The sequence below is a fragment of the Fukomys damarensis genome, unplaced genomic scaffold, assembly GCF_012274545.1.
Source record: "Fukomys damarensis isolate Sample0158 unplaced genomic scaffold, DMR_v1.0_HiC HiC_scaffold_5, whole genome shotgun sequence".
Lineage (NCBI taxonomy): Eukaryota > Metazoa > Chordata > Mammalia > Rodentia > Bathyergidae > Fukomys > Fukomys damarensis.
Genome location: NW_022900917.1, coordinates 44064824 through 44136912, shown reverse-complemented (window position 1 = coordinate 44136912; position 72089 = coordinate 44064824). Strand labels below are relative to the sequence as shown.

Sequence of the window (72089 nt, the reverse complement as noted above, 5' to 3'; positions counted from 1 at the left end):
TCTCTACATAGTCTGAAAATAGAACAGGTCTTGGAATTACAAGAACCAAATTCAAAATCCAGCTCAATGACTTACCAGCTATATGCAGAGGGAGACACAGGTTTTATCAGACTCAGAGCATTTATAATTGAGGGACCCTCTTTCAGACTACAAATTAAGAACAACTGACTATTGCTTTGGAAGGAAATCACAATACATTTCTAGCGACATAGACATTTTAATAATTTCTGTTGAGCTTTCTTTAGACAACTTGCCAGAAATGCTTATATAGAAATTTATACTGATTGCAAGCTGATTTCCTTTCCTACATCCCATAAAATTCCCTGTATCACTGGGACCCATGCAAGTGACAGCCCTCACATTTAAACCTCATTAACTTTATAATAAATTTGCCTCCTAAGCTGGTTGAATAACTTCTTTGGTCTTCAGTTTGCTTGACTATAAAATGGAATCATTACATCTACTTGAAAAGGTTGTGATGACCAAATGGAAACATGCAGAAACTGGGGCTGGAAAGCATAGAGTTCCACTCACCCAGGCCAATTATTATTCCCCTACAGACAATGGTGGGGAGGTAAAGACTGCATAAGGAACAACCAGCAATGCTCTGGCTCCTTGGAAATATCAGTTCCAATTCATTATATTACTGTCTTTTCTCAGCAATCTATGCCTTCCTTTCTTGTGTCATTTGTAATGTATTATTAGTATAATGGATTTTGTGTTTTTATAAAGCCTTTTCTAGCAATTTACAGCCAAAATAAGAATTAGGTAAAGCAACTTTATGCAGGTCTTGCCCTAAATTTTTTCTTCTGAAAGCAATTCCTAACAAAATCTGCTTTCTTTTTTTCCCCTCTCCTGGATTCATTGAAGCAACTAGAAAAGAGGTTAAAGGACTCAAGAGGTTCAACGGCTGTGGCCTAGGAGCAGACCGGCCATTTATAACTTTGTAGTAGTTTCTAATTTGGAGCAGTCCTGAATGAATTTCCTACCCAAGCTGGCCTGCATATGTAACAAAAGCCTGGAGATGTGTGTTTCACGCCCCACTGGAGGTGCACACTGTCAGAGCTGGCCTCTCGAGGGACTTGCCATCCTCAATGATTTGACTTTTACAAATCACTGCAGGGAAATCCAGCTCAGGCAATACATAAACATTTTCCTTCATATTACTGGGATGCCATCTCTGTCCTTTTATCTTGTAAGTAACCCACAAAGGCTTCCTGTTACTGCTTCCTCGCCAAGAAAGACAACGTTTTTTGTGGTGACTTTTCTAAAAGCAATGAAATTTACCACTGAAAGTCATTCTTAAAACTGTATTACACAGTTTACAACATAGATAATTTGCATTTTACCTGATATCTACTGGCTTTGAAAAACAATATGTAAGCTTTAAAAAGGTGCTAATATCCAAACAGGTAAATGATGCCAGGTTGTCACATTTCATTTTAAACTATGAAACTCGTTTTACCTCTGTCTTTGTGAAAAAAATCATCCTGTGCTTACAATTATAGTACTTCAACCCCAAAGTTACCTTACTTTATATAATAATGAAAGAAGGGGCAGAGAAGAAGTACTGAAAGATGAGTAGGAAAGATGAACCCCAAAATGAAGCATCGTCTCACAAGCACATTAGGGGTGTGAGCAACCTTGGAGTGATAGAGAGAAGCAGCAAGTTATCAACTAATTAATTTTAAAGAGGGCAGTGAGGTATAGCTATAGCTTTCTTTGATTTCTCTGTCTTAAATTTTTGTTTTCTCTTTCTCATACATAAAAAGTGTACTGTCTATTTCAAATACTGGGAGATACTTAATTACATATAAGCAAGGTTTCTTAAATACTTAAATGTCTAGAAAGATGACTGACTTCATATTTTAAACTAAATTTTAAAATAGAGAAAAAAATACTTGTTTTATCAACTTTTGAGGCTATAGTAAACCTCATGATTTTCTCTTAAGACATTTGTCCCACTTATTTATGCCCCAGCCAAAGGCATGAGAAATTTGGACTAATCTCTACCACTATTTTTCCCAAAGAACCAACCCAATTTTCTTCTCTACATCTTGAATTTTTGTTTCTGTGTTCTTTAAACATTAGGGTGAACTTATATTATTTTTGTTGTAATACCAGTGTAGCTTTATGAATAGTAATCCCTAATAAGGAGAATACCTAATGTCTAAGAAGAATGCCTCCCATGTACATAGATGTTTACTTATTGGTTAAATTAATGAGTGATACAGAAACTCTATCATGGTTTTAAAATTTAAAAATAAAACTAATGTAATTCAGGAAAAAAAGAGCATTTAAGATGAAATCCACCTTATGTGGAACACTCTGGATAGCTCTTTTCATTGACTACAATTTCTGAGTATTATATAGAATGCTATATTTACTCCATTATTCAAAATTTGTCCATGGGACATATATTTAACAAAATTACAACAATTCCATAATAGCCTGATGTGGGAATCTAAATGATGACCCTACCAAAGATGTCAACAGCTGAATCCAAGAATCGGTGAACATGCTACTGTACGTGGTAGAAAGGAACTCTGCAGATGTGATTAAGGGTATTGAGATGGAGAGACTGTCCTGGATTATCGGGGTAGCCCCAGTATTATCACAAGTGTCATTAAAGAGGGAGATTTGACTACAGATGAGAATTTGCAAAGGATGTTCTAGGAGTAATAGAAAAATACAATCAATGCTTAAATTTTAAAAAATGTATTACAGTGACACATTGCCACTAGTCCCCTCAGAATACTCTCCCTCATTTTAAATACATTTATCCCAACATTCTTGCCACTTTCAGAAGTAGTTCAGGAAGCCCTCTTTCATGGGGGTTTTTACAAAATGTGATACAATTATGATAAATATTGCTGCTGATGACCATCAAGCAGAAATGGCCACCTCATAAAAATATTACAGTACGTCCTCATCCACCTTATTCACAGATCTGGCACTGAGAGACTTCTAGCTTTCCCCAAACTCAACATGACCAAAGAAAGGTAAACATGTTGAATCAATTAGAACACTGACAACCTCACAACACAAAGACACCCATAAAAAGGACTTCCAGAACTGTTTCAGAAAATGGCAAGAATGACGGTGAAAGTGTGCTACAACCTAAAGGGATTAATCAATGGCAATATGTCCTTTACTGAAAAATTGTTTTATTTAAACACATATTTATATTTTTTAATCACAGTGTGTATGTAGTATTAGCCATGAGCCAAGGAAATGGATCTTCCCCTACAGCCTGCAACAATGCAATCATGCTGATTCCTTGATTTTAATCCATTAAAACTGACTTCAAAGTTTTGGCCTACAGATTGCAAGGTAACACATTTATGCTATTTTAGGACATTAAATCTGTGGTGGTTTGTTATAGAAGTAATAAGAAAGTAATACAGCATATGGTAGTGTAACAGGTTTTTTTTAAAAGAAAGATAGCTCTTATTTCAAATCTTTGTGATGCAAAATGATTGAGTACAGTGGCTTGAATAAAATGAGTAGATTTTCCTTAAGGAAAAATGACAAAATGATTGATCAGAGCCAGCTGGATCACAAGAAACCAATTAACCGAGAAGTTAAAAGTGACTAAACAGAGATCCCAGGGAGCAGCTGTGTGGTCCAGACCAGTGTGACTGAAAAGGCTCAGGCACACCCACCCAGACAAGGATCTGCCTGGAAAAGAGCTACATAGGCGCACAAGCTTCAGCCAGAGGCTCAGCCCATACTCTCTCTGGTGGAAACACTAGCAAGAAGCCTACTCAGACAACATGAACTGAGGATCACAGCCCCCAGCCAAAGACCCTCTCAGGTACATAGAGGCCCCAGCAATAGGCACACCTAGATACCATCCCAAGTGTACTCAGCTCCCATCCAGAAGCCTTCCCAGATAATAGGTGAGCTCAGGAATCCAGAAGGCCACCATTCTGAAGCCACCATTGGTCTACTGGTAAGCAGCAGAGAAAAGGCCTCTTGATGGCTTGCTGAGAATTGAAGACTACTGGGTGAGAAAAAAGTTGCCTCAAAAAGGCCCAGCAGGCTGCATCAGTTGAAAGGAGAAGACACAGAAACATGTCCCAAAACCAGACTTCCAGATCACCTAAGTCAACCCCAAAGGGAAATGAGATGGAACAATCTGATACTCAACCACCTGAACTCCCTGAACTGGCAATGAAAAAGGATCTGGAAAAAAAAAAAGAAATCAGAAATAATTTCTCAGGTAAGAGCAGAGATTGTGCCCATAGTGCAAGACAAGCTTATTAAATCTAGAATGGACACAGATAAAAAAAATAGAGGAGCTGAGTAACATGATGGAATCCCAACATAGGAAACATATGGAATCCATGAAACAGATGAAAACAGATTTCCAGTAGATTAAAAACTCCATTGAAAATTTACACAGCAGAATGAGCTGATGAGAAGATGCAATTTTGGATATAGAAGATAGGGTTGCAATTAGTGATCAGGAAAAGAAAAAAATCATAAAAATAGTAGGGGACCACGAAAAATCAATCCACCAGCTGCTAGATGATGCAAAGAAGAATAGATGCAAAAAATCATTTGCGAAAATTCAACATGCATTGATGATAAAACCCTAGAGAAAATTGGACTAAATTGTCTCTACCTCAATCTGATAAAAAGCCACGTATGAAAAACCAACAGCCAATATCATACTAAATGATCAAGAGCTGAAATCCTTCACACTAACATCAGGAACAAAACAAGGATATCCACTATCACCACTCCTGCTCAATGTAGTTTTGGAAACATTAACCACAGCAATTAGACAAGAGAAAGAAACACAAGAAATAAAGATAGGAAATGAAGAAGTCAAATTGTCATTATTGACAGATGACATGATATTCTATAAGGAGACCCCCAAGAACTCCGCCAAGTCTTCTAGACTTAATAACCAAACTTAGTAAAGTAGCTGGATACAAGATCCAAACACAAAAGTCAATAGCTTTCCTGTACATGAAAAACAGACTCACTGAGAGAGAAATGGGGCAATCAATTCCTTTCACAACAGCATCCAAAAAATTGAAATACCTAGGCATCAACCTAACAAAAGAAATCAAAGAGCTCTACTCTGAAAACTACAGTATTCTGAAAAAAGAGATTGAAGAGGATACCAGAAAATTGAAAGACATCCCTTGTTGCTGGGTAGGAAGAATCAACATAGTGAAAATGGCCATACTTCCAAAATTGCTATATAGATTCAATGCAATCCCAATTGAAATCCCAGCAGCATACTTCACAGACCTTGAGAAAACAATCCAAAAATGTGCTTGGAACAAGAAGAGACCTAAAATAGCATAATCATTCTAGGCAATAAAGACAAGGTAGAGGGTATCATAATCCCCAATTTGAAGCTATACTACAAAGCTACTGTGATAAAACAGCATGGCACTGGCAAAGAAATAGACCTGAGGACCAGTGGAATAGATTAGAAGATGCAGAAACAACTCCAGACACACTCAGCCACCTCATCTTTGACAAAGGAGCCAAATGCCCTCATTGGAGAAAAGATAGACTCTTTAATGAATTGTGCTGGAAAAACTGGGTTTCAACTTGCCAAAGGTTAAAGCTAGACCAAATCTCTCACCATGCACTAAACTAAAATTTAAATGGACTAAAGATTTAAATATTAAAACAGAAACAATAAATGGATACATATTGAAAATATACTCCTAAGTGAAATAAATAAGGCACACATGTGTAAATGCCGAATAGTTTCTCTGGTGTGAATAATCTGCAATAATACAGAAGATCCTAATAAGATTACTGACATTGAGAAATGGGAATAAAGGAGCTAAAGGTGTAGGGAAGGTGGGACGGGTAGGGGAAGGGTAAAAAGGGAAAAGAAAAAAATGTGAGATAATGAAAAGATGACAAACAAAACAGACACAATGACAGTCACAAGTGAGAGTTGTATAAGATGCAATGGGAATTCAGAAGAGGCAGGGTTCTTCCTATTTGAGAGATATCCTACCCCATCCCATAAACCACTTTTGTTTTAATGTATTGAGGATTTAAATCAGTATTGTTTGCATTAAGCTATACTGTTACATCCTCAACACCTTTTCATTTTAGGACAGTGTCTAAGTTCCCCTGGGTGGGCTCAAACTTGTGACTCTCCCACCTCAGCCTCTTGAGTGCTGTGATTACAGGCATGTGCCAGCTCGGCTGAACTACCATTCTTGATAATATTCTGCACTCCCTCGCCTTCTCATTCTTTGTAATCCTTTGCCAAATGAACATTGCGTCTGCTTTCTCTACTCTTGCACTGGAGCTGATTTGCCCTGTTGGAGGATGCCAAAAGCAGGACAGGTGGGTATCGCTATGCATTCATCCAGGGCTTCTGCCTGTGGTTGTGTGTCCAGCTGAGTAGGCAAGTGGGAATTGATTAGCACAAAAGCATCATTATGGAACTAGCAGAGGGCCTAAATTCATGCTTGCAAATCTACAATGAGCCCTCAGTACTGTTTGGCAGTTCCACTGTTTCCTAATCAAATTCTTTCCTCTTTTTTCTTAAGGACTCTCAAAAATTCTTTATTCTCCTGAGATCACTCACCATCCCTCCTGTAGCAATGGTTCCTGCTTTTTCTCTCAGTAGATGATTTATGCGCCTTATTCCATGAACACACTCAAATTAAGGAATTGCTTCTTTTGGCATGTCTTTACCCAAGGGCAAGCTCTGTTTCCTGGGCAGTGCACATGCAAATATAAACCAAGGACCATAAAGATTAGTCTTCTCACCCTGACTTGGGACAACTGGAACCTCTCCTCCCAATACCTTAGCAGAGGCCTTCATTGAGATTTCACTGCAGCCTAAATTCTACCTTTGCCAAACCTGTTTCACCCTTTTCTCAAGCACTGGTCCTCTAAACTCTCCCTAATACATTTCCTGAATGCTAATCTGTTTCAATCTGCTTCCTAGGGAATACATGGCCTATTAGATCTGTTCTCACTATTCCAGAGCCACCTCTCACCATCCCCCCCCTTCACCACTGCTCTGTCTGCTTAAATCACCCTGACCTTAAGGTTTTTGGACTTGGAACTAGCTCATTTCTCAAGCCTTCACCCGGTGTTCTTTAATCTCTTTACCTATTTACTTCATGTCTATTCATCTATGCATTCCATCAATTCAAATACAACTTTATCCCAAGAAAAATAGGTCAGTTTTCTTTGTCACAACCTCTTATAGAACTATATGTCTTCTCTTCTTACACTTAGATTTGTCTCTACACCATCCCAGAACTCAAGGATGCCAATAGAGCACATTGGTTTTGTTCACCATTGCATCCATGATGCTTTGTATATGTTCAGGTGGTATGACAAGTACTGGACATGCAATGGTGAGCAAGACAAAGCTCTCGCCCTTGGGGAGCTCAGAGTCCACTGAGAAAGGCAGTAAGGGGGTTAAATGTAAAGTTCTATTTTCCAGGCTAGTGACCTGGACAAAGTACAATCACTAAGAACAATTGAGATTCAATTCAAATTCTAAAGACAGGGAAGGATGGAAATGATTATAAGCTGTTCCTTTGTGATCTGAAATAGTGCTTCTTCTGAATTATATAAAAAAAATTTGTTGGGCTGGGTATTTAGCTCAATGATTCCACTGCCTATCTCTTAAGTGCAAGGTCCCAAATTTGATCCCCAGTACCAAAAAAAAAAAAGTTTCTCTGCAAATTCCATGCAACTTATAACTGCATAAACCAGTGTACAATAACTACTAGCTATGTGGCAATTGATCCCTTGACATGTGGCAAGTCTGAATTAAGATTTGCTTTAAGTGCAGACTTACAAAGGGGCAGGGTGGAGGTTAAATACATCTTTAGTGTATATTAATTACATTGATACTTTGAATGTATCAAACAAAATATATTAAAGTTTTTTTTTAATGTAGAGTCCTGTTATGTAACATTATTTGCACATACAGGCAACTGAAGTGTTTGATAAACTGGGAAGAGGCCTGCTAGCTTTCTATCCCTGAGCCAACAGGAACCTTGGGAGTAGAGTGAGTTACTTACATGAGTGAATGTTGGCTAAGTGAATGTCAACTCTAAACAAACAAAGCAGTTCATAAGGTACAAAGTAACTAGTGGACTACATTATGCAGATGAATATTTTGTGATGAAATATTTATTGAAAATGGATATTTAAGTGGAAGTGGGAGTAAAAGCATGAACTTCAAGGTAGAAGAGACCAGGCAAAATTTAAAAGATGAACAATTTTATTTATGAGAAATTATGTCTATTTGATTTGGCTTGAGCCAGGGATTATGCAGTTGAGCAGAGTAAGCTCTTCTGATTAAAGTATGATAATCACTACAGAAAATAATCATTTACATATGTAGAACTTTAGCTTAAACTTAGCCAGGAGAAATGAGCCTAGCATATGCTAGAGAGTAATGGTAATGTTTCCTTTGTTACCCAACTTAGGCTTGATTTTTAAACTTAGTTTTGAATAATGTACTTAACAGAAAACTCCACATCATTAATAGCAGAGCTTGAGAGTAGAGCTTGAATTTTCAAACTGTGAGCATAACCATGAAATCAGCACCCAGAGCAAGAAATGAAGCATTGCAACAACCTAGAAACTCTCTCATGCTCCTTTCAACAATCTTCTCAAGCAGGGTGACCACTACTCTAGCTTCTAAGAGCAAACATTAGCTTTACCTGTTTTTGTGCTTTTGTACAAACAGAATCATATACCATGCAATATTTTGTGCCCAATGCTTAAACATCAACTCAAACCTCGGATGACCAAATCCTAGGGTCAGCATTTTATTGTGAGTCTGGACAAATATCTTAACCTGAGCCTGTTTCTGTATCCATAAAAGTATATTATAGCTGTGCTTATCTCACAGGATTATAAGAATTAAATGCAATTCTACTTGTAGAGGGTTTAGCATAGTGGCTGGCATGACTGTAACATTGAACTTGCACTATTAGTCTGTGCAAGACTCCAGTGAACCACCTAACCCAGCTAATTCTGTCTACTGGAGGGGAAAGAAACCCAACATAAGATCCTAATGATATAATGGACCATGTGAAATAGGAAGAAAGGGGCTAAAGGTGTAGGGAAAGTGGGAAGGGTAGGGGAAAGCTAATAAGGGAAAAGAAAAATATGAGAAAATGAAGAAATGGAAATGAAGTGTTTGTAAAGGAGGAGGGAGAAGGGGTGAAGGGAGGGAAGGGACAAGGGGAAAAATGAGAACCAAGACCTGTCATGTAAAGATCCCAATGATGAATGTAACTGTACTGTATACCTAAAATGTACCAATAAACTCAATGAGAGAAAGAAAAAAAAAAAACCCACATTGTCCACTCAGTATCCAACCATGTACACATGTAACAAAGAATTTGTTTACTTCGTTCATATTTTTCCCCAAAGGAAAATATTTTTATTATATACTTATCTCTCCTTCTAGAATATAGTACCAGTCTCCATGAAGGGTCATGTACTGCTTACCACAGTACCTAGTACAAGACACAGTAAGCACTCAGTTAAACTGAATAAATAAGTCCTAACTGTCCTAGGACTTAGGAAATTATGTCAGCATCTGCTCAAACCTTTGGAGCTATGGTTGGCACAGTTACAGTGCAAACACAGTAAAGTGAATCTCCCTCCTGCTTTTCCTGTGCTAGCCAGGAAAATCCAATCAAACCAAGTACATTCTGTACTTGGAACTTAAATAAGCGCACAAGTCTGAGAACTTCAGAAATAAGTGAAGAACATTATACTACTTCAAATACTGAGTTTGCACCTAACTCAAGAGCTTTTAATATATTTGTGCTAAGATAAAGTTTTCAAAAACACATCAGTCACAAGTAAGCTTTTCCAAGTAAACTGTTAGTTTTCTGATACATTTCAAATATTCTTGAGTATATTCATACTAATTTTTTAAAAAGACTAGGGAAAGTATAATATTCCAGTAGAGTTCCACTTGGTTCAGTGTACTATTACATAATCTGATAATAATTTTATTATTTATTTAAATTTAAATTTATTTTAAAATATTTTAAATTTATTAAAAAATAAATTTTTTCTTCAGAGTAAGAAGTATTTCTCCAAATACTATCATCAGTTTTACATTAGAAATTAAATGTCTAGTCTGAATGGCTAGGAGACCTATCACTCTATAATTAGATAAATAAAGCAGGAAATTACATGGTTATAAAAATAAGCTAAAAGATTTTGAGTAATAGTTTTGTCATAAGGCAAAAAAATTTCATGCAGATTAACTATGGTTAGTATTCTGATAGTCTTAAGTAACTTTTTCATTATTTCAACTTAATACTTAGCAAGATTTTCTAATCATGCTAGACAAAGAATTTTTCACAAGATGTGATGTTTTTTATATTTGTTTCTTTCTTATTACATATAAGGTGAGAATATGCTGTCTACTCAGCAGTTTTATTTCACACTACAAATCGATTGGCATTCTGATATCATGTATCAGTCTCATAGTTGATATAAGCCTTCTATAGAGAGGTAAACTTATTTTCAGTGTGCTAATTCCAACAAATTTCTGAAACTACAAGCCTAAAGGTGATAATTAATTCATAGAGGGAATGCAATGCTGCCAAGACTGGGTGACTAATTAGCCTTGCCCAGATGACTTCCTAGTGTCCTTCTGCAGATTTTTTATATTTCTATAGAATGAGTTCTACAGAATTAGAACAATGACTAATACAAGCTGAGAATTTACAACAAATTTTAATGTGGGGAGGGGACCTGAGGCAAAGATAGGAGATTACTCAATGAGTGAAGGAAGAGAAGCAATATCACTTAGAGATAGAACAAAGGTAGGGTAGATCACAACTGGGAAAAAGAGTTACACAGAAGTATCTAAAAGGAAGTTGAAGATGTGGTTCTGAATGATCACTAGTCAGTGAAGTCACATTATGTTAACAGATAAAATAACTGGTAAAGGGAGTTTTAAGAGGAAAAAAAGGCCCAAAAGCAATATGTTGCATTCAGCCCTTAAGAATTTTGAAACACGAAACCAAAATTAAATAGGCAATACCAAGTCAGTTTGTACACAATGTTTTATTTGGATGTTTATAAACATCAGCATCGTATGCAAGATTCTCTTACAATGGGAAATTTTCTCATATATCAAAAAACTAATTTTATTCAGGATAATTGCTGTATTAATGCAAAAACCTTACAAACAAAATGCAGTATGATATATGCGTAGTCAGTTTCCATGCAAGTATGGCTGCTACCTGTATGTCTGGCATTTCATAACAGATTGCAAGAAATTCAAATGAACACAACAGGTAAAAAAAAAAAAAAGGTGACTTAAGATGCCTGACATGTTTATGATTAAAAATCTTGCAAAAAGCAATAAAGCAGTTAACTGGAGGATTCAACCAATACCAACCCAAATATATACTATGTCCAAGAAGCCCAGGCTGATCCACAATATATTATCTTAGGGATAATTTAATGCTCAAGAAAAATTATGCTTTAAAAAACCATAACTTTTCAAAGATACTATATTTTGGTGATTGGAGACTATGTGCATCCAATCCAGCTAAGGGCTACATTTTTTTTTTTAAACCAAGAAACAAAAGCCATTATGTACTATTAGTTCAAGGTGGCAGTCTAGTTTTGCCACAGTCATTGGTTTTACAAAGTGAATTTTTTTGTGAGAAGTTCATTAATTGGAAAGCAATCAAACATACTTTTAAAATATGCTAAGAAGATTTAACTGGCTTATCTATTTGTTATCATGAGGCATAATCTTAGTACCATACATAGTCTTTACTTCTCACTAACATATAGTATGCAAAAACTATCGAGTGGATTTAAATAGCTTAAAACCTTATAGGTTTACTGTTCAAGAGTTAGGCATTAAAATGCTTAGCACTTCCATTTCTACTAACATAAAAACATATCAGAAAAATCTTAAACTCTTTTTGTTTTGTTATAAGGCAGAGTATTTTGGCATTTGTGAGAATTTGCCTGGTAATGGTTGATTCCATTAAGTCAACTTGAGAACCTGCCATCATTTGCTTTTTATCTTTCACACAGTGCAAGTGGTGGTCGCTCTTTCCATCTCTCATAGCAGCAAGCCGATTCTGCTATTTTTATAGCAGCATATTTCAGGAGTGGAGAGGGAGAGAGTGTGTCAATTATAAATAATTCAAACTACAGTGTACAATTCTATTTGCCTGTCAGTGTTTAAGTTGACAGCACACCATTATATGTCTCAAAAAAATTACATAAAATCTCTACCACAAAAGCAAATAACGACTTTCTTTCAAGAAGAAATAAAATAAGTGCAAACACCTAAAAGAGGCAACTGAAGCAATTGTTTTGTAACCTGTGAAGAAACACAAAACATTTATAAAAGGACAAAATATTTTTATAAATAAAAGATAATGTTCTCTACTTCTGAAACTTTGAGTAAATATAATAAACTTCTAAGTGCAGACTGTTCTCAGAGACCAAGGTACCATATTATTTTTTAAACAAAATTCAAAAGTTTCAAATACATATACAAATCACCAGATTAATTTATATGACCCAATATAATTTAAAAAGAAAACATTAAATTATTATTTAGTACATTTTTAGAACTACTTTATAACCAACATGATTTAAAGGGTATAGTGCAATATTTAGGTAGATGTGACATACAGTATAGATATTGTATTCTTCGCAGCTAAAACTTACTGTTTCATATTTAAAGGTCAAAACTGTTCTTTACTATGTTATCTATAATGACAGGAAACAACAATGACTTCTAGACATCCTGTATACAAATAAATATCTACATTTAAGCTTTAAAAATGAAAATAAATTATAAAAACAGATTTCCTTCCAATTTACAAATTTCTCCTGCTCCTACATACTGTACAATACATTCAACAAAACTCAGCTTTTCTGAGATTTATGAAGAAAATACTGACTCTTTACTAATAAGGGCAAAAAAACCCTTTTCAATGCTTTTTTAAGTACTATGCTCAAATAAATACACTTAACACTGTAGTTAATTTTACTGTTTGTGAAAAATACCAAGAATAAGTAGAGTAGTGCAACTTTCTATTTTCCTTTAGACTCCTTCCCACTGTGTTTCTTTGTGAATAGTAGCCTAACTAGCACATGGATAAAAGTTCATAAAACCATGTGTGCTTTCCATGCATAGACTAATTTCAGAGATCACTCATTCTCATATACTTTATAACAAAACTGCAGCCTCAAGCAGGTAGCAACATATACCTTGTGAAGAAAATGTGTGAGAATTTAATTTTGGAGTATTCATGAACATTCTTTTCTTTTTTCCTACCTGTAAAAACAATTTTTAAAACTCTCATCTCTTTAAAAAATAAGCAATGAAATTGCCTATCTCTTACATAAGTGGCTTATTAGCTTTCTTGCCTGCCCTATATAGAAAATAGATGTAAATTGTCTTAAGACTACATTAAAAATTTACAAATGAGAAAAATTTCATTGTAACCTAATTTTGTATAGAATACAGTAAGATAATGGGACATTTCACCCATTTTAGTAACAATTACAGTATAAGAGCTCTTGAAGTGCTGTTGGTAGCTGTGTAAGTACTCAGATATCTTCTTGCTTGTTCAGTCATGATGAGCTGGTCTTCTGTCTTTCCATAAACTACGGTTTCCCATTCATAATTTGACTAGGAAGAAAATATCAATAGTGATTTGAAAAATCATAAAAATCTGTCCAGACTACTTCACTTTTAAAATTCAATTATCATATAAATACTGTGAAAATGTTTTGATAATGGCACTGTTTCTTCTTTATGAAGAAATGTTATGCTTTATAAATACACACTAAAATATTTTTAATCTTTTTTCAAGTCAGCTATTTTAACTATCTATATTGCTCACAGGCCTTTGGAAACAGTATAAAAGCTTTGTTCCCAACAACTCTTCACAAATCAAATGAATCGCAATATGGAAAGAAATGTTAAGTCTCCACTGCTTCAAAATTTTGTGGAAGTTTTAAAGAGAGATGGGCTGGGCATGGAGCTCAGTGGTACAGGAACTGTCTAGCATGCAGCAAGGCCTATTTGAGCTCTAGCATCACCAAAAGGAAAAAAAAATTTTTGTAAAGAGGATATAATGTCAAAAAATGAACCAAGAATACTTTATGACTTACACATTAGAAAATATATACATTACACAAAGTTGAGCTTGATTTGTTTTCTCTTTTTAAAGAGTAAAGATTACTACATTATAGGTATGATTTGCTATAAAGTAAACTTTCCCCCCAAAATTGTACATTAATCAAACACTGGGAACTCAAAAACATTTAAAATATATTAAAAGAATATGTTACATGGTTCTTTGATAGCAGAAGCTTAAGACAGATGGGAGGTAGCCATATCTGACTGCCAGAGATGTTTTCAAGGAATGCTTAAAAATCAGGAATATTATGCTGCAGTTCTTGTGGTATAAAGAAACCTTCCTCCTGAATTAACTCTTATATTTTGTGAGGTTAACTCTTAAGATAACTTAATAAAAATTTTTTCCAGCATTCATATACATCTCTATATCGGCCATACAGCAACATGAAAAAGGGATTTTGTTTTACAATTTCTGTGCCAAAGTGTTTACTGGGAATCATTATACCAACAAAATCATGCTGAAACTGCTTCTAACCACTTATCCTTTCAAGATAGCAACTAGGGACACGTATTTGTTATAGGAAAAGAGGTGCCAGAAGTTGAACTGGGAATCTACAGTTTAAAAAGAAAACAGTGCTTAAGAAAGCACCAAAAGTTTTTGGCTACAATTGCAACTGTATAGTTGATATATACTCTAAACCCAAAACCTACTCTGAGTGAAAAGATCATGAATGTTTAGATATTATCGTCAGTTTCAAATTTAAAAGTATAATTTGTGATCAGTATGTCTAAAGTGATCATTGAGTAAGCAACAAAAATCACTAAAGAAATTTGTAAATCCATACCTGAATATTCTTTTCCAATTTAACAACTTTAGAAGTGTTAGGGTTTGGTTTCTTTTTAGTGAGTGTATATGTTTTGTTGGCTGAATTTATATCTTGTTTCTCAGGAGTCAAGTTGCACCTACTGTCGTGTATTTCCAATAGTGGTATCACTAATAAGGATGTTGTAAATATATTTTCTGACTAAGAAAAAAAAAAAAAAGAAAGAGGGAAATAACTGATTCAAAACTGGAAACAAATAAGAGGGACTACTCAGTAAGTGCTAATGGAAGCCCTGTTCATTTCCCTCCAAGTATGCATTTGGCTCTGATGAAATTTGTAGTAATGCAATAATATTAAATATTTTGGAAATGAAATAAAGATAAATACTGAAATGTAAAGTTTTGCAACTGTTTTTTTTACATCATACAGAAAAGAGTTAATTCCTCAAGTATTAAAATAAAAGCAAAGAAGTAAAGTACCCTTTAGTGTTAAAAGTTTCTCTCTGAATTTGCCAAAATAATTCTAAAGGAATCTATATGAATCTCTAATAAAGTAGACACACAATGAGTAAAAATACATTAATCCTCTACCAACCTGCATGTCTGAAATATCTTCAGTCAGTAGTTGGGTGCCTGGTTCTTCTCTTTCCCAATTATCTAAGATTAGTGACTTTCTGACTTTCTTCACAGAAGGAGTATGCTAGAATGAATAATTACCAAAAAAGCATTATAGCCAAATCACTTGGACATAAGGACTTTTATGAACAATAATAGTAAAAGATCACCTCGTGTTTATAGCTTTTATAAGCAGGTTCATCTTCCTCTTTGAGGAATATGTCTGTTCCAGTTTCTTCTTTTAAAACTTCTCGAATATCTTCCTCCAAGAAGGCAAGTGGCTGGGACTAAATTGTTTTTAAAAAGGGTTTTAAAAAGTTGCTGTGAGACAATTCTTTTTTCTCCCCATATATAGAAAACCTATTTTATTTTTACCAATACTCCATGATAAATATTCTTATGTATTGAATTATATACTAAAAAAAATCATTAGAAAGAAACCTATCTTTTATACTTTTCCATTGCTAGCATAATTTTCTCCTACTCTCTGTAGTTACTTAAATTAACTAACTAGTTTTACTGCAAAATAATTTTTTAAAATACTAGCTTATTAATAAATCTACCCCAAAATAGAACATAACTAAAATATCCTAGAAGAGACCAGCATTTTTTAGATCATATTTTATTTCTAATGAACTTGTCAAAATTTTGTGTTTGTCTAGAATATCCATGGTTTTTCTAAGGTTTCAAAGGTAACAATATTTATGAAAGCATAGACAACCAGAACACTTCCTAATTCTAGTCATTCATAAACTATTGGAAACACTACTATAATGTTAATAATACCTGGAGATGTGGCTCATAGTACAGCATTTACCTAGCATACAGGGGAATCTGTGTTCAATTTCCAACATTAAAAAATAATAATAATGAACAAAAGAAAAACATAGCAGCAATGAAGTGCAACTTCTATTTGAAATTCAGGACAAGCCCCTTTATTTCTATTAACTCGACCAGCTTCACAATAATAGGGTATATTTTATGATCTCCTTTACATAGAAGAGGAAACTGAGCCTTAGAGAGGTACCCTGATCAATTAGCTTCCTAAATACTATTAACTGCCTACATACATCAAAAATATATGAAGAAATATTCAACGTCACTGGTCATTCAAGAGATGCAGATGAAAACAACACTGAGATTTCACCTCACCCCAAAAAGAATGGCTGCTATCAAGAAATCAACCAATAACAAATGCTGGTGAGGTTGTGGGGAGAAAGGAACCCTTCTCCATTGTTGGTGAGTGCAGACTGGTGCAACTACTGTTGAAATCAATATGGAGATACCTCAAAAAACTAGAATTAGAGGTCCCATTTGACCCAGCCATCTCTCTCCTGAGTATCTTTACAAAAGAATTATACCACAGCAATATATGCACACCCGTGTTTATAGCAGCAGTTTGTAATAGCTAAAACTTGGAAATAGCCCATCGACTGGAGACTGGATAAAAAAGATGTGGTTTTTCTATAAAACAGAGTATTACTCAGCCACAAAGAACAAGAAACTAGAGACATTTATAGCTATATGGAGGTATATTGAGGTCATACTCTTAAGTGAAATAAAAAGGACACATGTGTAAATACCAAATAGTTTCTTTGGTGTAAAAAACTAAAAGTGTAAATAAGGTTCAAATTGTATAACTGATAATGTGAAATAGGAAGAAAAGGTCTAAAGGAGTAGGGGAAGTGGGAAGAGTATTGAAAAGGCAAGAACGGAAAACAAAACTAAGAGAAAAGGAAAAATGGAAACAAAGTCTTTGTAAGTAGGGAAAGGTGGAGGGGGTGATGGGAGGGCAGAGGAATGGGGAAAAATAACCAAGATACATCATGTAAAGGTACAAGATCCCAACAGTGATTGTAACTGTACTGTATACCTGAAATGTACCCAAAAACTTAATGGAAAAAAAAAAAAAAGAAAAAAATATTATAATTATGTTATTCTACTCCAGGTAACTGTTACTGAAACTACTAAAATGTAGGTTTTAGTATTATGAAAAAGGTTCCTTAACTACTATTTTGCTTTCTTAAAATGATTATTTATGGTCAAGGAAAAAGATTAACAAAAATAAAAACTTTAAAGAAATAAAACTTTCACTTTCAGTGAACATCTTTCTTTAATGCTAAAAATCAAAGTGATAAAAACTATAGGAAAATGTACCTTGACACATAATGTTAAGTTAAATAAATCAGACATAAGCTTAAATATTTCATGCTTCCTCTTATATGAGAAATCCAAAGTATAAATGATTAAAAAACAAAATAAAAGATAGAAAATAGGAATCAGGGAGATAGATCTTTTGCAAAAGGGAAGAGGACCAAGAGATGAGGGGTAAGGGATAAAAAAAATTAAGTTGTGTTATGTACATGTACCAACTCTCCACAAGGAATGTAATTATTATGTACTGCAAACATGTACCAATAAAAAGAAAAGATAAAAAAATTAAAGGTGATAAAATCTATTTTGTTTTATTAAAATTTGGAAAATTCCTTTTTTATTTATTTATTTTTTTTTTTTTTGATTTTTTGAGACAGGGTCTCACTATGTGAGACCTGGAACTCACTATGTAGTGCAGGCTAGTCTCGAACTCATGGTGATCCTCCTGCCTCAGCCTCCCAAGGGCTGGGATTACAGGTGTGTGCCACCACGCCCAGCTATAGGAAAATTCATTCTTAAGTAAAAAAGTATACATACCACAATTTTAAGAGGTCCATATTTTCTCTCCTGAGCAGCAAGTGCATTCTTAAAAGGAGTAGGAGTTCTTGGTGTGGTACCCAACACAGATCTTCTAATAGTAGGTGTTCTGAACCTATTTAATCATTTACATACTTGTATTATAGTTACAATTTGATTTCACATATGTTCAGCAAGCCAAAGGTAAGCTAAAGCATAATTAAAATTTTCTGGCATATGTACATGCTTTATTTAAACATACTAGGGCTATTTTATTTATTATTATTATTATTTCTATTATTATTATTATTAGGTACCAGGAATTGAACGAACTCAGGACCTTGTGCTTGCCAGGCAGGCATGGAGCCGCTGAGCTACATCCCTGGCCCCAGGGCTACTTTAAAGTGTGGCTGACTAAATAACTTTTACTCCATTCAATCATCTTAGAAAAGACTGTTAGGAAAAAATACTAAAAAAGTTGTTTTGCTTGGAATCAAAGTTTTACACTATATCAAGCCAGATTTCAGTTTTCTAAGGATAAAACATGAGGTTTTGACTTTTTGTTAGGGTAGGAATTATGATACATTCTGTTTATTTGGACAAAAAGCTAAGCTGCACTTGACATTATACTCCCCATCTTCTCTAGGACAATTACTTAATACCTACTTACCCTACGTTCTCTTTTTGATCTTTAGGGGTTGTTTCTTTCTGAAGAGGAGTTGTAATAAGAACTTTCTGTCCACAAATAGGGGTTGATGTAAATGAAGGATTTTCGATATTAAGTTGCTGATTTCCAGGACATGTATTGAAAAACTAAAAAAGAAAGAGTTTAAGAGCATTTTTAGAATAGCAAGATCCCTACACAAATATTAAACTATCCAATTATTTTCTCATTTGCTTCAGGAAAAGATTATCAATATTACATTTATACTATTTCATGGACAATAAGCTTCATAAGGACAGGACTTTTTGTCTTTTTGCTCACTGCTACTCCACAGTTCTTAGAATTGTGTTTAGTATAAAACAGGCATTCAAGAAAGTTGTTTAACAAATGTTCAAAGTAAAAAGAACAGTACATAAGTTTTAAAACAAAATGGTGTGTTCAGAGATCTATGCAAATCATAAATAGCTGCTGTGTTAACTGTTAACACAGTTGTAGTGCTGTACAAAATGTATTTTAGTTCTATTATTAACAAGTGATCTTAAATGGCCTTTTCTACGAGAGTAACATGAATTCAAAATATAATGAAAGGCTGGGCACAGTGGTAGTCTCACCTGCTTGAGAGGTTGAGGCAGGAGTGAGGTAGGATAAAAGAATTAGGCAAAAAGAAAAAAAAGAAATTACATTTTTTTTTTAATCCCTTAGTACTTTAAAACTCTAGGTCAGATTCCTGCTCAGCTCGGCACTTAGAAATGCTAGTCATTTAAGAAAAGTTGGCAAAACAAGGTCTATAGCTTTAAATTTACCTGACCAATCTCACCCCACCCCAGGACTGAGGACACCAAATAAAAGTGCTAAACCTATTAAATCAAAGGCTCACAAACCACCCATGATGAGCAATAACAATCATAAGGACTTAGGGGACCCTGGCCCATCTCAGCTAACCCATAAAAGCTGGCCTTGCGCTTTTGTGAGGGGGCTAGTCCAAACCCTTGCATCAGCCTGAGAATCTTTGCAGTTATGCAAGCTTTTCCTATATTCTCTTATTTTGTAACCCTGCCTAGTAAACCTGCTATGTCCCACACTGACACATCCTGAATTTATTTTCCATGACATAAGTCAGTGAGTATACCTATTCAGCTGGCTGAGTTAGGGCCCCATCTCCTCTTTGGGAGAAACTTCTTGGACCCCACTGGTGACAAGGAGGATCATGAGCACAGAAGTTCAAGGCCAGCCTGGGCAAAAAAGCAAGAACCCGGCTCAAGAAAAAAAGATACAATAATAATGCTTTGCTGATAAATACAGCTATCTGGCAAATTTGCCTAATTTTGCCCATCTAAAACACAACACAGAACCTCTGAACAGACAAAATTAGCATCAAAGTCTGTTTTTTAAATTATACAAAGTCTACAGTGAGTCTCAATGTTTGAATTATTTTAAGATTAGCAATCCAACCCTCTTTTACAGGATAAAAATACAAATCTCTGCCATGGGATATAAGTTTCCAGCCACTTTTGACTTTAGAATTTACACTTCAATAAAAATTGCTAGCATATAAAACTCCAGAAATGGAAAACTGTTAAGTGTGCCCAAGCCTATTTCACCTTCCTTGAGTTGCTTTGTAACCCTGAGGCCTGGAGAGGGAGTAAAGAAATGATGCACTCATTATTCACATTGTACTCCATGTAAATGTTACCTCTTGAAGCATGGGACACAATTTTCAGATTCCAGCAATGAATACTGCCAATGCCAGATCCTATTAATCTTCTCGACCTCAAAATATACCCCAGTGTTCTCCATGTATTAGACCATTAAATTCCCTACACTCCCCATAACACCTTTTAGCCTATCAAACCACTTTCAGCAAATCGCAACTCTTATTTCCTATTGTGAGCAAGGACATGTGGCTCACTCTCAAAATTTCATTCACTTAACCCCTAGTGTTTAACTGAAATGCTGTAAGAAAAGTGTTTTGTGCACACTGTGGAATATAATATATTCAACAAGAAACTGTCCTAATATAAACATTTGCTGCTCAGGGATATTACTAAAGGAAAAATCAGTTTTTGATATCCCTAGGAAACTTTCTGATGAGATTCTTACAGTAAGCAGTTTTCTAAGTTTCTTCCAAAAAATGTTAAAAAGAAAAATTTAACAGGTAAACTAAAATCTAAATTACTCCAAATAGATGAGGGCTCTCTATATCTTCTCAGGTATATTTAATCAAGGAGTCAAACTGGATTTCAGTCTTACCTCAGCATAATATAAATTTGGACAAATCATTTTCTCTTTCTGGGCTGGTTTCCTGATGAGTCCTACAAAGAGTGGGACTACATAACCAAAACAAAAAAGTCCTTTTCAGCTCTTAGAATTGTAGGATACAATGCAGCTACTACAACACTTTGTGAAACACCTGATTTACCTCATGTATTACATTTAAACACATTATCTATTTCCATGTATTATCAATGCAACCAACTGCTATTAAGGATACTAGAGATCTAATTTAATTTAACCTAGTTCATCAACCTTGGAAACCATATAAAACAACATTATACCTGTGAAGGAGAAAATGGTAGAGTTTTCACTGGTGTGTGTTTTAATGCTGCGTTAACGCCGTCACTGAATGAGCCTTCACCAAGTTCACTACCAGGGGACTGATTCACTCGCATTTTTCTCTTCTTTCTGAGGATGGTGGGTGGAGTGCTAAACTTGGCTACATTTGGGGATGTTACAGGAACAGCTTCACTGTTTCCATCATTGCAATTATTTTTCTTCCCTTCCAGTACAAGACTAAATTGACATTCCATGGCTCCTTCATTGTGTTGAATTCGCATTAGTTTAACTGGGGTGGACTTGACAGGAGAAACAGCAGCATCAGAAAGATCAAAACTGGCAACATCACTCCATGCTACAGGGTCCTGTGATAAATTAAATTATTAACTAAAGTTAATACTGTAACTAGTTAAAATCGGATCCTAACCACAGGATGATGATTTCCACTGAGTTATTTAACTAGTCATTATTAGTAGAAATTTTAAGCAAGACCATCTGAGAGAAACAAATTCTGTTTTTCCTACAATTCCAATTTAGAACATTCTAAAATATTAACCTACTGTCAATATATTTTATATAAAAAGAACAAATGATTTTAAGCTATCAAAATGTATCATTCATCATAAAATTTCATATTCACTTCACATCAGGAAAACACTATCAAATGCTACAGAATATTTTGGTAATAGGTGTGGAACATTTTTAAAATGATAATATACTTTGATCCGGAAACTCTATTTAACCTGAAGATATAATCATGATTTTGCACAAAGCTTTATATAAATGCTTTTTGTTATCAGTAATACTGAAAATTTTATCAGTAATATTGCCAACTGTCCAATAAGAATACGTTCAGTAAATAAATTTTCTTACATTCATCTGAATAGAATACTATAAAGCCACTAAAACTCAAGTTTAAAAAACAATTCTGAAAACAAAGATATGCTCATGATATAAATGGAAGATAAAAGAGATCTTTTAAATCTTTTGATTTAAAAGAAACATATGTTTTCTGCATATACAAAGCAAACTGAAAGGAATACTTGAAATTATTAACTCTGAGTATAGAAGAACTTTAATTTTCTTCTTTACAGTTCTCACTAGTTTCCAACATTCTCTGATGCATTTGTACAACTTTAATAAAAATGAACTGTTTTTAATTATAAAAATTCTTTATAAGGCACATGCTTGAGAAAAGATTTAAACTTTTTTTGTCAAAAAGCTATTGTATGGTATACAAAATAATAAATGTCCTCAAAATTGCATTTCTGAGCATGAAATCATGTAAGCAAAATCAAGTTTTTGAAAATTTTACAATCTCAAACTTACAGATTCAATAAGTTCTAGGGTCTCTGCAAATTCTGGGATGGTCTGTAGAGAAGACAACACAGCATTTGCCTCCACAGCCAGGAACTTTGTGGGTGAATTCTGCTGCACAGACACAGTTTGATTTTCATCCATACCATAAAACTCGGTAGCTTGATCCTCAAGGCTATTTAGAGTATTAGACATGCTATCATCCATGAGAAAACTACCAGACCAGGCAGCAAAGTTTCCAAGTTGCTAAAGGCATAAAAGAAATGTCAATATTTGTCATTTTCAATGGAGGTATAAATTCAGATTTTGAGTGAAAGTTTTTTCTAGATCAAGTTAATATTTCAGTTAAAAATAAAGTAGCAAATATATTGACATTCCTCAAAATTAGTATTGTAGAATTGGGAGAGAAAATATGGAGCTCATTTCTGTCTCCATTACAAAGCATTCGCCTGCAGTTGGTCTCTCGCCCTTTGGAAAGGACAGAGCCAAATCTTTCACATATCATTAAAGAGTAGAGGCCAGCCTTCCCCGCTTAACACTGAGAACACAGGAGGATGTTCTGACTCAGTGAACTCATTTCATAGCCCATCTTCAGCTTGCTTGCTGCAGCCTACCCACCAGAATGCTGACATTCTTTGAAAACTATGAACACAGTGCCCCATCCCACATTCCCTGGCTGCTGCCCCATTCAGTCAAGAAGTCCGTGTTAGACTCGCCTTTTTCAGGCCTGTGTGGGAAAGAGCTCATAAATAAACCCAACTGCATTTTTTCTGAAATGAGAGCTTTTGGGAAGAAAGACTAGGAAAAAACACTATGTATTGATGGCAAAGACAAAGTAACACTTTACAAACGTTTTAAGCTTTGGGATATTTACTTCAACTGCAGGTCTTCCACAGGCAGCCTTCAATCCATCTGGTTACTTAATATAAGCCTTCAGATGGTGAAACAGAGAAATACACCCATCGAGTCCATGGCCCAAGGAATACACGTTATCCTGACTTCCTCTGAAAGCCATTTCCAGAGTGTTTTACTCTGGGGCCAAAAAGATGAGGACACAGACTGGGAAAATCTTCAGCATCTAGTGTCACATCTGTTCCCCCCTGTCTGACATGGCAATCAGTGATCTTTAATCTTTGTTACTATGTTGGAATATACTAATTGGTTTAAACTCATTAATACAGGGGACTTGGTGAATAGAGAGACCAAGAGAGGATATAGTCATTTTGACCATTTGATAAAAAAGAAACCACTTTATAACTTGCCCTTTCTTCCCCCCAAAGAATCGATAATTGGGATTCTCATCTTTTTGAAAAAGCTTCTGCACTGGGCTGAGGATTTAGCTCAGTGGTGCTGCCGCCCCTCCTCACAAGTGCAAGCACCCAAATTCAATGCCCAATTTAAAAAAAAAAAAGCTTCTGCTCTGCCAGAGAAACCACAAACAAAGCTAAGAGACAACCCACAATTTAATCTTACCAGCTTTTCCTCAAAGGTCTACTATCATAAAGAACTAAAACAAATCAGAACCCCCAAATATAAAGATCCAATTCACAACTGGGCATTTGAAATGAACAGACATTTCTCAGCCAAAGAAGTAAAAGCAGCAAATAATCATATGAAAAAATGTTCCACATCACTGGTCATTCTAGAGATGCAGATGAAAACAACATCGAGATTCCATCTCACCCCAATAAGATTAGCTGCTATCAAGAAATCAACCAATAACAAATGCTGGCAGGGGTGTGGGGAGAAAGGAAACCTTCTTCATTGTTGGTGGGAGTGCAGACTTGTGCAATCACTCTGGAAATCAATATGGAGATACCTCAAACTACTAGGCTTAGAAGTCCCACTTGACCCAGCTATCCCTCTGCTGGGTATCTTCCCAAAAGAATTAAAAGAATCATAGCACAGTGATATATGTACACCCATGTTTATAGCAGCACGATTTGTAATAGCTAAAACTTGGAAACATCCCAATTGCCCATCAACTGGAGACAGGATAAAGAAGATATGTGCTTTTTTTTTTTAATATATATATAAAATGGCATACTACTCAGCCATAACAAACAAGAAACTAGAGAGATTTATAGCTAAGTGGATGCACACTGAGGCCACACTCAAGTGAAATTAATAGGCTACACATGTGTAAATACTGAATAGTTTCTCTGGTATGAAAAGGTAAAAGTGTAAATAAGGATTAAAATGTATAATTGATATTGTGTAATAGGAAGAAAATTCTAAAAGAGTAGAGGAAGTGGGACGGATAGGGGAAAGGGAAGAAAAAGAAAAAAATATATGAAAAGGAAAAACATGGAAACAATATCTTTTTAAACAGGGAAGAGTAGAGGGCTAAAGGGAGGGCTGGGGAATGGGGGAAAAATAAGAACCTGATACGTCATGTACAGGTACAAGATCCCAATGATGAATGTAAATGTATTGTATACCTAATATGTACCAATAAATTTGATAAAGATAAAAAAGAAAAAATAATAAAATGTGTTTTAATTGAATACTTTATGTTGGCCATATTTCTTTTTTCTAATTATATTTTTATGTATAAAATGTATTATCACAAAAAATGCACTAATAACTAAAAATTTTTACTGTCTTTTAGTACAAATGTTTTTCTTTTTAATTCAACTACGATTACTATTCATCCTAATTTAATTCTCTTAGTTATTCTCATTAACTGAATTTCAAACAGTTTTTATACCTGGTAACCAAAACCCAATATCCATATAAAATTTCTTATTTTGAAAGACTTTAGTGAGCTTAAAAATCTAAATATTCCCTTTCTACATATTTTGAATGTTATTACTTTTTCTAAATTTACTAAATTCATATTGTAAATATAGTAAATAGAAAATTTTCAAAGAGAATAAAAATAATTTTAAAGCTTATAAATCTTTCTTCCTGTGGGATGTGGTGGCCCACGCCTGTAAGTCTAGCATTCTGGGATGCTAAGGCAGGATTTCAAGTTTCAGCCCAGTGGGGAAAACACAGCAAGACCCTGTTTCCAAAATAAAAAATAAAATGGACTGGGGATGTAACTCAGAGGAAGGGCCCTGATTCAATCCCCAGTACCACAATAAATAAATAATCTCTATAACAGTTAAATTCCTCACTTTTCAAGCTTTATTTTCCTATTATGCCATTATGTAGAATGTCTGAAATAAAACCAAGACCTAATTGAAACCACACATAATTTTCTTAAGTGTATCAAAGATCTTACCCTACATCTGCTTGACATATATGACTCAAGAAGTACTCTAAAAAGAAGTATCCTAATACAGAAAAATTAATACACTGTATCCTAATACACTGTAAAATTACTAAAAGAAATGCATATCGAAATCTGTCAGGGCCTGGGATTTAGCTCAGTGGTTCCACTGCCTGCCTCATAACTGCAAGGACCCAAGTTTGATCACCAGTACCAAAAAGAGGAAAAAAAAAAAATCTGGCAACCTCCTAGCTGCAAATTTAAAAAAAATTATCAGGCCTAGGATTCAGTTCAGTGGCGCTGTCCCTACCTTGCAAGCACAATGTCCCAAGTTCAATCCCTGTTAGCACACACAACAAAAACAAAACATTTTTACTCTATATTAAAATGTGAAGTCATACTTAATATGCTCTGTAGCTGATGACTAGTATAAAAGCAAATATATGAAGGATTCTATCAATAGTAACATCTTACAGATGGAAGTCGCTTTCTTCTAACTTCATTCTCAGCTGACATAAGAAGCAACTCAAGTTCCTTTATTTTCTTTTCCTTATCAGGATCTTCATCAACAAAGGGTTGCTACAATAAGTTAAATAAAAGAAAAAATCGGCTACTTATACACTGCTTTATTATTATTAGTGCTCTAATTTTTATTTTCTGTGCAACCTAAAATATATTTTCTCTAATAAAGTTTAATACTACTATATCATATTTGTATATATATATTATAATTATAATATATATTATAATTCCCCCCTGGTACCTAAAGATATACTAGCAAATATATTCAATTTAGCATAATAGATGTGAGAACACTTAAAAGCATTAAAAACATTATAATCTGTATCAGCTGAAAAATTTATGTCTGGAACGTTTAAGTTTTACTGAATTGTAATATATACATTTTATCCAATTTAGCAGATTTTTGATGGAAAAATGGAAAAAATTATCAAAGTGGTGTTTTCAATTACCTTTTATTTAGAGTTTATGTTTTTAAACCCACTTATTCTTTCCTTTAATGTTATAACAAAACAAACAAAACTTAATAGTGTTTAGTAGATAAGGAAAAGTGCACTACTTGACTTTAAAAAAAGTTTGAAAACATTTCCTTTGTCTTATGTTACAAATAAAAGTTACCTGAATAAAAGCAGAAGTCTGAATATGCTCTACACAACTGCCTTCAGATGATACATACTGATAACCAGGGATCTAAAAAGGACAATAAATAAAGCATTACTATTACACACTAACACCATACAAATTTTTTAAAATCTGAGGCAAACTACAAAAACTTGTGATGTCACCAACACAACTAAAGTATCTCTAATAATTTTGAAAATTCCTATTTACAATAGTTCCTTATCTACTAACTACATCTATTCCTAGCGTTTATTGATAAAGCTACAACTTTCAGGAAAATATCTCAATTTCTTCTAGATGAAATAGAATTACTTAGCCTAGTTTTGTCAACATTATCCACCAACTATTATTAAAAACATGGTATGTAAGGGTTGCTCTCTCTCCTGAAGACAATATAATTGTGCTCCTATCTGTCACAGGAAAATATTAATGCATATGAAGCTCTTACAAGATAGAGACTGAAGAAAGTTTATATCTTCAAATCTACAACCACCCCATGCCAATCTGAGTTAAGACAGGATAACACGGACTTTCTCTATCACTCATTTTAGAAAAAAAAATTAGAATCACCCACAAGGACCCGAGTTCAATCCCCGGCACCAAAAAAAAAAAAAAAAAAAAAAAAAAAAAAAAAAACAACAACAAAAAATTAGAATCACCCAAGTACCAGATATCTGTAATGCATACTCTGATACTAAATAGCATTCTGCTCATTTCTAAAACATCTGTAATAAGAATTATGAATTAAAAGCCGGGCATGGTGGTGCACACCTGTAATCCCAGCATTTGGGAGGCTGAGGCAGGAGGATCGCTGTGAGTTCGAGACCAGCCTGGGCTACATAGTGAGTTCCAGGTCAGTCTCAACTACATAGTGAGACCTTGTCTCAAAAACACCAAAAAAAACACCCAAGAATTATGAATTGAGGGAGCAGTGATAAAAATAAATGAGTATTTTTAAAATGCTTAAGTCAAATAAATATGAAACTACTTTCTATAATGGCCTACAGAAATCACTATCTAATGCAAAATTATATGACTTCTAACATAGACCATACCTTGTACAGTATTCAGTTAGCATCACTTATTACTCAGTAACTCAAATAAGTTAAAATTTCCTTTTCAAACGCTGAATGAAAATCTGTGTCAATACTTCAATCTTCAAGTCACACTTTATGACAATTACATTTTTAATATTTAAATTGAATGATATATGAATAGTTCTAAAATTATTAAAAAGGAAACAATTCTTAAAGTATAAGAAATAACCTTATATCCTTCCAACATATTTTGATTGAGGCACTCCCTTGCCCTCAAGTAATTTTTTAAATTATTTTTCTGTAAATTAAAAAAAATTTTAATGATGGTTCTTTCTAAACTAGAAGCAGAATGCTTCAGTTTATGCTGCCCAAAATATAGGACTCCAAAGAACAAATGTAAGAAAATAGACAATAAAATCTTAAGTATCATCAGATAATTATGCTATCGTCATCTTTCCCTATATGTAAATTAAAATGTCACTATTTTTAAGTGGCTCTTTTAAAAAAGACTTATTAATATGCATAAAATGTAGGATAAAATCAAATTTGAAACATAATAAACACAGATTTTTAACACCCAGCCCATTTTTATCTTTGGTAGACACAATTTAGTCCTGACTTAATCTTTACATTTTATATGAAAAGAATCAATAGCTACTCATCATAAAAAATGTCAGAATATACAGGTACACAGGAAAAGATAAACATAAACACTCCTAAACTAGTTTCTTGCAGGTAGGAAAGTGCATTATAAAAGTCAAAATGGTTTGCCCTTCTTTGAATTTGAGTAATCTCTAATGACTGTCTAAATAAAGACTGAAACCACCAAGTGACTGGCTACTAGGAGGGAAAGCAAAGCTGAAAGACATCAAAAGCAAATTATTAAAAAAAAAATTTTTAAAGCAAATTATTCACTGCACCTCCAAAAAGATGGCTGGAATGATTTTTAATCCATTTTTATACACCTATAGTTACACAGAACATTTTAAAAATGGAAGCTATAATAGATATGAAAGCAGATAATTAACTGAATCATAAATGAAGATGAGAAGAATGAGTATTAGGACATATACACATACAGTGTTTAATGTAAAAATTACATTAAAAGGAAATAGTTTAATGTGGTCCCAAAATATTTGTAAGTTATAGCATATTTTTTCAGCTTATAGATGTCTGTTCTCCATCCCCTTAATTTTTATTGTCCTATTAAGAAACCACTTTCCTATCTAGCGACTAAAGAGATCTTTAAAATAATAAAGGTATTAAAAATATGTGCCTGAACAGGTATGTAAAACTGATTCTGGGTTTGCAAATGGTCCATAGTCGCACAAGGTTTGTGTTGAAGTTTTGATGAAGATTGTTCTGATTTTATTCCATCTTGTAAGTAGCCCTCCTGTTCCACTTTTCTTCGCATAGTAGAATTCCAATGATTTTTGATAGAATTATCAGTCCTAATAAATGAAAGTATATGATTAAGAGGACTCCAAATTTTAATATTGCGTAAGTTGCACAAAGTGCTGAAAATAAATTTTTACAACTGATAAAATTAGATACTTTAAAAATTCTAAAGATAAATCATACGTCAGGCTTAGTGCTGTAACCACCATGGACATTTTGGGGGACAAGATGAAGAACATCCCTCATCTCCTGGTGCTTAGTCTGTCTGCAGGTGTGGTACTTAAAAAGTAATTATATTCCTTACCACAGAAATCATTACAGATGTTCCAAACAGATCCTTGTATTATGCAGTCTAAATTTCAATTATAAATAAAAGTCATGGAGTGCTTACAAATATATTTAATAGGAAGGTAATAAAGATCATGATTAAATACAAAAAGTGTATATACATTTATATAAGCACCTTCCAGGAAGTAGTTTGGCAATTTCTGCCCAACGATTTCCCAACCGCTTATGTGCTTCATAGATGATCCTGTCTTCTTCTTCTGTCCAGGAAGATTTCTTTACTTCAGGATTCAGATGATTATGCCATCTTTCTCTACACTGCTTGCCTATTCTTCCTTTTAAATGTTTTGCAATTAAAGACCATCTTTTTGGTCCATATTTCTGAACTAATTCAATAACCTAAGAAGCAAAAACAAAGTGTGAAAAATTGTTACTCTGTTTAAAACATAACTCAAGAATGCTGGGGCTAAAAGTATCACCCATGTTAAAGTACTTGCCTAGCATGTGTGAGAGTCCCTGGCCTAAATCCCCAGCATAGCAAAAAATAAAAAAGACATTAAAATGCCAATTTAAATAAATGCATTAAATTTAAGCCACAACTACAACATACAAAAATAATTCTACCAATAAACAATCCTTCAGGATTTGACAAGGTCAAAAATTGACTCCCTATTTATCTAAAACCTAAGGGCTACAGTGACTTGTAAGTTAAAATGTTTTCAAACAAGACACTGTAAAATAACAGTAAAAATACTCACACTTGTGTATCTTCTACTCTTATATCTTAAAAAGGAAAAAAATAGCTTTAGCAGAACCTAAATAAATAATCTGGAAGCAGGAAGAATCTGTAGTAACTGGCTTTTCATTTCTTCCTTTCTCATATTAAAATACATATTCTTTTTTCCACAGTTTAAATTTTTTTTTTTTACTTAAAATTACAAGATTGTTATTTCCAGCCCACTTTATCTCATTGTCACTTTGCCTCACTTCACATGAGGCAATATCACACTGTAAACATTTTATATTGGTGGAATATTTAAATTTAATATATATCAATATTTTTACTATAGGCATCTATTTACTATGTTTAAAAAGAAAATTTCAGGATTAAATGTACTTTTAAATGAGATCACACTTTAAAACATTATCATCATCCACCAAGGAAATCAGATCATACTGAGTCTAGCAAAGTAACATTAAGAATAACTTCTTACATACAAAATTATCAAAATGTAAAAATTAAAATGTTTTAATATGTTAATGCAAATTTTAGTACATGTGCTGCCAAAGTGAGTACTGTTGATGCAATTTTTGATAGAAAACTATACCCTACATATAAACTAAGCTTTAAACAAGGTAGGCTTATAGCAAGCATTTTTCCTTCTGCAAATCAGTCATAAAGAATGGATTATATTTTATACTTGGTTTCACTCATTTCAGAAATAGCTACATCTCAAGACATTTAATATTTAGTCATCATATAAATAGCCTCCAAAGAAGAAAATTAAGTGGTTTCAGAAGAAAATCAAGTGATTTAAGTATGTGTTAAAACAAAATATTAGTAAGAAAAAAGCTAATATACCTATACAGTGAACATAAAGAATATGAACATGTTACCCTCTGATCTTCTTCTTTAGTCCAAGGACCCTTTATCAATTCTGGATTTAGAACTTTCTGCCACCGATGTTGGCACTGAAAGTCAGAACGATTCTGAAAGAATACGAATGTTACTGAACAACTGTCTTTCAGAAAGCAAGTTAGCCCAAACTTATGTCTCACTTCAGCATGTTTTCAAGATAGTATATTAAATATCATTTCTTAAACATATGTATTTATTTTAAATCCCTATACCCATATTCTGTTTTTGAACTGATCAGCAAGGTTTAGAGTAAAAATAAAAACAAAGGGCCAGGGATTTAGCTCAGTGGTTCTGCCGCCTGCCTTGTAAGCACAAAGACCCAAGTTCAATCCCTGGTACCAAAAAAAAAAGAAAGAAAGCAAACAAATTTTTTGATCAGGCATGGTGGTGCTGTAATCCCAGCACTTGGGAGGCTGAGGCAGGAGTATCGCTGTGAGTTCAAGACCAGCCTGGACTACAAAGTGAGTTCCAGGTCAGTCTCAACTATATAGTGAGACCCTGTCTCAAAAAACCCAAACAAGCAAACAAACAAAATAAATACATAAATTAAAACAATATTTGAAATTAAAATGCGTAACTCTAAACTATATCTTATAATATAGCAAGAAATAGCAAAGCTATAACACAGACATAGGTCTGAGGAAGAAAAGACAGTAGACAGAAAAGTAAACAAAAGAAACTACGAATGCAAACAGCATAGCAGTTTGCTCAGAGTAGAATTTTTAAACCCCTGAAGAATCTGGGCCTAGTTGCATAAGCTTTAATTGTAGCAACCTTCGAAACTGAGGTAGAAAGATACAAAGCTGAGCTCATGTGGGTCAACCTATTGACTTTGCAAGACTGTCTCAAAATTTAAAAAATAAATAAATAAAATTAAATAAAATAAATAAGGATTGGGCAAAGGCCCTAGATGCAATCTGCAGTACTTGGGGAAAAAATGAAATACTCTCAAGGCATGACTAGATTACTGCATAGTATTAAAAGAAGTTTACCAATAATGAACCCAAGCTATCAAGAAAATGTTAACTATATCTAAATACAAGATATGCATTACACATCAGTTAAATTTAGTTAAATTTAAGAACTGATGCTTAAAAAGAAAATGAATTTACTAGAATAAGAAAGCTGTATATAGAAATATCTCAAACTTCAAAAATGATTAATAAATGAAGCCTTAATCTGTTTATGACTAGTAGATATAACATATTATGAGGATAAAAATAGCAACACCTAATATTTCATTACGATATACAGAATACAGTTACTAATTCATATCCAAGATTACAGATAATTTAGAAATATTTTATAAGAGGGGCATGTTTTTTTCTACCAATGGCTTTGTATCAATGAAATTCAAATTATCCTTATTTAAATTGAGTTTTTTCTTTTATCGTTTCTATGTATCCATCTTTATTTTTTTGAGACAGGGTCTCACTATGTAGTTGAGACTGACCTGGAACTCACTATGCAGCTCAGGCTGGTCTCGAACTCACAGCGATCCTCCTGCCTCAGCCTCCCTAGTGCTAGGATTACAGGCGTGCATAACCACACCTGGCTTCTGTATATCAATCTTGATCCATCTTAAAATTACTACTTTCTTCAAAACAAGGTTTCTTGAAAACAGGTTTTCTTCTTATGTTTTTGTAAATTAAAGCTATTATAAGTAATTAAATCTATTTTAAGTAACTTTTAAAATTTAGGCACCATTTATTAAACATTGCTTAAGGAATTATGCCGAACATCTCCTATATTATTTCTAATTCTAACAATACTATAGAAAAAATACTATCATTTTACATATTATAAGGACGTTGAAGGCCAGAGGATAAGTAATTTTTCTAAGGTAAGAGAGCTGATACTGAATACAATTCAGACTAACTCCAAAATTTATCCTTTTCCCATTATTTGGTCTCTTTTTTCAGGTTATGATGAGAGACATTATTATGACAGTATAGGAAAAAAACAGGCAACATGGCTTCTGAAAACAAAGTAATTAATATTAAAATTCAAATGAGTGTTCTGTCTACTCACAGCATACTAAAAACAAGAATATACACATAATAAAATGTGCAGATTATAAAATTACATATGAATAGTATGTGAATTAGCATAATGAAAACTGTGATTTTTTATAAATCAGTAACACTTTAAAATGTAAGCATTAGATAGTAAAGTTTTAAAGAAGTTTTTCCTGATTTTTCTGGTTAGCTATCAAAATATTTCAATATATAACTTCTCTCAAATTGTTTCAACATGCACCACAAGTATTTATAAAACTCTATCCAAATTTAATACCATTTTTGCTTTACATTGATAATCTTTATAGGCCACTGGATAAGGGTTTTACTTGGTGAGTATCCCTTATCTAAAATGCTTGCTTGAAACCAAAAGTGTGTCAGATTTCATATATGTACAGATTTTTAAGTACTTGCATGTTCATAAGATATCTTGGGGATGAGGTTCAAATCGAAATATAAAATTCATTTTTGTTTCATATGGTACACCTCATACACATGACTTGAAGGTAATTTTGTGCAGTATTTTTAGTGCACCTGCATTTTTACTATGACCTATTTACATGAGTTAAGGTATACCATTAGAACTCAAAATGTTTTGGATTTTGAAGCATTTCAGATTTTATTAGGGATGCTCAATCTGTACTAGAAAATCAGACTTTCTAAGCCATTAGCAACTAACAACAAGTGGAACAACAACAACAAAAATGCTTTAAGGAAGGAAATCTAAATCTAAAAATCTAAAATATATACAGATCCAGGCACAGTAGCAAGTCCCTATAATCCCAGACTAGTGGGTAGAGGGGAGGCAAAAGGATCAGGGCAGCCTGGGCAACATAGTAAGGCTCCATCTCTGAATGAATGAATGAAAAATTAGCCAAGCTAGAAACATAATTTAACATTGTACTTACTTGAAGATGACTAGCAATTAGAGTCCAATCATCAGTTCCATGTTGTTCAACCAACTTTTTTAACTTATCATCCTATTAAAAGAAGTATAAAAATTAAAAAGCTTTCCATCATCCTTTTTCTCTACCCCTGAAAATAGATAACTCTCTAGTTCTGTTAAGTTATATTTAGTGGCCATTTTTTAAACAAAAGCAACCATTATACAAATTTCTCCATTTACTGTCCTGTTCTGTCAGTCACAGTATCAAACAATTATTCAAGTCTCTGATCAAAGAAAAAGAATGTACAAGTTAGTTGACGGATAACTTTTCTATACATTTTGTTTTGAATTACCTTTCATATCTGTAACAGTATAAATTGACTAATACAAGTATGAAATTAATAAACCTTGCCAGATAACTACCTCATCTCTTGTCCATTTCACTCTGTTCCAGAGTTTTTTCAATCCTTTTTGTTGTGGTACTTCATAATCGTGATCAGCATACTGAAGATCTTCATCCTCATCCTCACTGCAAAAAAATAATTATTTGTGAATTAATAATTTTATTTAAATTAGTAAATTAAATTTGTATGTGCCAAGTATGACTGAAGCCACCCAGACTAAACATAGACAGATAGATAGATAGATACTCAATGAAGTTATTCAGAATATGAAAACTTAAATCATGCAATGGGGAAGAGATATAGTTATACTAGCATCAAAGAAACAAGACCAGATGTGCCATTAACAGCCAAATCATAACCTTGTATGTTTTTCTACGGAGTCTGACATTTATTCTTCATTTGACCTTTACTCTAAAAGCTAAAGGACTTTAATTAAAGGAGCAAAAGGTAAATATCCTGTGCTTTAAGAAAAATCAACAGCAAGAGTGTGGTGAAATAAAAGAAGGAAAGCCAATTAGTAATCCTCATAATAACTTAAGCACGAAATTATTAGGGCCCAACAAATGAAAATAGTACAAAACAAACCACAACCAGTTTAAAGACACAACTAAAGAAGTAATCCATTAACAGTATCAATAAAAAAATGGGTTAAGGACCAGGGATTTAGCTCAGTGGTTCGGTGTCCTGCCTTGCAAGCGCAAGGACCCGAGTTCAATCCCTGGTACCAAAAAAAAAAAAAGGGTTAAATATCTGGAAATAAGTGTAACATTCAAAATCAAGGTATAGTAAGTGACAAAACACTATTATGAAACACAGAAGACTTGAATAAATGCAAAAATATTTAGACCTCTTTCTTGAATAAGAAAATATTCTAGAAGTATCCATTCTTTCTAAATTAATTCATACTAAATGAATGAAAATGCCAATAGATTTGGGGGAAGAATTAAGTATGCTGATCCTATCATTCATAAAGAAAACAATTTAAAAAGTAATAATATCCAGAAAAACACCCAGAAAAGATCTAAAAAATAATAGTGGGAGAATTACCATTACTTATTCTTATTATCAAAATATACTGTAGAAAAATAAAACAGAACAGTACTGGCATATGAACAGACATACAAAGAAATAGAACAGTATTGGACATTTGGGGGAAAAACATGGAATTTGGTAAATTATAACAGTTACATTTCAAATCAGTGGTATCAAGATAGACTTTTCTTTCACTAAACGGTGTAAGATACTGGGTAGACATTTTTAAAAAGTAAACTAAGAGTCCTACTTTAAACTAAAATTCAGATGAAACAATTAATTTGCATTCTTAAAAAGAAAACATAATAATATTATAAGAAAATAGGAAATAATTCCACTTTTTAACATCTCTGAGTAGAACAGAAGTAACTACCATATGACAAAAATCCAGAGCCCATAAAAGAATGGACCAATCAAGGTAATAAGAGTAAATGGAAAGAAGTATATGAAACTAAAAAATATTTTAAAAGTAGAAACAAGAATTTTGTAACTGATGGGTATGAGGAATCAAAGATGACTCCAAAATTTCTGGCTTTGGTAATACAACTAATGCTATTCACTAAAGAATGAACAGATGCAGAACAGGCAGAAATCTGTGATGGGAGAAAAGAAGAGTACAGTTTGGGACTAGATGTTTTTAAAGTACTTGAGAAGAACACAGGTAGAAATATTCAAAAAATATAAAATTCAAGCCACATGATATAGTTTTCTAGTAGCCACATTTTTAAGAGAAACTACTAAAGTTAATTTCAATATTGTTTAATCCAATATATCAATAATACATTTTTAACATGTATAAAAATTATAAGTGAAATATTTTACATTCTTTTTGCTTAGTACAGTCTTCAAAATCTAGAGTGTATTCTGTAGTTATAGTACATCACAATTCAGAAAAGTGCTGCACCTATCCTATTGGGAAGAACAGGTCTAGAAGGCAACTAGGTATATGGATCTTCTGTTTAGACACAAGTTTAGAATAGCTGTGGCCAGGAGATGAAGGAAAATTAACATAGTGAAGAAGGAGTAAAAGTTAAAACATGAGCTTTTATGGAGTGAAAAAAAAAGACAATTTTAAAGAAAAAAGCCCAGGAAAAGATGGCAAGCCTCCAGAATAAACTGAATTTGAGGATTCTGAGCAGCCAAAGAACTAGGCATCTGAAGAATAACATGAACTAACACTGACTTAAAACTTTCTAAGTTACATATATTGTAGTGTCTAAGAAACTTCTCTTTGAAAACTTCACAACAACCAGAAAGGGTATATTATTATTGATACTTCAGAAGTAGAAAATCTTGATTTAGAAAAGTACTGTAATTCTTGTTTTGTTTTATTTTTTGTAGTACTGGGAATCAAACCTAGGAGTGCTCTAACATTGAACTACATTCCCAGACTTTTTTATTTTTTTATTCTGATACTTGGTCTTGCAAAATTGCCCAGGTGGGACTTTGAATTTGTGATCCTTCTACCTCAGTTTCCCAAAGTGTTGGGACTACAAGGAACTTTTTGACCACAGCCATACCAAATATGTCATGGTTGTCCTTCAAAGTTCACTATTTAACCACCTTATTATAACACATTAAAAAATAAAGAGTACTAGTAAGCCAGAAGATACCAAAGACAAACCTCAACTACAAGACTCTAGCTCTAATTTAACTACTTACTTAACCTCTCAGGGGTTTAGTTCACTTGTTTGTAAAAATAAGTATAATGCCATCTACCTTTCAGTACTGGCTTAGGGATAAAATTAAATGAGAAAACCTATATTATATCTCATACAACAATGAATAGAAAGATGGCTCAATATTAATGTGCATAATGTGATCACTTAACAGAATTCAAAAGAATTTTGCCTTTCTACATTTAACTATTTTCTAAAAATCCATTCTGATTTCAAACAGCAAAGTGTGAAGATGTCTAACCTGAGTGAAATATAATTAACAACATGTGAGTGGTTCCTAATATCTATATTTACTCAATCTTACAAAATTGAAATATGAAGTCCTAGATTTAATATATGTTGTCTACAGAACCTTTACAGGAACTTCTAATTGACTGAATTTTCAATTTCATAGAATGTAAATCCTTCATATCTGAATAGGCAAAGAGAAAACCAAAATACTCTATTCTTTTATGATATTAATCTACTTCCATAGCTGAATGCACTTTAATTTTCTAGTGGTCTCTTCCTGAAGCCAAGGTCAATTTGTAACACTCTACTTCCACATGTGCTTTTTCATTAAATTATACCAAAACCACAGGTTTAATTAAAAACCTGTTATTGGTAACCATTTTTAGCTACCAGAAATATAATCTAATCAGCCAAGAGTAAACTGTTAAATTGGTGATGCTTCAGAATGCAATAATTTCATAAATGTCTGAGTTACTAAATCAAATAAAGTATCAACTTTCCCAGCTAAACAGTAAACCTCAAGAGTGCATACAACTATCATGTTCACCTCTCAGGACCAAGCATTCAAACATTTGTAAAATTTAATAAAGATTTTCCTTATCTTTCTATCTCCCTCAACTAATCTATATTCCAAAATTACCTCATTTCCTTCCAACTCACCTAAAACTTCCATCTTTCTCAAGAGAAGTGTGATTTCAAAGTAGATATAAGAAAGAAAACTTTGTTCTTTTAAACAAATGAAAATACCTCTAGGAGGGTGTAGAAGGCATCCCTATTTGTTAAAAAGTATTTTCAGAATCCAAATGCACCTCTAAGTGGTAGAATTTTAAGAAGCAGAACTTGCTGAAACATTTTTAAGAATTCAGTACAGACAGTATTCACCACCGTCTAGTGTCTACCACACTGCCTAACCTTTCCTAGAAGCGTTCCTAGCAACACAATTCTTTCCTAACACTCCAAATGACCCTCAGGCATGCTTTTCATAAGATTTCCTCTTCTTTGCTCTCTTCAGATCCCAACAGGTTTCACAACAGCATATTTTGAGATTGCTTATTTTTTAATGGGTTATTTCTGAACCAAAATAATTTTTGAGAATCTGCCCATATAAATCTTGAGTATTTACAAAAACATTAACATATCTAATCTGTACAAAATCCACCTTAAGGTTATCAAAATATTTTAAGGAAATGAGTCCAAAGTCTTACTTTGTTCAAAAAGACTAGTTACCAAGGAGTAATTTCCTAAAAACTTGTTCCTTTTAACTTTAAAACTCTAGCCCCTTATTTTCTAACCAAATATTTTATTGTGAGAAATTTCTCTTTCTACATACTGTTTTACATTCAGCATGATCATCAGTTTCAGACAGTGTTCAGGAAGCTGCAATTTTTGAGTGGGTAAATATGAGAGCATTAAAGTAGAATTCTTAGAATCATCTCTACCACTGGGACTTTCCTAGAGTCTAATCTATTTAGTTTGGGCATCAAGTTCTTTTTCTCTTCAGAGCTAGAGACTGAATCAGGGCTTTGGGCATGCTAGGCAAGTGCTCATTTCTGAGCTATACCTTTAGCCCCAAGTTATTTCTACATATATGTAAGTGATTACTGGAAGAATTATATACCTTTCAACTAAGAGTAACAGAAAAGAGACCCTAGAAATTTATTAATATCACTAGCTACAATAGGAAGATGGCCTAAGAATGCCTATAATTTACCAAGAAAAAGAAATTTCCACAAGTAACTTTACTACTATTCCACTTTTGTTATATAACAATGAAAAATCCCATCACCCAATAATAGATCTGCTCTATTTTTCTATTTTTTAGTCTATCTTTTGGCATTTCAATATTGTAGCAACAGTACTGTAATATGTAATGGTCAATAAAGCCAAGCTTCCTACTATGTATTTAAATAAACCATTTGTAGTCTACTGTGATTATTCTGGAAGACAGCAAGAGAGGGTAAAATTATTTCTCCATTCACAAAGCAAAAATAGAAGAATTTGGTCTTTGATGCTCTAGTTCAAGTCTTGATTTTGAGAATTATTCTGTCAGCTTTCCAAGTCAAAGGAAATATTCATTCTTCAAATGTCTAATGTATAACCAAGCTATTAGAGTCAAATGGAAACAGTTTTGTAAGTTATGAATAAAGGAGGAGATTGGGGTATTATGAAACAGCAAAAGGAAGCACAAAGAGTTCTACAACTAAAAGACTAGGAAGATAGTGAAAAATAACTTTATACCAGGTGTAAGCTAACAGGATATGTCACAACTTTACATGTGAAAAAAAAATATACAAACTACCCATGCTTGATGATATTAAAACATTTGGAAAAAGTTCAATTTTAAAAGGTAACAACATATCACCTAAAAACAGAAAAATGATATAACCAAATATTTTGAAATTTATTTTTACTGGAAAAGCAACTAGTGGTTTGAAATCAGGGAAGCATCAGGTCTACAGAATGTGTTATACTATAATTGTTTCAACTTAATCACATCTTTAATCACAACTTCAAGTTTGAAATCTTTATCATATTTCTTGAGAATAGGGTAACTGCCTTTAATTTTCTTAGGTTCAACTGCATGCAGGATATGAAAATTTATCAGGTTGATTCAATAAAGTGAAATCAGGCCACCCAGTGGTTAATATGATGTACTGCATACATGAATATTTATTTCCAAATCTGGACTGTGCAAACTAGTATCATTACAGTAAAATAAATTTAACTTCACATAAGTTTTGGACATTACTGACAGTAGCAATACTGAAATAAATACTGAAGAGAGTTCTGCCTAGCTATGCATAAATAAAAGCAAAATGGGAATATTTCTATTTGATTCCTTTAGAGCATATTTTTACATGAGAAAAAGATTGCAAAGCCCCTCAAAACAGGATAAGTAAAGCTAGAAGCTACCTTATATAACATAAAATTCAAATCCCTATATTAGCAGATAAGTTTGGGTTTCCCAATTTGCCAGCTAATGACAAAGCTAATCAAAAAGTCTTGTCTCATAAGGTAAGACTACAAGAGCAAGAAGCAATTTAAATATGTTAAGGGACCATTTTCATCTTCAGAATTAAGGATTATTTTAATCTTACATCATTGCCTTTTCTCTTTTACTTTCCTTTTTAGTTTTATTTTAGGATTCCCTATTTTTAATGTTTATACAGGGATTTCTTTAACTGAAATACCGAATAGTTTCTCTGGTGTGAAAAACTATAATAGTACACAGGATCCTAATGATATAATTAATAACGTGAAATAGGAAGTAAAGGGCTAAAGGTGTAGGGAAAGTAGGAAGGGTGGGGGAAAGGGAGAGGAAAAAAATATGAGAAACTGAAAAAATGGAAATAAAGTGTTTGTAAATGGGGAGGGCAGGAGGGAGGGGGTGAAGGGAGGGCAGGGACAAGGGGAAAAAATAAGAATCAAGACCTATTACGTAAAGGTACAGGATCCCAATAATGAATGTAACTGTATTATATACCTAGATTGTACCAACAAACTCAATAAAAAGAAAAAAAAGTCTTTTCTCATATTTCAGTATACTTAACTTCTATCCATTTTGCCAGAAATAACACCAAAACTGCTACACACACACACACACACACACACACACACACATTTTTTTCCCCAATGTTAAGAGTTGGTTTTTATTTTTTCAGTTTAGTATTTGGTCACCTCAAATATAAATACCTTGATCTTCTTACTGGTAACAGTCTTCATAGTTTCTAAGCAGCTTTTTTTTTTTTTTAGAGAACTAGCCTAAAATTATTTATATAGAAATGTGCTTAAAATAAAATACATGTAAATAACAGAATCCCAATTTTAGTATTGCCTGTAAACTATGTCATTAAAACCTCAAGTGTGATCTACAACTATATTAAGTCACAATGCTAAATAAGCCTCTTCCTTTATGTAAACCTTAATGATAGATTCTATGGCTTCCCCCCCGAAAAAAATCAAGAGCCAACATATTTCATTTGTTTCACATTGGAGGTAACAGTTTCCTACTCTTAGATGGTTTTTTCAGATTACACAGAAAAAGTGTGTTACAGAATTTACACCTATAGTCTTGTACAAAACTTTCGTATAGCAAAATATAATTTTCATTCAAATTCTTAAGTGGTTGTACACTGGAAATATAACTTGAAATGACTGAATTATTTATTTCCTCTTTCTACTATGAACTAGATTTATATATATTAAGATTCTTAGCCAAAAGACAAAATACTTTGCACAATGAATATACTGTTTCTCCAAGACATTGCACATGTGTTACTTAAGATACATGTCATATTTACATATACAAGAAATATAATTTAGAGCATGCAAGTCATTCAAGTATGAAGGCCCTAAGAAACACACCAGAAGATAATTTCTCACATCCTCTATCTGTTTGTTCCCAGAGGGAGTGTAGCTGCACTCCACCACACTTAATTATTCCAGTCTTATGACTCTTCTAACTCATTGTATGTTTCAATTAACTCACGCCACTGACAAGGAATAAAAATCAACAATACAATTAATGTTTAAATATCAAGCTCAAAATACTGTCAATAAAAGATAAATTATGCAAGGATAATAGCCTACTATTGTGAAACATACACAACGTACAAGGCAAAGAAAACCAAATGGACAGAAGATTATGACAGTCAGACATTAATGTCTATAAATTTAATGTGTGATGACAGAATTAGCCACGAAACTTTTAAATAAGATTAACATCTAAATACACAATGCCATGTATTAAATATAAACCAATTTCTGTTGGCATATTCACTTGCCACTTTGCATGTATTTTTAAACTTTTTTAGACTTAAAAATTCAAAGGGCCTAAATCAGTGCTTCAGCAATTACAATTATAGGAGGTTTTAATTTGTATCTTTTCTGGAGATGGAGAGATTACTTTCATCCTTGAGTTTCTAAACAAGTAATTTTCATCTGGATGATACTTTCCCTCACCCAAAAGACATTTAGCAATGTCTAGGGAAATTTCTGATTGTCATTATTGTCAGAAGTGAGGTGTTGCTGTCGCCTACTGAGCCACCAAGGATGCTGCAAAACATCTCCCCACTACAAAAAAAATGATCTGATCCAAAAGGTCAATAGTAACAAGTTTGAATCATATTGTAGAGGGGATGGGAGTGTCTGTGTGTGTGTATACATTTGCTCCACAAGTGTTCATTCAACACTGGAGTTGCTATAAAATAATAACTATATTATACTTTATGCTGATTTCTGCAGAACCATCTTATAGCAGAAGCTTAGTACAAAGAATATTATATGTAGTTAGCTGTCAATCTTCAACCAAAATCTACAATAAATGATTCCCTGTACCCAGTAACTACAACTCTAGAAGACTGAAGTTGTAGATATAGTTAAAATATTTGGAAATTCTGTCAAACATATTTTTATGTTTAATAATACTAAAAATTAAAACACATTGTAGATTTTGTCATCTAAGTGATTACTCCACCTACTTTAGTAGTAGCTACTGCAGTGACATATAAATAAAAAATCAAATTCGTCCGGGTGTATTTTCCAACAACAAAAAGTGTGTCCCACATCTGTACAAATCAGGTACACTCAGAGCCAAACCTTCAAAATGTTCAGTAAATACATTGTTATATTCTTAAAATCAGCCTACTGGTAGTAACAGTGTGACAGCTTCCCACTAGAAGATATTAAGTGTATATACATAAAGCTGAGGACACGGATATAGTAATTACGTTAAATTTCACAAAAGAATGAAAAACTCTCTCAACTCTCAACTATTTCTCAAGAGATTTTTTCCATAACCTTTGAAGGTAGCAAGTGGCCAGAGGGGTGCCCTCCCACGTTTGTCCCGGAGTTCCTGTTATGACTGGCACTGTAAGTTAGCTCAGAAAAGAGAATACCATTTTTCAAGTCATCCAGGGAGGACACAACCACTTTTACCTATAGCATTGTACCTAAAAGCGCAAAGACTTATCTGGCAAGAAACCTTCCAGAAGAAGCTGAGTGAGATTTAGGAGTCTGATCGTTTTCGGTGGCAAGAATCAACTCAAAGGTCCAAACTGAGCATTTGTTACTCTTCCTGAGTCAAATCCACTGGACCCCGACTCTCCCCAAGTCTCGGCTGAGCTCCAGCCAGGAGGGCCAAAGAGGCATCGTGAAGGAAAGCCTCTGCCCCAGGCGGGGAGGACCCAGGGAATCGCAGGGAAAGAATCTGAGCCGAGACAGTATTACAGGGATGTCACCCACCTGCGCGACCTCTTCGCCATCCTTCAAGTACCGCATAGGCGCGAGCTGGGCGGGGACGCAGGGCAGCCTCCTCCAGCCTCAAGCGAGTGCTCCTTCTCCCCCCACGCTCCCGTCCCGCGGCTGCCAAGTGCCGAACGCGAGTCCTGGCAGGATGAAGGACCGACGGATGGAGGAGCGGACCGCGATCAGCCCTCGGCCCGGGCGCCGCTCCTATCCCCGGCCCGGCCGGTTCAGGGATGACCCCAACATAGGCAGCTCCACAGCGCTCGCAGCCTCCTGCAGGGTTTTGTCCGCACCGCCGAATCTCGCGCCCAGCCTCCCTCAGAGCCGCCGTTTGAATCTGCGCACGCGGCTCTGAACCTCATTGGTTATGTTGGCTGCACGCGGGAGGTGAAGGGGGACCAGGGCGGAGAGGGGAGCGCGCGCGCGACAGGGGGCGGAGCTGGGGAGATGGAAGACAGGACTGGAACTCGCGGGAGTCGGCGAAGGAGCTTGGAGCCGGGGAAGGGCGGAGGAAGGGCTCGCTGGCCAAGCTGCGACTGGACCCGGAACTTGCGGGGAGCAGCACCGCGAGAGGGCGGGGCGCGGGGCTCGGGGCTGCGTGGAGCCTGCTGGGAAAGCGAGTTTCTGCGCTCGCTGAGGGCGGGCAAGGAAGCGGTGGCAGGAGGGATCTAGCAGCGCTGCACCTCTCCGGGCTCGTGGGCAGTACCCCTGGGCGTGGGTGCTGTTGCGGCCTCGCGGGGAATGTCTAACCTCCTCTCAGCTGCACATCCTCGCGCCTTGGTTGTATCTTGCCTCACTGTAAAGACACGCGGCCTCCGGATTTGTAACAGATGCAATCTTAAAGTTTGCTCAGCTGTTACTCTGTAAGCAAAAAAGTGATCTGTTTTTACGTAGCTGTCATGGCTACTAAAGGGGCGAAGACTGGTGACAAAACTTGTGTTCCTCAAGGATGAGAAGTTTCACAAGTGAAACTTATGAATTTATAGTAGGAGACGTGCTTGGAACGGGAAAGAGAAATAATCATCCCTGCGGCTGGTCTTCGAGGTGCTTAATCCTGTACTTCTCTCTGCGGGAAATAACCGATGTGAGTCGTGGAGCCTCGTCCTGGAGAGTGTGCTGGAGGACAGGAGTGGACTGAGAATTTCTCCGGATGAATGAAAACGATAGTCAACCTTAGAAGGTGACAGGAGAGAGGGGATACTGCCCCCGGGGAACTTTAGTATTTGCAACTACTAGGGATTTCAAGTGTAATAGCAAGGAACTGCTTAGTTCCGGTGGCATTAAAATAGATTACAGTAATAGGTTGTTTTGTTTTTAAATTTAATTTTATTGGTACATTTTAGATATACATGATAATAACATTGATGATAGGGAATTTGTACCTGTTAATGATATGTCTGGATTCTTTTTTTCCTCATTACCCTCCTCCCTTCAACTCCTCTTCCCACAGTAACATTTAGACATGGTTAAGGATCCAGATTTGCAAGGCAACATGCTCTGCCGAATAGAACACTGAACGACATGTTAATCTGGTAACAAACTGACATTTTGCTATTTTGAAATTTACGCATCATCGTTTGCAAATCAGAGGTGCAGGTGCAAATATGTATTGAAAGGAGCTTCCATGCTTTACTACCAAACACTGTTTTGCCTTTTTATGGTTCTTTTTTCCTTCAAGGAATATATTCTGGGAAGGTAAAGCAGATTTTCTTTGAAATTATTCCTCACTGGTTTGCTGGTTTACTTTTTGAAAATTAGCTTCCAAATTTCATTAGCATTTTTTTATTTACTCTTGAATCATACATTTTTCTACTTTAATTCTAAGAGGAAACAGCTGCTCTATTTTAGGTTATCATCAGTTTTATACAGAACATCTTTTTAGAGCTTGAAGGCAGGTGTTTCAGATTTTAATAAGTGCCCTTCATTTTACACATAAAAAATTTTTCAGCAGGGACAAGGGGAAAAAAATGAGAACCAAGACCTGTCATGTAAAGGTACAAGATCCTAATGATGAATGTAATTGTATACCTAAAATGTACCAATAAACTCAATTAAAACTAGAAAAATTATTTTTTCAGAACGATAACATTGTAAAGTCATTTAAATCAGAAAACTCAAAGTGACATTAAAGTGGTTCATAGTCATTACAGTGCATATACTCAAATGTATTGGCAACTAAAACTTAGAGGTTTTTTAAAAAGAACACATTAAAAAATGGGCAAATGATATTTGAACACTTTACCAAAAGAAAATCCAGATGGCAACATGAAAATATGGTATGCTCCACCTCATTAATCATTAGAAAAATACAAATGAGAAACTACTGCATTTTAATTAGAATAAGAAAAATAAAGACTGTACAAGTGTTGGTAAAAATAAAAATGGTGATACAAGTGCAACTTTCATACCTTCATAAGCTTCATCCCTGTCCCTTTTTTGTTTTATTATCTATCAATATAATTATAATAATATAATAATTATCTATTTTATTTTATGTTTTGAGAAAAGGTCTTGCTATGTAGTTCAGGCTGGACTTAAACTCATTTTATGGTCCAGGTTGGCCTCGACCTTGGGGTGATCCTCCTACCTCAGCCTCCTGAGTGCTGAGATTATAGGCATGTGTCACCACATTAAGCTTATTCTTTATTTTGAAACAAGGTCTCACTAAATTGCTAAGCATGAATTTGATGATCCCCCTGCCTCAGCCTCTCATACAGCATGTGCCACCACATTCAGCTTCAGTAACTCTTAAGAATGTTTATAGTAGCCTTTTTGTTTTTGTACCAGGGATTGAACTGGGGCCTTGCTCTTGAGAGGCAGGCAACGGAACCACTGAGCTAAATCCCCGGCCCTATAGTCCTATAGTAACCTTACTTTTAATCACCAAAAACTAAAAACCCATAAAAGACCATTCTTTATCACTTTTAGTTTTCACCTACAGTACCTTAGAATTGGTTTTGACTAGTCTGTTGATAGTAAAGGTTTTACAGTGAAATCCACAAGTTATAGATGACTGCTTACCAAGGGAAACAGATATTAGGTCAAATGTTAGAAAATTCCTTGAAAACTATTTTATCTTTTAAAAACTCGTGTAAAGTTTCCTTTCTACTTCATAATATAGTCACATTTTATTATTGTAAGAATAATCTTTTAAAATGCTTACCAGGGCAAAGGTGTGAGTCAGTGGTAGAGCACTTGCTTAGCATGTGTAAGGGCCTTAGATTCTATTCCCCAGGACCACACACACACACACACACACACATGCAAAGCTTCACTAATCCATTTTCTTATTTTAAATCTTTAAGTAAATTACCTCTACAGGAAGAGACACTATTGACATGTCTTCCTATCCGTCTATATAATGAAAGGCCCAATACCTCCCAGATTTGCTCCTGCTAGCTTAAATAGCCATAGTTAATATAGTACCCAAGAGATTATACTATTTTTTTTTCACTTTTCTTTTTTGGTCCCAGGAATCGAACCCGGGCAGGTGCTGTGCTACTGAGCTACATCCCCTGCCCAAGAGACTATACTATTAATTGGACACAATCATGGTATACAATGATATTAATAAGGAGCTTTTTATCTGTTTTATTTATTACTATATCCAGTCCCTATAATAAAGACACACCCATGTTTTCAATAAATACAGTATCTGTAGAATCAATGAAAAAAGGTGAATAATAAGCAAACTTTTGAACAAATATGCTGACAAGAATGCAATAAAAATACAATTAGATTTGAAATAACCATTTTATGACTACTGAAGTAGCAAAATATTTCTTGGTTTCAATAATTCCTTGATAGTAGCACTAAAAACTGGCATAAGCCTTCTGGAAAGCAAAAGGCACAAATATATGCATAGTCTTTGACATTTTATGTTAAGGATAATTCAATAGAGGCATAGAAAAGATAAATGCATATAGTATTCCATTAGAATCCCAATTTGGAAGCATTCACATTTTGATGTTAGTTTAAATAGTTCATCAACATGAAAGAATAATTAGCCAGTAGAAATATTATAAAATTGAAGAGATGCCATTAAATAGATATTATACTGCTAGGCCCTTCTAGGTATTATGCATGCATTTTTCTTAGGTAATATTTACTATTTCTATAACCATAATCCAGTGAGGTAGGTACATACTCTTATTACCATCCACTTCACAAATTAGGGGAAGTGGGCACCAAAAGGTTAATTTGTCCATGAGCATAAAGTGGCAGCAAAAAAATTGGAGTTACAACTCAAGCTTTCACTCTACTACCTTAATATTGATGGGAATTTAATATAAATACAGTACACATGTAGAGATAGTAAGGAGTGGAACTGTACAATGTGCCATTTATGTAAATAACTCAAGGTGTCTGAATTTGTCTGTCATTCTAGAAAGTAGTCTATGGAATATACAAACAATTAACAGTATATGGAAAAGAAATTAGATAGGGCAAGCTTTAACTTTTTTTCTGATGCTGAGGATCAGGGTTATATACTAGACAAGCACTGTAACACTGACCTATATCCCAAGCTCCAGTCTTTATTTAACTTTTTACTCTCTATAGTTTTGTATTTTTTTTCCTCATTGAGTTTATTGGTACATTTTACAAATACAGTACAGTTATATGCATTATTGGAATCTTTACCTTTACACGACAGGTCTTGGTTCTCTGTTTTTCCCCTTGTCCCTGCCCTCCCTTCACCCCCTTCTCCCCCCACATTTACAAACACTTTATTTCCATTTTTTCATTTTCTCCTATTTTTTCTTTTCCCTTTTCCCTTTCCCTTACCCTTCCCACTTTCCTATTTCACATTGTCAATTATCTCATTAGGATATTATGTACTATTATAGTTTATTGACACCAGAGAAACTATTCAGTATTTATACATGTGTGACTTACTTATTTCACTTAGGAGTATATCCTCATCCTCACTGGAGTAAAGATAGCCTCTTTAATAAATGGTGTTGGAAAAACTGGATCTCAATCTGCCAAAGATTAAAACTAGACCCTTATCTTTCACCATGCACTAAATTAAAATCCAAGTGGATTAAAGATCTAAATATTAAAACAGAAACACTAAACTTACCAGAAGATAAATTAGGCAGAACTTTTGAAGACATTGGCATAGGAAAAGATTTTAGGAACAAATCCTAAGTAGCACGGGAACTAGCAGAAAGAATCAACAACTGGGAGCTCATCTTATTAAAAAGCTTCTGCACTGCAGAAGAAACCATCAACAGAACTCAGAGACAACCTATAATGTGGGAAAAAATTTTTACCAGCTGCCCCTCAAAGGACTATTATCTAGAATATATAAGGAACTCAAAAGAATCATCCCCCCAATATAGTTTTGTATTAATTGATTTTTTTAACAAAAGCATGAATTCATGTTAATTTTATTTTTTTAAAGCATTGAGTTGATATTAAATTCAAAGACAGCTAAAAATCTTAGAAGAAAATAACACAAGTATGCTATGTGCTTGTGATGGTGAAATTTTTAGTTTTTCATGATACAAACAGCCCACTGAGGCATGTGTGCCATAGGTTAGCCATCACCTGTATATGTTATACAAGCCATGATCAAAAGATACAATTAAATGTTTAAAGAAATTACTACAGGGCTGGTGATGTAGCTCAGTGGTGCTGCACCTGCCTGGCAAGTTCAAAGTCCTGAGTTCAATTCCTGATACTAGAAAAACAAAATTATTACAGTAAAAGACACATTGCTAGACATGATGAGATGTGTTGGAAGCAAAAGGAAGTACTTGGAGAGGGACTAATGACAGTGTATTTTACTGTAATAAAATTTTAATTTAAATGTTCACTATTTTTATTGCACACTGATCAACATTTATGGCAATTTCTGTCAAATAAAAACATAATGATGTGTCCTAATCCACCTTTTCACCATACCTGGCTCCATGGACTTCTGGCTCTTCCCCAAGGTCAAATGATTATAAAAGGGAAATGTTTTGAATAGACTTAGAACATCGAGGAAGCCTTCGCAGTGCAACTAAAGACTTCCAAAAGAGGACTTCCAGTGCTCCTTCACAAAGTGGAAAGAACGAGGAGATAAGTGGGTTCAAAGGGAAGTGGGTATTTGGAGGAATATTAATGGCAATGTCTTTTGCTGTAATAAATTTAAAGCTCATTATAATTTTTTATCACACCTCAGAGTTTGAATCTTAAACGCACTCCACCAAAGCCCATGTGTTAGAAGTTTGGTCCCTATAGAGGGAATATTGAGAAATGGTAGAATCATTGAGAGATAGGCCTAGGGTGAAGTTTTTAGGTCCTTGGAGCGTGTACCTAAAGGGGATTGTGGGGATCCAGATCCTTTCCTTTCTTATTCCTCCATAGCTTGTGATATAAGTGTTCTTTCTCTGCCAAGCACGCCTACCATGAGGTGCTGCCTTGCCACAGGCCCCAAACAACAAGGTCAACCTGTAATGGCTTGGAGCATCTAAGTCTGTAAGCAAAACAAACCTTCTCTCTTTATAAGGTGATTATCTCAGGTATTTTGTTATAAAATGGAAAGCTGACCAATAGTATATAAAGCTTATCTCAAGTTAGGTGTAATGGTGCATGCCATAATCCCAACTACTGGGGAGGTTAAGACAGGATGATTGTAACTTCAAGGCCAGCTGGGATACTTAGTAAGACACTGTCACCAAAAAACATTTTTTTCTACAACAAATAAAAGCCTGGGGATGGAGCTCATTGCAAGGTTTGGATTCATTTCCTAATGCCACACACACAAACACACACACACACACGGGGCTAAGGCAGAAATCATGATATGTATTCAATTTGGAAACAAAGCTCAGGCTTAGAACTTTTATCTTGGATACAGAAATGTTCTCTTCAACATCTCTCCCCTACCACCAGTACTTTTGCGAGTTTTTATTCTACATTTAAGGTACTATTTTAAATTTAATGGAAATTATAAATAGAAATCACACTACCTAATATAAGCAGCTACAGAATCTGGGTTTAGCTTCCAAATTAAAAAAAAAAGAGCAGTTTAACTGTAAGAACAAGTTACATAAGAAAAATATTTCAACCCATTACTCCTTGCTCTGGCCTTTTGTAACAGATAGAATCAATGGTTCCACAAAGCTATCCATGTCCAAATTCTTAGAACCTACAATATATTACCTTACATGGCAAAAAGGATTTTGCAGTTGTCAATAAATTAAGGATCTTAATGTGGAGAGAGTAGCCTGGATTAGCCAAGTGGGCCCAATATAATCACAAGGGTAGAATAGAAGAGATAGCAAGAGAGTTAAATATTTGAAGAAGCTACAATAGTTTTGAAAATTGAGTAAAAGGAAAAATGAGTTAAGGAATGAGGCAACTTATAGGGACCAAAAAAGTCAAGGAAATGGTCTCCTCTAGAGCCTCCAGAAAGAAACGCAACCCTGCTAATCCCTTGAGTTTAGCCCAGTCAGATCAGTTTTCTTCACTACTGGCTTCTAGAAACATTTAATAAGTTTGTATTGTTTTATTTGGTTAATACATACAACTAATATATCTTGTCTGAACTTTTCAAATTTTTTGCCCCATAATAATAGAATTCCTCTTTTTCTCTTCAAAAAAACAGATCTTCAGAAAGTGATCTTTCCTGTGTTCAAATTTTAGCTTTTGTACAACAAATAAGCCTATCAACCCAGCATTAAAAATGAAGGATAGGAACTCCAAGTTCCAAGAGAGGATACTCAGAGCATTAAAAACAGAAATAATTTACCATACTATTACAAAATACAAAAAGGCAGAGTTATCATTCATTAGTGGGAAAGACTACATCCACCAAGATATGAAAATGTGTGTTTCTTTTTAATGTCTAAGGTTTCTACCAGTATTCTGAAAGTTAACACTTTCCACTTTATCAAGGGTAGTACCGTACTTTATCTTTTTTTCTGCCTAATATTCTCTGGCCTGGCATGTACAAGTATTGCCAAAGGAAACTATGAATTTTGGATATTTTAGGAGAATCTGTGATTATTTAAGATTAATGGCATTTAGTTTGCTAGGTCAAGGAATACATAACTCTTGTGATATTTGAGATAGCCACAAACAAGGAAGAAGCATCCTGTGTACCTTTGTTGTTTTTTTTTGTTTTTTTGTTTTTTTTTTGTTTTTTGTTTTTTGGTACCAGAAAGGAACTCAGGATCTTGCACTTGTGAGGCAAGGTGGCCAGGCAGCAGAACCTCTGAGCTAAAACCTGGCCCACTATTCAACTTTTAACAAGTCATGGAAGTAGAAAACTTGATTATAGTTTAGACCCAAATTCCTTTTCACATATAAACACAAATGTATGAGTGTTCTTTATAGTTTTAAAATATACTGAATATTTCAAGATCAACTGTTGTTTAATTTAGGGGAAGAGTGTGTATTTTATTATTCACACTAAGGCTTCATATCACTGAAGGCAACAGCCCACCAGTGTCTATCCATACTTGTAGCCACTGAGTTCATGGTGATTCTACATATATAACAGCTATATTAGTTGTGCCTGAGAGATGTTTTATTATAAGTTTCTGTTTATCCTCTGTTAAGGCTGAAATCATTTCTCTAAATATCCATTGATCTATTCATCCCTTGTCTTGCTTTCTCTTTCAGTCAGAATTCTTTAAAAAAAAATTCTTTTTTTAAAATTTTTTTTGGTACTGGGGATTGAACTCAGGACCTTGAGCTTTCAAGGCAGGCAGCAGAACCACTGAGCTAAATCCCTGGCCCCTAAAAATGTCTTGATACATTTTTTTTCTGATGCAAGATGACATTCTTGTTATAACTCACAAAAAGTACTGATCTTAAAAATTTACTTACTTTTAAGTTAATATGGAGAATATGCATGTCATTTAGGCTCTCATCTCTCACCCAATTATAGCAAGTCTTTTAATTAGTCTCCCACCTTCTAGTCACATCCAACCCAATATGGCCTCCAAAAGTCACCTGGGGGATCTTTCAAAACATAAATCTGTTTATTCCTCCCTGTTTTAAAAAGGAAATAATGAGACAGAAATTAGTGGAGTTGTTGTCTAGGTATGGCTAGGGGCCTTGGGGAAAAATGGGGAGTGACTATTAATGTGTACAAATTACTTGTGGGGTTAATGAAAATAGTTTAACACTGGTTGGGTTGTGATAATGGTTTTACAACTCTGAAGATAATAAAAATCATTTAATTAGAGACAAAACTAGAGGTTCAATTTGTCCCAGCTATACCTTTTCTTGGTATATTCCCCAGAATTAAAAGCAATAATTAAAATCATCCTATCATAAAAAGCAATATATTTACATTCATACTTATTGCAGCAGTTTGTAATAGCTAAATCTTGGGAACAGCCTAAATGCCCATCAACTGATGAATAAGATAAAGAAGATGTAGATTTATTTATACAGTGGAGTACCACTGTGGCATAAAGAAGGATGAGCTTCAGACATTTATACCCAAATGGGTGGACCTTGAGACCATACTCTTAAGGGAAATAAATCAGACACGTTTAAATATTGCATTGTTTCTCTGGCATGAAATGTATAATGGTGTTGGGAAATGGGAGGAAAGTTTTCAAATGGGGAGGCGTACAGGGAGGAGGAAGGGAAAAAGGACAGAAGGAACAATTTAAAAAGTGAAAATAGAAAGAAAAATGGAAACAAAGCTTTTGTATATAGGTAGGGGAAGGGGCTTAAGAGGGGAATGTAATAAAATAAAATTTACTGAAAAAAATAAAAACAATTGAATTATATATATTTAGTGGGTTGTTTCTCTTGTCTGAAATGTTTGGGAAAAGGTGTTTCAGATTTAGGAATATTTACATATATGTAATGAAGTATCTCAGCGGAGGAAGCCCTGAAAATGAAGTTTATTTTTATATATACCTTATATACATAGTCCGAAGGTAATTCTATACAGTATTTTTAATGCATGTGTGGTTTGACTATGATTTGTCACGGTGTTTGGTCAAGTGCGGAACTGTCCATTTATGATGTTAGGTCAGCACTCTAAAAGTTTTGTATTTTGGAGCATTTCAGATTTCACATTTTCAGATTAGGGATGCTCAACCTGTGCTATAATACAAGTAATAATAAATTAAATTATTAATGGATCTGAGTTTAAAATGATTGAGAAAAGACTTTAAGTTTATGCTGTAGAGGAGAATGTGTGTTTGTGTGTGTGTGTGTGTGTGTGTGTGCGTGTGTGTGTGTGTGTGTATTACTTGAGGATTATACCCAGGGCCTCCTGTAAGCTAAGAAAGCATTCTACTACTGAGAAATAAATCCCAGGCATTTAAAAAAATTATTGAGAAAGGGTACCCCTAAATTGCCCTTGTTAAGTCTCAAATTTGTGATTCTCCTGCCTCACACTACCAAGTAGCTGGGGTTATTATGTACACCACCATTCCTGGCCCAAGCTTTTTCATTTGAATACTGATAATTAATTTACCTGGGTATAGCCAGTCTAAGACAGGTATTATTAAAATACTCCCATATGTCTGTTGTTTGTATGTATATGACTTTTAGTACATTTTCATATTCAAAATTTATATTTGATTCTTGCTCTCCACTTAAGAGGTGGGGGGTTCAAAGCCGATTTTGCTCTTTTGTAAGTTAACCTTCTTTTAGACAAAATTTACCCATAAAAAGTTAGTTGAAAAGGAACAGCAATTTAGAAGGTAGAATGCTTGACTTCTCTTGGTAACAAGCTGAGGTGCTATACTTGGAACTGCTTTTGAGAACAAATGGAAAGGATAAAAGGTGAAGTAACTTCAAATAGTTGAGTGTTTATAACTATATAATGCAACAGAAAGAAGATTTGAATGAGAATCAAGAAACCTAGGAACTTTCTGTGTGAAGTAGGGAAATTATTATTCTTGAATTTTTTGTAAAAGTTATGCTTTTCACGCCTCCAAGTATTGGCACATACTTACCTTTCTATCAGATATGTTCTTTACCTGTAAGTTCTGTTCACCCATCAAAACCCAGCTCGCATGTTACCCTCCCTGGAATACCATCCATCTTCCATTTAATTATGTCCTGCTTCTGTCCCTGAGATATATTTCTGGAACTACACTTCATGTTTTAGTATATAATCTGTTTCTCTTTCTTTCACCTACTGAAGTATGCATTCTTATTTTTCTCCATAGCACCATTGAATAGAAAGAGCACAACATAACTTTTGAAAGTGGAATTAAGTGAAAAGAGTAATACTAATAAGCATTTCTTCTCTAAGAATAGAAGAATTAGGTTTGCCAGTTGTTATTATAGTACCAGGGGATATGCTTAGTAAATTTTACATTCTACCACTGTCTGCCTATTACAGTAATATATACAAGTATGTACAAATGAACCAATTATTCTCTAATTTATTTACTGTAATGTTAATCAGTAAATAAAGAGTAACAATAGAATGCCTAGGAGGGTACTGATAATTATTTCCCTCTCTCTTCCCAGCCTAACACAAAGTCCTGTAGTCAATTCTTTTGTCTTTTTTATTTGCCTTTTCCTTTTATACAATAAAAGAATGAATTAAAAATAAAGGGTGGTTTTTACTTATAATTTAATATTGCTCCCTTGGCAAAATAAGAATATCCTCCTTTGAAGTCAAAAGGTCTTTGGTTTGCAAAATGCTAGAATCACCTAGACAAGAAAACAAAACAAAAATTCTGAAATTGTCCTGTAATTTCATCACAAATTTAGGATCTTAGCTTTTGGTTCAAAATGTTAATGGAACATATATGATTGCTTCTTCTTCTCCATGCCAAACTCTTATTATTAGAGAAAAGCATAAAAGAGAGCAAACCTAAAATAGTTAAGGAGAATAGCAGAAGAAATATCTGTAGACCTCACTTATTAATGTATTTCTGGAAAGAGGAACATACTGATGTATGAAACATATTGATGGCTGGAATTAAGGGTGTTACTCAGTGGTAGACTGTGAGATTAGCTTGTGTGAGGTCCTGCATTCAGTCCTCAGCACCAAAAACAAATGAAAAACCGTATTAATGGTAACCACACCTCAGAAATTATACACAAATGACTACAGCAGAAGGGGTAGCTGAATTTCCCAATGGGATCTTAAGTCTCCAAATTAGAAGCAAAGGTAGTAAGCAAGAGTGAATGTAGACATAAAAATATATGACTGAAGTTGTCTATGTGAGAGATATGCCGCTTCATCTCCATAAAGTTTCCTTCTTGTAGAGTACCTGCTGACGCATTGTTCCCAGGCAAAAATAAGAATCTCAAAATAAAATAAACTACAGTTCTACCCTGGGAAAGTTCCAACTTCTAGCTGCTAGTCCAGAAAAAAAAAAGCCCTCTTCATTTTAATATGAGATTAGTCCACCTGTTACTTGCTTACTCAAGCTACAAATTTTATTTTTAAATCAATTATAGCTTCAAGAACATCTTTTGAAAACCATAAATCTTGACTATGTAAAAGTAGTAGTACAGTCAATGAAAGCTAAGAAGTAGAATGGGAAGAAATATGCGAATAGATATGGTAATTTCCTCATTTTACATACTAGACAGATAAATAATGTCTAAAATTGATGGCTTGCTGGTCATGGTGGTGCATACCTGTAATCCCAGGATTTGGGAGGCTGAGGCTGGAGGATTGCTGGGAGTTTGAGGCCAGCCTAGGCTATATAGTGAGTTTATAATGAACTACATAGTGAGACCCTATCTCAAACAAACAAATAAATAAATAAATATTGATGGCTTGATAAAAAAGGCTTACATACATTGTTTAAAATTATGAAGGTAACCTAAAAAGGTCAAAGGAACTCATCTTTCAATGAGGGAATAAAATACTATCTAAACTTGACAAACAGATTTTAGACCTTTAAGTATATTATTTAAAATTTTCACTAAAGAGGAATAGTTGACTTAGTGATTGGAGTGGGGGTGCTGGATGGCTATTGTTTAATCATATATACATGTATTTCTTTGAGTATAACTTTTAAATGGGAAAAAGCTAGGCCCATTTCTTCTTTTCCTTTAGGGCCTACTTCAGTGAGAACGCTTACAGATTCTTTTTCATTGATTTACTTTTCCTAATTACTGCACTGAGCCAAAAACAAATTTAGTAGCATTTTAACATTTTTCTAAAGAGCCAAATCACGTTCCATAAGCAAAATTACATAATGATAATCTTAAATTGAAAAGGACTTTTGTAACCACAATTTAAGAAAGACATTTGGTTCTAGCTATTTTAGGCAGTACTGCTTTAAGTAAACAAGTGACAGTTACCTTGTAAGAGCCCAAGAGAAGTTGGAAAAAGAAATGTAATTAATCTAAATCCTAGAAATGTTGAAAGAAATAAGAACAGAGGGATTTTAACCTGATTTGATTCTTTCACTCTTTTGCTTTCACTTTTGTTATACATTTATGCATCTAATTTACATTGGTGAAATTCAGTAGCAGACATCTGTTTCAAAGAAACAAATGGATCAGAAGTGTTTTATACTAGGTGCAGATCCTAATTCTCTGTTCCTTCTTTCCTAGCAACCCTGTTTTCCCAGGCTCAAGCCCTATTCCTTTTTTTTTTTTGTACTGGGGATCGAACTAGGGACCTTGAGCTTGTGAGGCAGGTGGCAGCACCACTGAGCTAAATCCCCAGCCTTCTCTATTCATTCTCTATTCAACTGATTACCTCTACCTCTTGTAGGAAATAGTGGGGTCTACAGTACTGCAAACATAAGCATCCCACTTAATTTTGCTTGACAGATTGGCCATGTAAGTAAAATATTTTTGGAGATGCTGGGTCTTGCCAACTTGATTTTAAAATATCCTACTACTTAGGTCTCAGCTAAGCGGTCATCTCTCAGGAAGCATTCCTAACCATTAGCAAGTCAGGTTAGTTCCTCCTGCCATGTAATGCCACACTGCCTAGTACTCCCCATGCACGCTTAATGTTTCTCTTCACTAAAAATGTAAGCATAATGAAGTATGTCTTTCTTATCAGATTACTCCTCGTGTTTAATCAAGTACCTGGCACATGATAGAGTCCACAGAAAAGATTTCTAGGAGGTATCCATGTAGTCCATGAACTATACTTTGAAAAATATCTCCACTGGGGGAACCCTCTATCAAAGCAACAGACCCACTTAGTAAATTGCTATTCTAGGTTCTTGAAATAAAGCAATTGATCTTTCATCTACCCACAGATGCTCAAATTTACCAATATTTGTCATGAAATTCTGAACCCTTTCTGGAAGTATCTCCAAATTTGGAGGCAGGAGGGTAAACCCAAAGAAGGAACTTGGAGTGGAGAACTGAGGTTCAGAGAGAGAGAACTAATTGGAAATGAAATTAAAGTCAGGCACTATACTGTACAGTGAAATGAGCTCAAACCATGTTGGTGTGCAAAAAAAACAAAAAAAAACAAAAAAAAAAAACTAATTTGATAACAGATGTCTGTAACAACTTATGCAACCACATTTTACTCCTATGCTAAATTATGACCATAGCACTGTTAAGAACACAAGCATGGTGTCACAAACACCTAAATCCCAGCTCTGCCACTTACGAAGCCTAAAAACTTAAATTACCTAATCTTATGTTTGTCTCCTGAAAGATGAAGACAATGATGGTAGCCAACCACAAATTGTTGATTTAATTGATTTAAATAGTTAATTTAATTATTGTACATTAAATGTTTAGCCTATTGCATGATATAGGGAAAGGAGTCACTAAAAGATAGCTATTAAAATGTGGTTTTTCCTTGACTCCACCATTGTGAGAACATAAGCTCTAAGAGCACATGAAATTTGTTTCATTCAGCACTGTTTCCCAGTTCATTCTGAATGAATGCATGACTACATAATATATTGATTCCACCATCAAATATTAAAATGTCATTATTTTATAGGTAGACTCATACTATACATACATACCTTTCTATACATGGAGCCAACAAACAGGAATAATCCTCTAAGTTTCTCACACATTTTTTTGTTTAGATAAGAATTATGTGATATGACAAATGAACCACAGATAGTTCCAAGGAGAATACAAATTTGAAGGGCCAGTGAGTTTTCCACCTCAGTGTATATATACAGTTTAGAACATTTCTCTATATACATTTTAATTATTAGAAAGTTATTTAATCAGAATTGCAGATATAGGGTCTGCAAGAGCCAAGTAAAAATGAAATCCATAATAAACTATCAGAAATAGTATGTTTACCTGACTTTATTCACTAAGGAGCATTTGAGAACTCTGTCTTGATGGTGCTGACTAACAGCATGCAAAATACAAGACCTCACGTCCAAGCTGGGGACTGCAGTCAGAGCATAAAGGTAGTTAAGATTAGTTCACTTGGTGCTCATACCCATTACCTATCCCATAAGTACTACCCTCAGCCATAGAAATGATGTGGTCAGTAAAACATAAGTGTAACAAATTATGAAAACACAAGATTATGGTAGAAATAGAGGCCTTGAAAAGCTCCACAATTTGACCTACCACAGCAGTTCTCCAGATTCTGTGTTGCATGTGCTTAAAAGCCCTCCTACAAATATTTGAATATATTTAGTTTTGTCAATGATTGTTTTAAATTAATAAGCGTGCCTTATATGTGTATTCATCCTAAAAGGCAACAAATTCTACTACATTACTTTAACATACAATAATAGCAAATATCATGTTTACTGTATGTTAGGCACTGTTTTAATCCTCACAATAACCTTTGGAGGAAATGTTAATATCATCCCTCCTGAGACAAAACTGAAGCTCAGAGGTCACACAATAAGCAGTATGCTGAGACTTAGGAAGACCTGAGGCTATATGCTAACTACTGAGTATATATATTCTAATAAAATGAATATTAAGTGTATATATTAAAACTTAAAAATACAAGTGGAGTGTTAATTCCTAAGTTATACAAGTTCAGTTTAGTGCTATTTTTTATATGTCCCCTCATTTCCTCATTATCACTAAGAGGTCTTTTTTAAAATAAAAACTACTCTAGCCAGGCGTGGTGATGCATGTTTGTAATCCTAGCACTCAGGGAAGCTGCAGCAGGAGGATCACATATAAGCCTGGGAAACTCAGCAATTTAACAATTTAGTGAGACTGTCTCAAAGTAGAGAAGGGGAAGGAAGAGGCTGGGGATGTAGTTTTCTGGAAAAATTCAATCCCCAGTATCAAAAACAAAAAAAACAAAACAAAAAAAAAAAAACCTGAGTTCTCTATTAGAACATATCTTTGTTCTTAAATACCAAAGAAGCATTACATGGTTCAAATGTCAAGAAATTTTGCTTACTCTTTTCTCATTGGATATTTCATTTAGCATTGAAATTTACATTAAAGGGAGGAATTACTTACTGTCCCTGTATGATAGCTCACTTAAGGAAGTTTAAAAACAAAACTTCATTACACTAAAAATTCCTTTATAAAACTGAACTATTTATTCATATGTTATAATATTAAGGTATAATTTCAGAAAGCTAAAGAATTAAAAATTACTTTAAAAAGCTAAGGTGGAGAAGTTCAATGGAAAATCAGTATGTATTATAGTTTTATTATAGATTTAAAAAGAAAATTTCAAATACTATACAGTGAGGTATGCGGCAGAACACTAGTTATGCTACCAATTATCCATTATTTAAATATATTATATATCACAGTCACAAAATCAGAAAATGGGTAACAACTAATGTTCTAAAGATGATGGGACATCTATAGTATTTTGCTGAGTGGTTAAAGCACTAGCTATTAAATTTTTTCTAAGTATTTACAATATTACTGTTTATTTTCACATATTATAAATAGCATTTACTCCAAAACGTAGACTCTAGTCTTACAACTAATTCTTAAAGTCAAATAAAACTGAAAATATTAATAACCTTTTCAGTCTTTTATTGCTCTACCAAAGGGATAAAGGCTCAGGAAGGGATTTCTGTATACTAAAGAAAAGTATGCAATACCTTAAAATCTAAAATACTAAGGAATTGATACAAGCACATAACATCAACTAAAACCTTTTTTCTTTACTAGTTTTTCCTTTTCTTTTACAAGAGAATTATCCCTGTATCAATATTATACTACAAAAGCATATAGACTCCATAATTTTAAAATTTAAATATCAGATATACGATGGCATTTTCTCCAATAATTCAGTTTTTATAATTGCTGTTTTAAATAAATGTTAAAATTCTCACAATTTAAGAATAAAATATCAGTTGAAAAATTTAGCATCTCAAAGATTTATCAAGAATGGCAAAACTTGCAAATTAACTTTATTAACATTTGTGATATAACTCTCCTTTGCTACTTATTCCTTAAATGTTTTTTACTGTGGTATATTTTCCTAAATAGTTATTTGAAAATTAATCTCTTATAATAACCGTATAGAATGTCAGGGCTATAAATTTTGTTAAATTATAAATCTTGAAAGTGAAACATTTCTACCCAATTTAAAATATGTACTTATTATTTTAATAAAAGATCATTTTAAACTCCTAGTAAGATGAGTGGAATTCAAACCAATTCTGCAAAAGCTATGCTATTATGAAAATCTTAAGATAGAAACCTTGCTTTGAAACTCTCACAAGACTCTGAAAATCATGCTGCTATATTTTACTATGGGGCAATTAAGATTACTTTTGAAAAATAAGGATCAAACTATATTGATATTCTGAAACATTTTATATTATCAATATACTGACCACCTGAAGTATAATGACAAATATTACAAGTTTATTTCATACCTAAACGTTAATAATTAGTATGGTCTAAGTATTTAGAGAAATGTTCACTAGCAGACTAATACTTTAGGAGCTAACTACATAAAACAATATCGCTACAAATTTTGCATTTAGTAGCTAATATGTGATTTGGCAGTAAAATTCTCAAAACATTCATTAGTTGCATGTATGTGAGTTGCTAAGTGATCTTCCCTGAGGTAACAGACCATATGCAAAAGACACTGATCATTTACAATAATGTTAATACCTAAAAAAAAAATAGCAAGCTGGGCATGGTGGCATGTGGCTGTAACTCTAGCACTCTGGGAGGCTGAGACGGAAGGAGTGCATGTTCAAGCCTAGTCCTGTCAACTTGGCAACTTAGTGAGAACCTGTCTCAAAATTAAAAATAAAAAAGGGCTGGAGATGTAGCTCAGTGTGAAAGCCTAGTACAGCAATTTTTAAAATAATGCAGTAAGGACATGTGATTGGAAATATCTTAACTGGAAGCAGCAGCTTTGATTGTAAGTGCCAAATTAAAAACCAGGAAGGTATAAAGCAAATTTAAGTTGACAGCATTTACTAAATTTCCAGGCCTCTTTCCTAACATTTTCCAGTAAAATACCTGAAACATAATTAAAGAGGGAGAAGGGATGAACCTTTGGCTTGCTCTTTAGTTCTTGAGTATCCAGGTTTGACAATGTCTTGTTTAATTTAGTTACAATAATTTTCTCATTTTCCATATTCTAAACATATTCCATATTCAACTTTACCTGGACTTTGGATAATCAACTTGAATTTGATATGATTATGAGCAGAAAGAAAATGATAATATTTCAACATTCAATGAAATACTACAAAAAGAATTCAATTATAGGATTGAATAACAGTAATAATGTTATATCTTGGACTAAACAAATATGTTAATTGATTTGAGACCTCCAGTTTGGACTCAAATATGCAGCAATATCACAAGTGTTAGGATACTAAAAAATAATCATTCTAGTCATATAACCAAACATAAACTTAAACCCTGTTCTAAAACTTGTTTCAAAGGATACCTGGCCCACTTAATAAAAATCATTAATAATGGCTGTGGGTGCAGCTCAGAGGTAAAGTACTTGCCTAACACATGAGGCCCCAGAGTCAATACTCAGCCCTGAAAAAAAAATTATTCCATTCACATTTCAGCTGATTTAAAACAATTTTAAGAAATCTGATCACTTCTCCAAATGAAGCCTTTTTTCTAAAGGTGGAATCTGAACTGTTTTTGTAATAGTAACACCCAGTTGGTTTCTAACTAGCGTTGCTGTCATTAAGAAATTAAATGTTGTCAGAGATTAAGCCCATTTTCTAGCCATTATACTTTACACTAAATTTAAGTATTTAATCAGGAGATAAAATTATTTTGATGTTTTTCCTAAACATAGCAAACCACAGGTGAAATATTTATTAAAGATGATAATACAGTTCATTTTTTGAAATAGTTGAAAAGATGAAATAGTTCATTTTTTGCTTACTGAACAGTTTTCCTGTACTTAAATCCAACCCTTCCCTCTGGAAAAAAAAAGGAAAAATGTTCCAGTGGCAAAAAAAAAAAAAAAACACAAAAAACAAAACAAAACAAAAAAAAAACAAAAAAAACCAAAAAAAAAAAAAAACACAAAAAACAAAACAAAACAAAAAAAAAACAAAAAAAACCAAAAAAAAAAAAAAACAAAAAAAACAAAAAGAAAAAAAAAAAAAAAAAACACAAAAAACAAAACAAACAAAAAAAACCCCAAAAATATTTGTAGTTAGTGAAGTGATATTTATAACTTTTATTTAATACAGAAGCTGACTATACTAAGTGTTAAATATTTGGTAGCTCTCTTTATAGAAAACCAGTGCATAATAGAAAAGTTCTAAATTTTCTTGCTGTTTATAGAATAATGTTTGAAATTTAGAAGTGGAAGAATGGAGATAAAATATTGCAAAGAAAAATATGATTAAAAAACTCAAATACATATATCTCGTTCAGATATACCTATAAAATGTTTAGCTTCTCCATTCTTTCCTTATTCAAAATGGAGAATTTAGTATGTGGATTTAGTTAGACACTTTCATAGAAAAAAAGATCCAAACCTCCCTGACTGGAAAAACAAGTAGTCTATATCTTTTATAAATCAATAGGCAGAGATCTTTAAACACCTGATTGTATGCTTGCTGATGTACATTTTCTTGGGATTGCAAACAGTTCTGCACCTGTTATAATGTGCAAACAGAAACAGATAGGCTTTGAATGCTCGGAGAAAGAAATTGTATTAACTTACATTTTGTCTTTCATCCATTCAAATTCAACTTAATTTCAGTGAACAGAGGGAGACAGATTGAAATGTACATTTCAGAATACAGATCTGCAGAACAGGATAGTATAATGCAATACCAATCTTGAGATAAACACTTTTGTCTCTAAGGAATAAGCATGAAAGCTGCTTCTTGAGGAAGTGGCACTAAAGAGTTAATGAATACAATATTTAAGCAAATGCTGAGTTGATCAGGGTATGGTGCAGTAAAATTTGCATCCAAATTCAAATGAAGCCAACAAGTAAAGAAAATCTTATGGACTCTAATAAAAAAGGACATTTTTGGTTCAGAGGGGCTCAGACACTTAGCATATATAGGCTTAAATACCACTGATCAAAATTTAACTCATTCATAAAGATAAATACTTATTTATAAATTCTCTATAAATCTGACATATTCTGAAAATTAGAAATTAACTGCTACCATTATTTTTAAATTTTCTACCACAATTTACAATCAACTCCTCTATAAGATTAAAAAAAAAAATTAGGTGGTACTTGACCAGTCCAGGATTCAAAAAATAATGGTAACATATTATCCACAGAACACACAATTGGCCATGTTGGCTCCGACAGTAACTAACCAAATCACATTATCATTCTAGAAGTTATTTTTCCCCAACATTGTTCAAATCAGCAAAATGTTATTTCATTACACTCTTCTCAAGATCTTTTTGCCAAGAACAGCTATTTGTTTGAATGTATTTATGTTCCAAAAAATGTCAGTATCACTAATAAAATCATTTTGTGAATTTTAAAATATAATTTAGCTTAGATAACCTTCAAATTTACATAAATATTTGACACTCTAATAATGTAGGATGGTTATCCTGATAACATCAACATTAGCAAAATCTCTCATTTCCTCCCCAGTTCTGTCTTTTCTGAAATCATACATGAATTTTTAGCATAAGAATTTTCATTTTCGAAGCATTTAAGACTTTCATGGAACTGAAATTATAAAGAACTTCCAAAGAATCACAGAAATGAAAGAAACTTATCTCAGCAGATCTAAATTATCTACTTTATGGGAATTCAGAGCCAGCCTGGGCAGCAGTATATTAAAAGCTATTGCCAATCACACACTTGCTATCATGCACTTAATAACAAGGTATAATCTTTGAATTATATATATGTACAAGATTTTAAGTGACTAATCAAGTTATGTGGCCCAGCCAACAAATGTTACATATTCACAATAAACATTCTGCCTTTATTAGTGCCTAATTAAATCAAGAATGATCCATTGGCTCAGTTGTATTAGTCATCTCAGCATCTTGACTATCCATTTCTTCAGGTTCCTCCACAGAATTTCCTTTTTGTGCTTTCGACCTTGTGGAAAACGCTGCCCCCAGTGCATCTGCCACACAACTATCAGTTGATTCTGTATTCAAATTTTCAGTACCACCAGTTAAAGAAAAAGATTCAGGCAAGCCAGTCTGAAGATTTCCAGACTTCATAGAAGAACTTACAACTTCGACTTTTCTTTGAGGAAGATCAGATGATGAATGCTCTGTACTTTGATCCCGCAAGTGTTTGTCCATTGAAGCCTGAATAGAAGAAACCATTTCCTGCAATTTTTTTCGCTGGGCCTCAACCAAATCAGGATCAAGCTGCCTGCTGTCTCGCATCGTTACTACTCCAGGTGCCATTCGAATAAGCTCACTGTTACTAGGAGCAGCTGTGAATGCAGGAGGCTCCATTTTAGTGGAACTGTTGCTAAAGTCTGACCCTGTATTATGCTTTCTTACAACTGGATTTTCCCTAGCTTTTAGATCAAGATGTGGGTTACTGGATGCAGTTCCTAGAGAATGCCCCTTTCCCTGAAAGGCAGTTACATTATGAAGTTGCTCAGATTTCTTTTTAACTACTCCACCACTACCTAGTTTTAACAGCCCATGTGAGGGGCTTGATTCCCTACTTCTTGTAGTAGCCTCTGCTCGAACCTGACTTACAGCCTCTTTTACTAAATCTTCAACATCAGGACCAATGGGGAAATGTCCTGCAGCATCCACACACAACTCCAGTCTATCTTCAGAAGCATTATAGACAAAGGTTTTGCCAGGTAGATGTGGAAAAGTGCAATGCTTGCCATCAGTCATACCTAAAGAAAGGGAAAAGATATTTAATATATTAAAAGCTTAAGCTATTAGCAAAAGTGTAATAAACAAAGTTAAAATAGTGAATTTTCAGTAACCATGTATAGATACTGGGTTTCTAAACAAGATCAACAGAAAATAATTTATTATAAATAGAATATCATTGACATTAAGTAAGTTCCTCCAGGGGATTTTTTTTTTTAAGGAAATCATTAGCCTACCAGGCATGCCTGTAATCCCAGCTACTTGGTAGGCTGATGGAAGATTAAAAGTTCTAGGCCAACAGGGCAATTAAGTCACTTAATGAGGCCCAGTATAAAAATAAAAAATAAATAGGGTGCTTTGGTAATGCCTATAATCCCAGTACTTGGGAGACCAAAGAAGGAGGACTGCAAGTTGAAGGCTACCCTAGGCTACATGGCATGTTTAAGGCCAACTTGAGCAACATAGCGCGATCCAATCGCAAGACCCAAGGAGACTGGGGCCATAGTTCAGTGGTAAAGACTTGCTCAGCATGCTCAAGACCCTGAGTTCAATCCTAATTTTCTCTTAACACACCCTGAGTAGATAACTGACAGAAACAGACATACAAAAAACTAAAGCCATTGAAGTTGCAGCTCAGGAGTAGAGCATTTGCCTAGTATGCACAAGGACCTGGGTTAAATCTTCAACACAGAAAAAAAAAGTCAGAGATGTGGTTTAAGTAATACTTTTCTAAGCACATCCTAAAGTCAGTTTACCGTCTACCGATCCCCTACTTTATGTATGGAAAAACCATGGCTCCACAAATGAAGGTTGCAAAGAAGAGAATTTTGTAAGGCTAGGAAGCTTTTAAACATCCATTTCTACAGATATCGCCTATTGAGCCTCTCTAAGTGCCAGGAATTAGACTGGGAGGATTTGAAAACAAAATATCTTAATTCTTTCTTAGACAATAGCTACTAAGAATCATTCTAATACATTTGGGTAAGTATAATGATGGATATACTGTAACTGTACTTCATCTCTCTTGATTATTTGAGGGTTAAATGAAAAAGCATATGCAAAGCACATACAAAGTAACTAATATAAGCCACAAAGTCAACAGACTTCAATTCTATTAAATTAAAAAGGTTTTGTAGTTGTTTCCTGCTACTACTATGATGCTTTCCCTGGAAGGAGCCACAGTTCCAAAAATATTCATCATAGTATTATTTATGAAGAAACACTGGGAAACAACATAAACTTTAAACAAGAAGAAAATGATTAATTAAATTATGGCCTACTTGATGGAAGTAACATGCAGTTATTAAAATTTAAGTAAGAAAGCTATTACACCTGATATATGCACTAAACTAGTTAGAAATGAAGAAAAGTATTAGTAAGTGCTATAAAATTCAGAGAAGGGAATCATGCATGAATTCTGAAATGCTCTGTAGGCATTTAGGTAACTCCAATCCTATAGGGTATTAAAAATAGTTCTTCTCCCAAAAAGGTACAGAGTGGTTTCAATGTACCTCTTTCAGAATATTTCAAATAACCAGAGAAAAGAACTCAAATGCAAATGAATAAATGTATGTTTTATATATTTATACAATCTTTTAAATTTTAAGAATCAAGGTACATTAAAGTTTCTGTATCACAGATCAACAATTCTATTACTTATTTACAGCAAAGACATGCATACCAATAATTGTATCAAAAAACTGGAAGACAGGTGCAGCGGCACATGCTATAATCTCCTTACTGAGCGAGGCTGAGGTAGGGGGGATTGCAAGTTCAAGTCCCACTTAGGCAATTTAGAGAGACTGCATCTCAAAAATACAAAAAAAGGCTAGAAGTATAGTTCAGTCGTTGAGCACCCCCAGGTTCAACCACGAGTAGTGCAGAGAGAGGGAGAAGAAGAAGAAAAGAGACAGAGAGGGAAAGAAAGAGACAAAGACGAAGACACATACTGAGACAGAGGTTTTTTTGTTTGTTTGTTTGTTTGTTTGTTTTTTTGAGACAGAGTCTCACTATATAATTGAGACTGACCTGGAACACACTATGTAGCCCAGGCTGGTCTTGAACTCACAGCAATCCTCCTGCCTCAGCCTCCCGAGTGCTGGGATTACAGGCCTGCACCACCACACCCGGCTACAATTCAGTTTTTATAAAGTTCAAATACAAGTTAAGCTAAATATTATATAGTTAACAATACCTATGCCAAATGTTAAAACTGATTTTGCCCTTCATCTTATTTGTCTCTGTACCAAGAGCGGCATGGAAACTCACTACATTTAAAGACAAAATATCTTTAAAAATACAAAGAACAGTAATCATAATAGTCTACTTTAATTATACTGGGCAATATTTCTAATTAAATGTAAATATAATCATCTGTTAGGATGAATTTGAACAAAGTAATAGAGGTATCTTTTCCTCATTTTGGAGGGTAGAAGTTACACCTGAGGGTGAAGAGGGCTCAATATGGCTTTGAGTCTTTAACCACAAGATAATGATGATTTGCCACTTGAATCTGTTATTAAAATACAGAAATAATTCGCCACAGTACTAGCATTACACTACATAGCAAGTTCAAGGGCAGACAGGAACAAAGACGCTGTCTCAACAAACAAATATTTACCACAAACATTAGAAGGAAAAGCAAATCAAATCCAAAGAAAGCATAAGGAAGGAAAAATAAAAGCAGAAATCAGCGAAATTGACATCAGAAAAATAGAAAAAAAATCTATGCATTTACAGTAGTTTCTTTGAAAAGATGAATAAAATTGATAAAACATTAGCTAGGCCAGTCAGGGGGAAAAAAAGCACAAATTGCCAGTATCAGAAATGAAGGAGCAATAGATACTAAAAGGACAAAAAGAAAATTCCACAAACAACTTCATGCCAACACATTTGCTAATATGGATGAAAAAGATTTGCTGAAAGACAAAACAAAGCTTGCTCAAGAAGAAGTAACCTTAAGAGTACTCTATTAAATTCCAAGTTCAACAAAGCAAACTCTAAGCACAGATGGCTTCACTGGTGAACTCCACCAGTTTAAAAAAAAAATGTAATATCAAAGCTATTACAATCTAGTAGAAAACAAGAAGGAATGCTTTCCAACATTATTTTATGAAACTGACACTACCCTAATTACTGTAGAAAACTATAATCATTATTCTTTATGAATATAGTTACAGAAACATTTAGTGAAATATTAGCAATTTGAATCCAGCATACAAAGTTGGTACAACATTCAAAAGTCACACTTAATAGACAGAGGAAAAGCACATCTGATAAAATTCAACATTCATTTCTATCAGCAAACCGAGAAACAGAAAGGAATATTTTCAACTTTATAATGGGTATCTCTGAAAAACTTATAGGTTGAATGTTTCCTCCAAGATAAGGAATAAGGCAAGAAGCTCCACTTTCATCACTCTATTCAACAATAAACTGGATGAAGGGCCCAGCCATTTCTATATGGCAAAGAAAAAGAAAAAAACAGAGGCAGAGGTTGAAAAAGGAATTAAACTTTTATATACAAAAGACATGATGACCTAAAGTTACTAGAACTAATATATTAGTTTAGCAAGGTCAAAGGGTACAAGATCAACATATAGAAACCAATTTTATTTCCATGCACTAGTAACGAACAACAAAAAGTTGGAAGTTTAAAAAAAGCTTATAGAAAACCTCAAATATGTGATTAAGTATATATTTAACAAAATATGCAAGATCTGTATGCTAAAAATTATAAAATTTTGATGATAAACATTTAAACAAATGTATAAATATAACATTTTCATAAGTTAGAAAACTCTATGTTGTCAAGATATTAAGGGTCCCTATTTGATCTCTATTTCAATGCAATAACAATAGAATCTTACCAGATTTTTTTGGAGAAATCAACAAGTTGTTTCTAAAATTTATATGAATTAACAAAAGACCCAAAATACCCCAAAACAAGTTTAAAAAAGAGTAAGATGAAAGGCTCATGCTGACTGATAATAAGAATTACTATAAAGATACAATCAAGATTTGGTCCTGCCAAAAAGGGACAGACCAACAACAAACAGAGTTTCTAGAACAAGACTATATATGTATGATTTTTAAAAAATAAATACTGAGCCATGTTTTGCATATGGTATAATTCACCCTTTGCAAGTGTACAATTCATGGTCAACTGATTTTGACGAAGTAATTTAATGGATAAAACCTAACAATAAAAAAATCCATACATTAAACAAACATTACATCCATGCATTAAATATCCATACATTAAAAAGAAAACTCTTCTCTAGTATGCCAAGAAAAAAATAAGGCTCATAGCTTGCAATATATCTTATATTTAATAGCCAAAGAATATTTGGATCATAAATTTAAATATAAAATCTAAAAGCTATAAACCTTCTAAAAGAAAACATGATTTTTGTAACCTTGAAGTAAGCATACATTTAGGACACAAAAAGTATGAAATGTAAAAGAAAAAAAATTGTTAAAATGGACTTTACCTAAATTAAAAACCTCTCATCTTCAAAAGATATTAAGAGAATAAAAAGACAAATCAAAGACTGGGAGAAATATTTGCTAAACACCTATCTGATAAGGGGTGGGGATGTAGCTCAGTGGTACTTGCCTGCTAAAGTGCAAAGTTCTGAGTTCAGTCCTCCATACAAAGAAAAACCAATCAAAACACCTATCTGATAAAACATGAGTACCCAAAGTATATACAAAAAAATCAAAATTCAATAATAAAAATTTATGGCGGTACAAGATCCCAACAATGAATGTAACTGTACTGTATCCCTAAAATGTACCAATAAACTCAATTAAAGCTGAAAAAAAATAATAATAAAAATTTAAAAAATTTTAGAATATGTAATAAGAGCAAATACACATATAAAAAGATGTTCAAAATCATTTTTTAGGGAAATGTACATTAAAACCACCATGGGCTAGAACTATACATCTATAAAAATGTTAAAAAAATAAAACCTGACACTGTCAAATGCTGACAAGGATACAAAACAAAGGAAACACTCATACAGTGCAAAATGGACCAAACATTTTGCAAAATTGTTTGGAAGTTTATTCTTACAAACATATATCAGTACTTACCACCTGGCCTTGCAATCCCACCTCTAAACATGTACCACAGAAGAATAAAAAGGTATGTTTACACAAAGACCTGTATATAAATGTTTATAGTAGCTTTATTCATAATGGCCAAAAACTGAAAACAGTTCGAATGTCCCCTGGCTGGTTATGAATTAAAATGTGAGACATCCAATCAATGAAATATTAGCAATAAAAAACTAATATATGCAATTAGACAGACATCAGAAATGTATATTAAAATACGAATAGGGCATACACACACTTCCTCTCTCTTGACATGTCACGTCCTGTGCTGCCTATTCTCAGTACTTTGTCAGCAAGAAGGCCATTCCCAGACCTTGGATCATAGATACCTAGTCCCTGGACTTTGGACTAGAGCTCTTTCCCATTCTAATTAAAAACAAAACAAAAATAAGCAATCATTTTATGTAAAGAGCAATGTCATACATACTTTAGGTTTTGTGGACCATAAGGTCTCTCCACCACAACTATTCAACTCTGCTACTGGAGTGCAAAATCAGTCACAGACAATATGTAAACATGAAGATGGCTGTATTTTGATAAAACATTATACACAACAAGCAAGAGACCTGATGCAGACCTCAGACTATTTTTGGCCAACTCTTGTGCTAAATCAAAGAAGCTATGCATAAAATGTTACATTAAATGATTCTACTTATATGGCAATGTGAAAAAGGTAAACACATAAAACAAATTACCAGTTGCCAGGGCACAGGAGTTAGAGAAGAGGTGTTGATTACAAAACAGCACAAAATGACCTTCTGGTGTGGCAAAAATATTCTACATCTTGTTTGATGGTTCAAGACTTTATGTTTCTAAAAAATTTATAACACAGGTTGAGCCTTCCTAATACAAAAATTTGAAATCCCAAATGCTCCA

At 33.9% G+C, this 72089-nt stretch overlaps 2 protein-coding genes across 3 annotated transcripts in view; both read right to left on the bottom strand.

The window, feature by feature from the left end:
* Nucleotides 1-12634: 12634 nt before the first annotated feature.
* On the bottom strand, nt 12635-44216 carry Mybl1 (MYB proto-oncogene like 1). Of its 2 annotated transcripts, XM_010611452.2 has the most exons (16): nt 43974-44216; nt 34808-34913; nt 34407-34478; nt 31459-31551; nt 30020-30240; nt 29435-29609; nt 27119-27190; nt 26456-26560; nt 22777-23010; nt 21450-21812; nt 18901-19043; nt 18252-18366; nt 15731-15847; nt 15541-15645; nt 14968-15147; nt 12635-13669 (listed from the first exon to the last, which is right to left on the bottom strand). In XM_010611452.2, exons 1-16 carry the CDS (start codon nt 43991-43993, stop codon nt 13541-13543), a joined length of 2250 nt encoding a protein of 749 aa, XP_010609754.1. In that variant the 5' UTR covers nt 43994-44216; the 3' UTR covers nt 12635-13540. The 2 variants fall into 2 exon arrangements, with proteins under 2 accessions (XP_010609754.1, XP_010609755.1); XM_010611453.2 differs by lacking the exon at nt 14968-15147.
* Nucleotides 44217-63582: 19366 nt separating this feature from the next.
* Nucleotides 63583-72089, bottom strand: part of Vcpip1 (valosin containing protein interacting protein 1) — a 25775-nt gene continuing 17268 nt past the window's right edge. The window contains exon 3 of the mRNA XM_010611462.3: nt 63583-66109. Within this exon, the coding sequence (XP_010609764.1) occupies nt 65238-66109 (872 nt within the window). The 3' untranslated portion in view covers nt 63583-65237. The remainder of the gene's footprint in view (nt 66110-72089) is intronic.

Excerpts from the sequence above, each read along its gene's own strand:
- Mybl1 (XM_010611452.2), bottom strand. The coding sequence starts at position 43,993 with ATGGCGAAGAGGTCGCGCAG. Across the intron at positions 31,552-34,406 it reads TAATTGCTAGTCATCTTCAA|AATCGTTCTGACTTTCAGTG; the intron begins GTAAGTACAATG and ends GTATTCTTTCAG. Across the intron at positions 21,813-22,776 it reads CCCTAGAACTTATTGAATCT|GACCCTGTAGCATGGAGTGA; the intron begins GTAAGTTTGAGA and ends AATTTATCACAG.